General features: G+C 41.2%; 3 protein-coding genes across 4 annotated transcripts in view; 1 reads left to right on the plus strand and 2 right to left on the minus strand.

Annotated features, from left to right (window-relative positions):
* Positions 1-12,262: 12,262 nt before the first annotated feature.
* Slc17a4 (solute carrier family 17 member 4) lies at positions 12,263-22,451 on the plus strand. The gene is made up of 11 exons (XM_052156613.1): positions 12,263-12,344; positions 14,389-14,588; positions 15,766-15,999; positions 16,086-16,173; positions 16,618-16,704; positions 18,150-18,268; positions 18,384-18,545; positions 19,458-19,590; positions 19,667-19,814; positions 20,922-21,012; positions 22,317-22,451. Exons 1-11 carry the CDS (start codon positions 12,263-12,265, stop codon positions 22,449-22,451), a joined length of 1,479 nt encoding a protein of 492 aa, XP_052012573.1.
* Positions 22,452-26,995: 4,544 nt separating this feature from the next.
* Positions 26,996-47,373, minus strand: Slc17a1 (solute carrier family 17 member 1). Its single transcript, XM_052156402.1, has 11 exons — positions 47,346-47,373; positions 45,174-45,346; positions 44,218-44,451; positions 44,051-44,138; positions 43,281-43,367; positions 41,249-41,367; positions 40,986-41,147; positions 39,743-39,875; positions 39,510-39,657; positions 31,661-31,751; positions 26,996-27,130 (listed from the first exon to the last, which is right to left on the minus strand). Exons 1-11 carry the CDS (start codon positions 47,371-47,373, stop codon positions 26,996-26,998), a joined length of 1,398 nt encoding a protein of 465 aa, XP_052012362.1.
* Positions 47,374-60,844: 13,471 nt separating this feature from the next.
* Positions 60,845-72,089, minus strand: part of Slc17a3 (solute carrier family 17 member 3) — a 16,628-nt gene continuing 5,383 nt past the window's right edge. For both annotated transcript variants that reach the window (XM_052156393.1, XM_052156395.1), the window contains 8 exons: positions 71,819-71,906; positions 66,160-66,246; positions 63,003-63,121; positions 62,721-62,882; positions 62,348-62,477; positions 62,107-62,254; positions 61,744-61,834; positions 60,845-60,979 (listed from right to left, as the gene is read on the minus strand). In XM_052156393.1, coding sequence (XP_052012353.1) covers positions 60,845-60,979; positions 61,744-61,834; positions 62,107-62,254; positions 62,348-62,477; positions 62,721-62,882; positions 63,003-63,121; positions 66,160-66,246; positions 71,819-71,906 — 960 coding nt within the window. The remainder of the gene's footprint in view (positions 60,980-61,743; positions 61,835-62,106; positions 62,255-62,347; positions 62,478-62,720; positions 62,883-63,002; positions 63,122-66,159; positions 66,247-71,818; positions 71,907-72,089) is intronic.

Genomic DNA, 72,089 nt, shown 5'->3' on the forward strand with positions numbered 1-72,089 from the left:
CCAGAAACCACACACACACACACACACACACACAGAAAGAGAGAGAGAGAGAGAGAGAGAGAGAGAGAAAACACACACACATATATGTTTCTATATATTTATATATACTTAACTTTAAGATACCCATATCTACGTGTATGTGTATGTATGTGCGGTTGTGCCCATGTGGAGTCAGAGGACAAAGTACCTACAGGATTTGGCTCTCTACTTTTGGTCCATGGGACCTAGGGATGGAACTCAGGTCCTCAGGCTTGGCAGTGGGCTTCTTTAACCATTAAGCCATCCTATCATTCCTACTACTTGAGTCTTTATAGTTTCACATTTAAAAAATTAATAATAATGATAATAATAATAATCTTACTGTTGCATGAGCTCTCTCTCTCTCTCTCTCTCTCTCTCTCTCTCTCTCTCTCTCTCTCTCTCTCTCTGGTATGGGTGTGTACTCATGCATGTGATTGTCAGGAGCCACCTTTGGGAGTGAGTTCTATGCTGCCACCATAGGCCCTGCAGATGGAGCTTGGCTTCCCACGCTTGCACAGCAAGCGCTTTTATCCACTTTCCTCCTTTATTAAAAAATAAAAACCCTTCTTTCCCAGATCCAGTCTATAATGTCCAGTTAGCGTGTCCTTAGAAACACACAAGAAAATGTACCGCCGCACAAGACTGCTTCTAAAACTTTACAGATTCGCCTGGAAGCAGAGCCGTACTTGCCTCAAGCAGAGAAGAGAAGATCACTCATGAGCGAGCTCTGCAGCTCTAACGTAAAACCCAACTGGAATCACCCTGGTGAATCTGAACATTTACTATGTCTGTATGTCAATTCAGTAACGATGTTCTGTGTCTTACAGAACTAACTGCATTATTCACAACCACAGCATGTGCTCTAGGGGACAGGACTTAATGGCAGCTCCTAGTTTAGCAGCTCAGTGCTCTACAGGGTCATCCCTGATGATCTAATCAGCTTATTTGATGACGTAATCAGCTTCTTTGAAGCCTGAGCACCAGACAACTGCCTCACAGCACTGTTCTATGGGATGTGAAATATTCTTGATCCCCACGAAAGGACACCCATAAAAGTGATTCAATAAACACGATGAGATCAATAAAACATTGTTTGTAAGAAGAGATACTAAATATGGACTGAGATGTTAGCTATGGTCAGGTGTGGTTGCACATGCGTTTAACACAGGCACTTAAGAGGCTATGCCAGGGCAACTCTCAGGGTGAGGCTAGTCTGGACTATTTAGCAAGATTCTGTGGGAGAAAGGAAGGGAGGAAGGAAAGAAGGAAAACAAACAAACAAACAAACAAAAGTCAAAATAGAAGGAGGGAAGAAGGACGAATGGGAGGGAGGAGGAAAGGGTGGAAGAAAGAATTAAAAATATGAAAGAAAGAAGGAAGGAGCTAGTTATATTTTGTTCAAAGTTAAAAATCTTGGTAGGTTGGAGACCCTGATACAAATTCTAAAACCATTGAAAAGATACATCCCCAAATAATTCTAAGACTGAGTTCAGTGATGAATAGTTTAATTTTCACTAGAATCATCACCTTGCCTATACAAACATTCCTACCATCAACACATGTCTTGGGGAGAACTTCTAATCACAGAATCTAACACAGTAAAACCTTGATCGCCATGACACTTTTGGATGACTGAGTTGCATACCCACCTAGTGAGGTAGCCAGTTTCCAAGGCAGCACCACTTGTCTTGCCTCTTGTGTTGCTCCATCCCTGTGCTAGTGCTTGGCTGTGTGTCCCTGGGAATAGAGCATGCAGAAGTAAAGAAGTGATGATACATCACTTTGGAGATTGCTTAAGAGTGACTGCAGCTTCTTTGAGTTACAACATGAAAAACAGAGTTGACAGAGCAGTTGATTGATTTGGCAGCAATAGACTACTAATAAAGCGATACCTTATCACCAGCTTGAAGTTGACAGTACTTGGAAAGAAACTTTGATACCGAAAACAAAGACTGTTCAAAACAAATTTGCAAAAGTATCACAAACAGAGAAACTCTGAGTACTGTGGCTATAAAGAGGATGTTGGTATGCTTGTAACCCTACATCTGTGAAGGCAGTGATGGGGGAACCCTTGAAAATCTTTGGCCAGCTAATCTAGCTTAATCTATGTTTCAGGAGTTAGAAACACACACACACACACACACACACACACACACACACACACACACAAACTCTGTCTTAAGAAGCACACTTCTCTTAGTGTCTCTTACTTTCTTCCTGAGCATGCTTTCTTTTAATTACTCTTAGTTCCAATTTAAAAATTATTTTCAAAAAAAGAGAAAGCTTACTATTGAAACTAGTAAGTCTAATAGCTAATAGGGTTTGGCTAGTGAGAACAGAACTCTGTGCTGGAGAGATGGCTCATTGGCCAAGAGTAATTGTTGCTTTTTCAGAGGACTAGAGTAGTTCAATTCTCAGCATATACAGTATGTGGGTCACAGTCATGTATAAACCCGACTCCAAGGGCCTCTGAGAGAACACACAGAATGTGTATACACACTTAAACACACACACACACACACACACACATACACAAACACACACCTACACACATACACACATTTTTAAATGTTAGAAAAGAATAGAGAATCTAAAAAGAATGAGTGACAAGGTGAGGTTAGAAGGAGCCACCATACTTTGGCCTAAATGGAACCTCAGGACCAAGACCCTGGCCTTGCAGGACAGTAGGCACAAGGAAAGTTGAATGAGGCTGGCCAGGCATCGGAGGAGTCCCTGATATCTTGTGGAACTTGCTGGGCATCTGGCTGTTCTGGTGTGTGCTTATGCATGTATGTACGTGTGTGTGTGTGTGTGTGTGTGTTGTGTTGGGGGCTGGTAGAGGGGCATCAGTCTATCAAGGCAAGCAGTAAGCCTAACTCAGTAGAACCTTTGTCAGCTGCATGAGAATTACAAATAGTTTCCTTCCAGGTATGTTTGTTAATCTACTCAGGAATTCCTCTAAATTTCAGTATTTTTAATTGACAAAATGTTTAAAAATTCTCAAGGAATACACTTCCTTATGGTTATCAGAAAAGTTAATGAGCTACTGTGTGTAAAATCTTTGAACAGAGTCTGCTCCATATTGAACACCACAGAAAGGATGCTATTGTGTTCTCTTTACAACAAGCCACTACATTCTCAAGTGTAGTTTCAGGGAAAACCTAAGCTTACCTAGAGTTCAATTCTCAGTCTAAAGTCTATACATTAAGTGGCTCACAGTCGTGTATAAACCTAACTCCAGGGGTCTTTGAGGGAACACACACACACACACATACACAAACAAACACACACACACACACACACATTTTAAAGGTTAAAAAAATAGAGAATGTAAGTTTTGGCCACGTGTTGAATGACTGTGTCAAATTATTTTGGACTTTTAAGTAGTAGTAGACTTCTCAGGTTTCTGTTTTTATAGAGACCATACAAATTCATTAGATTAGTCACCTCAGGCTGTTAGGACAAATCACCATGGACTGGGTGGCTTAAACAGTGGGAAATTAAACTGTCATAGATATACAGGCTGTGAATACCAGGGTCAAAGTCTGGCGGGTTCAGTGTTTGCTGAGTGTCTCCTTCCTGCGTTCTGTGTCTCGTGTGACACAGAGACGTGATGGAGAGAAATGGAGCTGGAGAATGGAAATGGATGGAGTGAATCCTGGCTCTTCTTCTTCTCAGACACTGACACTACTGAGGGTGGAGCCACTCTTGTTCCCTTATCTAAACCTCATTTTACTTGACACGCTCTGACTCAATACTATTATGTGGAAAGTTAAGGCTTCAACATAAATTTTGGAGAGAGAAATCTAGTATATTCATATCACCTATCAACCATGCATCTGAGCCAGTATTTCCCTAATTTCTAATTCTATTTTATCAAAATTTTGAATATTTTCAAATTCAGTGCTACAAATAGCCTCACAGTTTTAATTTTTCTCTTATTATAATCTTCTATGTATAAAATCCATTTTTATTCTTTATAATTTTTTATTTCCTTTACCCAAATATCTTTTGGGCTATTACTATATATACTTCACCCCCTTGGATCCTTTCATTTGAGAAATCAGTCCATGTTGTAGGTTACAATACTCACTTATGTTTTTGTTCCTGTATTCCCTCCTCCTCTCTATCTCTTCCTCCTCCCTTCCATCCTTCCCTTCCTCTGTCTGTTAGTTAAGTCCAGGGCTTTGTGCATACTAAGCAAATGTTCTACTCCTAAACTACATCCCAGCTCTTGTTTGGTTTAGTTTCTCACTATGTAGTCTAAGCTGGATTTGAACTCATTATGTAACCCAGACTGGCTTCTAACCCATAATCTTCCTGCCTCTGAATCCTGGGTGCTGGGATTATTCACCACAATACTGCCTGTTTCTCAGTTCACCCTCACTCTGTCCTCTCTCCAGCATAATACTGTTGCTCTTTGCTTCTTGTGAGACTGATTTGAAGGACCCGCCCTTTCTGGGGTTACTGGGGCAGGAGTCAAGCCTGTGATAGCACGGTTAAATTCCTGTTAATGTTAACAGTATTATACGCACTTCTTACACTATTCATTTTTTCCTTTAAATAAGCTAAGGTATTGAGGTCCACTTGATTTCCTAATGAATAATTTTTAGTTTCTTCTGGTTGCCTTGGTAGAAGAACTGTCCACCCCACAGCCAGCAATCCTCCTTCATGCCAGCTACTTTGAATACCTCTCAAAATACTTGAGATGGTAATATACCAGCCACAGCTGCCAGCTGCCAGCTGCCCAGACATAGCCCTTACATTTCCCAGACTGTTTCAGAAGCCTTTCAGTAGCCAGAGGGGGAGTGCTTCCCCTGCTGACCATGAAATGATCTATAGTTGGCTTCTACAATCCTCCGCTTGCAGAGGCCTCTCTGGAGAATGCAAGCGTGGTTCATTTGGAAGAAGCATTGTTTGGAGGGCAGGGCAGACTCCTTGCTGCACCTAGTTCTGTCTATACCAACAGGCTGTGAGACCGCATCCTGATGTAGCAACATGAGGCCCCAGCCTAAGGTAGAACTTCTCTCAGGTGATCTATTCCCACCTGTGCATGATCTTTATCATTTTAGAGCAGGATGAATTGGTAACAGGAAGAAAGGGTGAGAGGCAGAGGATTTGAGGGTGAAAGTTGCAATTGTGGATCAATCAGCAGCTCTGGTTACAGAGGAGGCAGCCAAGGCGGCAGCGATGGTAGGACAGAGAATATGAAAGCCACGAAGAGCTGAAGACAGGAAAATGAGGTCATTAGAAGAGTTCCAGAGACCTGCCAAAGGGTCTCAGGTATGACGGGTCCATTAGGTGTAAAAGAGTCTGTCAATGGCTCAGAATCCTGAACAGCGTAACATCCATTATTATAGGTCCTGAGGATCTGATGCCTGTACAAGAGCTGCAACTCTAGAAGATGTTGTTGGCTCTGTTGAAAGCTGGGGAGTGTTGTAGCTGCCAAATGCCGAGACCACTAGATTAATACCAGAGCAGTAAGCCTCTAGCCTGAGGATATGTTAAGCTATAAGTATCTGGTTTCTATGAAATCAATAGGCCTATAGCTGCCATCTGTGTAAAATTAGCTCTATTAACCATGGATATGGTGGAAAAGGGCCACATAAGAGACAAGATGTCACCCTATCCTATAAAGACTATAATACCTCTGAGACCATAGACAGTGGTGATGCCATCAGTGAGCCACTCAGAGCATTGGCCTGATAGCTTGGCAGGGAAAGACATGTGCTGTTGTGCTCAACAACTTGAATTGTATCCTTGAGATCCACGTAGTGGAAGGAAAGAACCCAGTCTTGAAAGTTTGACCTCAACAGGTAAACACACTCCAACACATAAATAATTCCAGAAAATGTAAAATTTAGAAATGAAGCAGGCAAGCATATCAGGACCCACAGAAAATCAGGGAAGATGTATGTGACTTCAGATGAACTTAAAGTATGAGGAAGATTGAATGAACTTGGTCAGGGCATCAATTAAATAATAAAACAAAGTTAACAATTAAATGGGTGAGCCAATAAAAGCTTGCATTTGGTAAGATAAAGGCCAAAGGCTCCGAGTAATAATTTACTCCTGAGGGTTAAACAGCTGCAGAAAGCTGAGAAACCGATAGGATCTCAGCCAGGACCCGGCTCTCCGCCGTCCTCAGGTTTGCTTTCAAGTTCTTGCTCTGGTTTTGATGGTGTGGGAACAGACCTTTTCCTGTTGAGATCGTAGGTGGTGTGCAAGACTGGGTTTCTTTTGGGGGGTGGTTCTGAAAGGTGAGTCAGGACGCTGCCTTTTCCTAAAACAAATGAGGGCCTCAGGAACTCCAGAAGAAGAGGGAGGGAGCGAGACAGACAGGGAGGGAAGAGGGAGACAAAGCCAGCGGAGGGTGGGTGGGGACAGGAAAGGAGGAAACGGGGAAGGGAGGGAGAACACTGTCTGAAGCAACTAGAAAGGACAACAATCGTAAACTCAGGGCTTGCATGTCTAAGGTGCTGGAAAATTGCACAAAGCACATATGCATTCACCTTGCTTTTGTGAGATACACTAGTTTGAAGAAACAGCACTAACCAAACAGACTGAGGCAAACAACAACAACAACAACAACAACAACCTTGCTATTTTAAAGAATATTTTTTAACAAGCTTCAAAGATCAAATTAGCGAAAACAGAGTAAACATGGAATTTTCATGGGAGAATGGGGGACCAAAGCAAATAAATGGCTTTATGCAGGGGTTCCCAGTGCTCTTTTCTTTTGCTGGCCTGTTGCTGTGAGAGGACTTTTCTCTCAGCTCGGAGACAGCCATGGATAGGGGATAGGAGCAGACTGGGTGGGTAGACTAGGCCAAGCATATGCCGTCTCTGTCAGCGTGCGCCCTTAGTCATTACCATCTGTACGCTTCTGCTTCCTTCCCAGCTAGGCCGGTCTTGCTTTTTTCTTATCATATTGTATCCTGTGTCTCACTGGAGCCTGTGTCCTGTATGCTGTCTGTAGTCATGTCTCTTGACCTTCAACAGCCTCGCCCGACCCTCTTCCTCTAACTGACAAACTCCAGTTAGCTCACACACTCAAGAGAATCCATGATCAGGAGAAAGGTCTTCTGTTAAGTAGATACAGAGCAGCCAGTGGGAGCAGACCTTCAGTCATGCTGGAGAAAGCCACGGACACAAGCGTTCTATTTATTGCATGTATGTTTACTGGGTCAGTGAATGAGCCAGAGGTTGGTGAACTCTGAGGCATTGCATCACTGGAAGGGCCTATAAAGTTGTAAGAAAAAGCTGCCCTGAATCCAGTCTTCAGTTCCACGAGTGGTAGACTCTTCTGTTCAACCAGTCTTCCTAAGGTCTGAACAAGAGTCAGCAAATGGTTTTAGGTTTCCCAGCAGAATGCACAGGCTTGACCTGACCCACTTGATTCTGCCAGCCAGTGTTGGTTTGGATTTAAGTTGTTTGTCAGTTTATTTCTGAATTCTGATGCGGGTTGGCATGCAGGTTTGCAGATGGTGTAAGCCAGAATGTGGTCTGTGTCTGTTCACTTTCAGCTTTTGTAGCGACGTGCCTGGATGGTTAGGTAACATTTGCACAGAGAGTGAAACACAGTCCAACCCATGCCACCTCTTGAATATGAACACGTTTCATATTGTCTAGAGAGAAGAATGGCTTTGTTCACCAGAAGCTCTGTCCCCTGTGCTTCCCTGTACATCTGCTTGGCCTCTCAACTTCTGTGTTCATGCTCAGGTGGTAAAATGGCTTTTTTCAGACTCCAAATACTCCCAGTCTCACAGGTAATAGGCCTAATACAATATAGAGCACAAAGGGCCAAACTTTATCTAAAAATAAAGCTTTTCCCAATTCGAGGCTGGACCCTTGAAGGGAAGGACTGCCTGGGGAGCCCCTTGTTCTCCTCTTTGTCAGCCACTCCCCTCTCCTTCCATCCTAACTGAAGCTTCTAATTCTCCCAGGGCTGGCCTAGGGCCATAGAGGTTGATATGAGGCAGGCAGTATCTGACTGGGTGGATCGTCTGTGCTGCATCATGCGAATATCCCACTCTCACTGAGGACTTCAGTGGTCCCCCCCCCCCACCCCCCGCAATGGCTAACTCATGTCTTTCCATTCTTTCCTCTGTTGCTGAATATCTTTTAGTCTACTTGTGCTCTGTGGTCACATGATACCTTCTAGACACTGCTCTTGGGCATGTTTCAGAAAGTTGTGACTGATTTCTCTCAAGTCATCCACATCTGGTTGACATGGAACGTGTAGGTGTTTGCCCCAGCATTTTTTGTACTTGCTACCGTGAAGACACCCCAAGCTTTCAGCAGGTCCTTTCCCTGTCTGTAAGGCATATCCACAATTGCAGGGTACATGAGCTTACTAGTTCCCTTCTTCCTGTCTTTCTGCCTTCTGTCTCCACTGCTCACACCTAACAAACTCTGTGGGGCATATGTGTAGTCCGATAAATGTCCCCTTGCAGGTAGCCAGTATGAGCTGGCCCTGCCTCTCTTCCTCTTTCATAACATCCGGGTGGATAAAACATCCCTCCTGCTTGTCCATCTCAGCCGCTTCGTGTCCCTGAGTTGTGTTCAGTGGTCTCTCTCTTCTGAGCCCTCTGAGATGGTTGTTTCCAAGTACAGGCAAGGATCAAAATGTACTATTTTCTTCTTAGGATGTGTTCACTGGAAACAAGAGTTCCATTACATACACAGAGAGACACGCGAACACATGCACACCCTTATACACACGAGGGCACCATCAGAATGAACAATTTCCACACCTACACATTGTATTCAGAGGTTTTTGAGGTGAATTTTTGTTACTATTGCTTTACATTTTATTCATTTGTGTGTGTGTGTGTGTGTGTGTGTGTGTGTGTGTGTGTGTGTGTGTGTAAGAAACCTGAGTGCAGATACCCAAGGAAGGAAGAAGAGGGTGTCAGATATCTTGGTGCTGGATTAACAGGTGGTTGTGAGCCTCCTTGATCTCAGGTCCTCTTCTGAAAGAGCAGCGAGTGCTTTTAACCACTGAGACCCTAAAATTTTATTTTTAATCACAGCAACATTTCACAAACATCGATTAGACACTAGCGATGAAGCTAGTGTCTAATTCCTGTGTGGCCATTTTTACATATCTTTCTCCCCTTTGAGAGGTGACAAGACCTGTTAGATTAATGGATCTTAATTTTTCCTTTATAACTTTTAACTCACTTAGGTAGACATAAAATATGTAAAGTGTGTCTTTGTGTGAATTTGTCTTATTTAATGTTTAGTTTTCTACAACTTGCTTTTCACCCAACAACTTTATTCCTTCATTTCTACAAAATGAGTTCTTTGAGAATTTTGTGCAGTGTGCAGCTTCTCTCAGATCCACTCCCCAGTTCTCTCCACTTACGTTGTGTCCTCTTTCTCCCTTTCCCAGCTGCTATTGATTGACAGTTGTTCCTCAGCTCGGGGGTGGGGGGGTGGGGGGGGTGGGGAGGGGACTTTGTCCACAGCTCCTCTGTCCTTGTTGGAATTTTGAGTGGCTGAGCTTGCTCAGGTCCTGTGCCCACTGTCATGACCCCTGTGAGTCACTTCCTGCTGTGTCTGGAAAGCACTGCATTGTTTTCTTGTTGTCATCCACCACTTCCGGCTCTTAAACATCTTTCTACTTCTTTTTCCACATAGATCCCAGAGCCTTATGAGGAGATGGGCGTGATAGACATATATATCATACACACACATACACACAAGTATGTGTGTGTGTAAATATATAAATATATATATATATATTTACACACACACACACATACACATATGTATGTATCCCCTTTGGGGCCTAAAATTTTGCATTCTCTTATTTTTCACACCTTGATCAAGGTGTGCAGGTGTGCCAATCACTTTTTCAGTAGGTGTGCCAATCACTTTTTCAGTAGGTGTGCCAATAACTTTTTTATTCCCTCAGTGTCCTTATTCAGAGTTGCAGAACCAAGCCACATGGGGTATATTACCCCCCAACAGTGCCACAATTGATTGTGTATCTACGTGTTACTACAAATAGGAGCTTCTTTGATTAAAGTCATAAGATTTATTAATTTATGGGTATATTAGGCCATTAGAAGTTGGTTTAGTATTGTGTCCATTCAAAGACATATGACCTGTCTAGTTACAAGTTCTTAACTGGATAATGGTGCTAGGTATGAATTTTGCCTTATGGGGTGGGCCTTAAATACATGCATAAAGTGATTGGTCATACCTATGATGTTTGTCACTGTTGTTCTAGTGAACATGTATGACTTGAATGGGAAGACCCTATGCTCTCAGGCATTTGAATACTTGATCCCCAGCTGTTGTACTGTTGTGGGGTGATATGCCCCATGTGGCTTGGTTCTGCAACTCTGACTAAGGGCACCGAGGGAATGAAAAAGTGATTGGCACACCTACTGAAAAGCTAGGATCAGGTAATGATGGGTGTCAGCGGGGTGTCTGCACCTATTTCTTTCACAGCCCAGAACTTTGACAAGTTTATTGTGTAGATCACCTGGGAAGAAGCTAGCAAGTCTTGGTAGGAGCTCTTTGTAGGAGAGCAGTCTCAGGCTATAAACATTCAGGAGGAAGGTGCAGTTGCTAGTTTTCTAGAAACATTTGATCAATCATTTATAAACATGTACTTGAATAGATGAAAGCTTTGCCAATTTCAAGTCTCATCTAGTGGGGAAAGGCTTTGCCAATTTCCCATAGGTCTGAGGCCTTGGTCTTTGTCATGTCTGTGCCATGTCAACACACAACACTCATTCAGGACTTCATTCATTGTGGGCTTCCTCTGCTCCCTACAGGGTAGGTTTAGAGGTATAGCCTTGCTGGAGAAAGTATGTTACTGAGGGCAAGCTTTGAGGTTTCAAGACCATGTTCCACTTCCAGTTTGCATTCTCTGCCTGGGGCTTGAGGGTCAAGATGTGAGCCCTCAGCTTCCCATCCCTGTTGACGTGCCTTTGCTCCGCCACTGTGGATTCTAATCATCTAGAATTGCAAGTTTAAATAAACATTCTTTTTCACTTTACGTTGCCTCAGTCATGTTGTGTTAGCACAACAATAGAAAATTAATTAATACAGAATATTTTGCTTGGCCAGTAGTTATTGCAGCTTGAAGTGTTTACAGCTGGGTAAGGTCAATGATCACTTTCCTTGTCTGGTAGAGTACATAGACCCTTCCAGCACTCTGAAACCCAAACTAGGCCTGTTGTAAGGGTTTAACCAATAAACTCTCTCTAGGCCATCTTTAATCACCTTAAGCATATTTGTATAATGTCTTTATGAGTCTAGTGTATTGGAGGTACTTTGCATCTGTGAATTAAGTCTGAGCATGTGGCTTAGAAGGCCTTCTCTGGATGTTTATCATTTTGAATCTCAAGCTCATAGCAAATGCAGTTTCACCTGTAGTAATTCGCTGTGATCTGTGTTTAACCAAAGAACCCAGCTTACAGTCCTTGATTTTTCACTAGAGGAACTAGAGTTCTCAATCCTCAATTGAAAGAGTGCCAATTCAAATACCCAGTTCTTCAGGAATTTTCAGAGTCCCTGTTTTTAAACTAGATGTTGGAAATAGCGTAGACAGGGTCACATATTACATTGAGCAGAGATTCTTCAAGTTGGGGCCTCTGGGGCTTCTGGCTGTGTGTTAGGATCTTCCTCATAATCTCATTCCTGGCATGGACCAACTTTCTTCCTTCATAGTCACTGGGCCCAACCCCTGCACCACTGAAACAGACCCTGCCTCTGTGGCCCACCCTACATTACAGAAGAGTTAGTGCATGACTCTAACTTTTCATTGCATCCACAGAGACAGCTCTCTCCAGCTTTGGAGCAATTGCCAACATGGCCAGCTGCCTGCCATATTTTACTTAGTCTAAGTGTTTTTAAGAGACACTTTCTGCGCCCCCTAGAAAATATAACTTGTTGGAATCTTTCAAATAAAATTTCAAATAAGTGGTTAAATATTTATGTGCAGCTGTCACAAATACCAGTCTAAAACAGTGACCATGGAGACATAGAAGGAAATGCATGATTGATTTATGCATTTCAGACTAGATTCCCTCATTTCAAAGATACAGCTATTAAAACTTGGGATAACTATATCTTTCCCAAGGCCTCACATTTTGTTACTAATAGAGTCAAGGATGGGAACTACGTTGTATAAAATACAGAATGCTTTCCTGTCTATGTTTGCTCTTATATGCTTTTATTTCAGTAAGTAGATGCTGTACCTTAGGAGAAGAAAGTCAACATGTCTACTGGAGCAGACCTGAAGGGGAGAGAGGGAGACGTTCCCAATGACAACATGACCCAAGAACAATCCTTCAAGAAAGGTAAAGTCACACATGGAACTCTGGTTATGAGGGAAATAGGAGACACGTCACCCCAGCTTCCTTTTTATTGATAGACAGCATTTTTCTCACTGCGGCCAATAGCAACAGGGCCAAGTACTGCTGAAGCAGTTTTACGTTTAATTATTTCAGTCCTCACAGGTAATCTTGAAGGCACATAGAACAGGTAAGAATCATGTGGCCATTACTGGGAAGTGAGAAGAAAAAACCCCAAAACAACTCCAAAGAATAAATAAGCAAAAAAGAAAATAATTTATCCATTAAAAAAATCCAAAAAACAAAAACCACAAAAAGCAAAAAAACAAAAAATGACTAACAAACCCAAACCAGCCTCACAGCAGATTCTAGATAGGAAAACAGCTTGGCCTTTGGCTTTCTGTCTATTATTATCTAAATCGTTTCAAGTCACTGTCAAGATGGAAAACTTACAACTTTTCCCCCACAACGCTAGCAAGGACAGAATAATAGACATGTACAGGACTACAAATTCATCTTAATTTCATATACCAGATAAAATTCTAGCTAAAGAAACAGCCTGTGACTAAGGATTGACTGTTTCAAGGATGCCAGGAGAGTCAAGTGTTAGCTCGCACCATCATAAGGCATTCACAGGAACCCTTCAGCTCTCCTCGCAGCCTCTGCAGGCAGGCTCTTTACAACCCTGCGGAGTGCAGAAGCCATGGACGCTGTTGAAACTGGCTGTTAGTAGAGCATCTGGGATGGAGATCCAGGTGACCAATTCTGAGATTAGAAGACATCTGCGAAAACCCATGAGCACTAACATAGGAGCAGGATAGTGTAGTGTGGTTGACAGGCATGTCACGTGCACAGGAAGCAACATAAAGTGTTGTCTCCAGTGCCTTCTGATCTGGCAGAGGCACCCCCTTCACTATGCTGCTGCACAAAATGAAAGGATGATATCAATGCTGCAAACAGGAAAGCAAATGGTCTTTCCCCATGCGCTGGGCATAAGTGTGTATATATTATGTGCATGTGTGTCCATCCTCTTCAAATCAAAGTCCCAGGGGAAGAAGCATGAAAATGACAGACACTGAGTGTGGTCACACCTGTAGCCCCAACACTCGGAAGGAGGACGTTGTAGGATCTTGAGTTTGAGGACAGCCTGGGCTATGTAATGAAACCCTGTCTCAACAAGCAAACAGTGATAGTAAAATTAGTTTAGTTACATAAGCAACCCAAACTACTTGATGAAACTTACATGGGACTTAACTAATGAGTTCAGTTTCATGTTGGGACAGAGAAAAAAAATGGAATATGACATAAAAAGAACAATGACCAAAATGCCACTGTAAATGTTTTTAGATGGAGCAAGGAGACTTTTTCAACGTTAAGTGGTCCTAGACTCAGGCCACAGGTGGTATCTGCTAATTTTTGAATTTAAACAAGTGCATCTCCACACAGTCTCACCTGCTCTCTGGCTGAAGCTGGGAAGCTGTAACTCAGACTTTGAACATGGTGACCACATGTTAGCTCTGGATTTCTCTGCCTACTAGTTGCAGGCACACTAACATGATTGGAACACAGGCAAGCTTTGCACAAGCTTAGACAACAGTGTTAAGATGAAGATGATACACATCTTCAACCTAACACTAGCCTGTCACTCAAACTACAAACAAGTTAAATATCCTATTGCTAGTTATAAATGGCCCTGAGTCGTTTCAAACCCTCCTGAGCACTCAATCACGCACGCAGGCACACATGCATGTGTGCGCAAGCAATCTCAGCTTCCTGACAGTTCTTGTTCTAAATCTGTTCCTGCCCTTGATGGCTCATCCCAGAGCCCCCAAAAACCCATCTCTGAGTCTGGCTCTCCAGACATTCTTCAAGGCTCTGCTTCCAGGGAAGTAGCACTCCCTCTTGGGAGAATGGAGCCTCCCATAGAACAGTGTCCAGTCTCCCTATAATTCTGAGATTCAAGAGACACCAGTCTTCTGCCTCCTCCAGTCTTAGAAAGTATAGGAAGAAAGAAGGCTGACCATATAAGTTTTATTCCTTCCCCTTTTAGGTTTCTGCTCACTACGGCATGGTCTAGCCTTCATCTTGCATCTCTGCAATTTTTCTATTTATACCCAACAAATGAACTTGAGCATTGCCATAACAGCTATGGTGAACACCACAGAAGCATCCAGCCACCTCAATGCCTCCACAGAAAGACCACCCACGGACTCCCAAGATGTCTGGAATGAAACACTGCAGGAATCTAAGGTAGTGGTCTGTTTTGTGAACTATTTCTTTGATTCAACGAGCATCTTATGAGCAAATGAAATTCCTTTAGCATGAGAACATAAATGCATATCTGAGGAAATTTATATCTCTCTCTGCTTAGTGAGTGAAACCATGGCTAAGTCAGAATGAAGCATGGTTAATGATTCAGTAAAACTGAATTCTTCTTCTATAAGAATGCAAAACCTTATAGAACCACAAAACCAGCTTCACAGATTATGTTCTCTTTCTCTTCCACATAGTGTTGAATATTTCAGCTATGTTTCTTTCTTTATGAGCTTTTCATTCTGTCTGTATCTATCTATAATATGCACAATAATACATATCTATATTATAGATATGTATCTATCTATAATATAGAAGTCATATATATACATATATGTACATATAGGCCATATATGTACATGTATATGATGTATACATGTATGCATATGCATGCATGTATGTACACTTACATACTCACACATACACTCACACAAACACTCACATACACACACTCATACACACACATTCACACACACATATTCACACACATTCACATACACATTCACACACACTCACACACTTACACACTCACACACACTAATACACATTCACACACACTCATATATACACATTCACACACTCACACATATTCACACATATTCACATACACACTCACACAGGTGTGTTTACTTGAGTGTGTGTGTGCTTTGTCCTTCTGAGACAGCAATTTTCTATGACTGTCTTCAAATTCAGTATCCTCCTGCTTCAGCCTCCTGAGTCCTGGGATTCCATGCATATATCACCACACCCATCGTGGGCTCCCTTATTTTAACTGGTCAGTTACTTGGGTCAGGGTAATAAGAAAGAATATGATGTTAATATACTTAGGTTTGTTTTTTTCCATTATGAAACTGGGGGATTGGAAGAATTGAAGAGAGGTTGAAATGAACTTCAAATCGCTTTTTGTTTGCCAAGTGAATTTTGTGTCTCACTGTGAATAGTCAGCAGCTGAGCCAGGTGTGAGCACAGCTACAATCTCAGGACGCTGGAGGTGCGAGCAGAAGGAGTAGGAGATCGAGGTCAGCCTGGGCTGATGAGAACATGTCCCCAAAACAAAATGAAATGAAATGTGTCACCTGTGTAGCCAAATAATGAGGACCCCTTTGTCCCCTAGGCCCCTGTTTACGACTGGACACCTGAGATCCAGGGAATCCTCCTCAGCTCCCTCAACTACGGATCATTCTTAGCTCCACTCCCCACTGGCTATGTGGCGGGAGTATTTGGCGCCAAGTACGTGGTTGGTTTGGGCTTGTTAATTTCCTCAGTCCTGACTCTCTTCATTCCGCTGGCAGCTGACGCTGGAGTGGCCTTGCTCATTGTGCTCCGGGTCATCCAAGGCATGGCTCAGGTATCACGATCTTTACCAAGTATCACTGGCATAAACCTATGTTCTCGAATGAGCTGATATCTCTAAGAATGGAAATTTTCTCCCAGGTTATGGTATTAACAGGTCAGTACTCAATATGGGCCAAATGGGCTCCCCCACTGGAGAGGAGTCAACTCATCACCATCGCTGCGTCAGGTAACTGGGACAGTAATCTCATTTCTATACATGTCCCGTCCAGGAGGACACCCAGCCATGGCCTGCTGTGAGAATGAAAGCCTGTATCCTAGTTACTCCTCACTTTATAATACTTGCTTTTAAGACCTAGATGACCTTTTGTGATCAGAACATGTTAATAATGTACCAACAATACTTGTAGTTTTGCTTACATTCATTTCTTTTACCCTCACAGGAAAATTATAAATCATTTAAGGAGTAAGCACATAGTGTAGAGAATCCGAGACACAAATAGACTGATAAGTGTCTGAGATCATACAGTCCCTGAATAAGGGAGCAGGGTCTGGATTGTGTAGTCTGTATTCAAGTCCGTACTCTCAATCACTGTCACTCAACTCTGTAGGAAGCATGCTGATTCCCAAGACCAGCTCTCTTACTCACAGTGTCCTTGTATCTTTTGCTCAGGGTCAATGCTTGGGACCTTCCTTGTCCTTATTGCTGGTGGCCTTCTTTGTCAGGTCCTAGGGTGGCCTTATATATTTTACATCTTTGGTGAGTTTATTCTTTTCTAAAACCTCAAAATGTTTCTCTATGACAGATGGCTGTGTCTCTGGTTATCGATATTCTAATAGGTAGCATTTGTGTGAAGTTGGCAATGTCCAAAATTAGTCAAGGTGTAAATCTTGCTGACAATAAAAGAGGATTTAAATTTTAATATTCTTGGAGCTATAAAGATGGCTTAGCAGTTTGGAGCACTTGCTGCTCTTGCAGAAGACCCAGGTTTAATTCCTAGCCCCATAAGATGGCTCAAAACCATCTGTAACTCTAATTTTAGGAGTTTCCAATGCCCTGGTCTTCAAAAGTGCACATACACATATGCAGACAAAACACCCATATATAAAAAACAAACCTGAAAAAGAAACTAATATGAATTTTAGTGGTCCAGATATATATATATATAACTGAGGAAACGTATAACTTTAAGGACATCAACATATGCCTTTCTGAGCTAGAGATATGGCTCAGTTGGTAAAGTGATTGACTTGTCGGCACAAGGAACTGAGTCTGATTCCCAGAACCCATGTAAAACATTTTGGTATCAAGGTGCACATCTATAATCTTAGCACTGGAGAGGCAGAGATAGGCAGGACCCCATACTTGTTGCCAGCCAGTCCATCCTCCTCGGTATGTCCTTTGGAAATGCTGTGTCCAAAGACCAGGTAGATGACACCCAAGAGATGACAGTCAAGTTTAATGGGCCACATTTCCACTCAGTACTTATGATGTTGAGTTCTCCAACACTGTACTAAGGGATGTATTAGATAAATTTTGTTTGATGATGATTAATTTTATTCTATGTGTAAACATGGCCTAGGGAATCAATTGCACATAAAACAAGAAAGATAAAAGAAAAGCAGGGAAGGGTTCAATGAAGAAGAGAATTTTGCAGTACAAGCAGCCAGAGGAGTGCAGGCTGGTGCTTAGCTATCAAGAGGAAACATACCAAAATGTAAAGCCATGTGTGGATCCTCAGTGTAATTCTCTCTGTGTGTGTGCGTGTGTGTGTGTGTGTGTGTGCGCGCGCGCGCGCGCGCGCGGCGCGCATTTCAAAGCTTCTCTGAATCAGTGGTCTGAAGCAGCTGTTATACTTCTTCAAGTCCCACTGAACACATAGGGGGCATCCTATTCTCTGTTTCTCTCGTTTGCCATGAGCCATGGGTTCACCGGAGCATGTTCCTCCCTAGAGGACAATGAACAAAAACAGTGTCTCTTAAGGCCTCAACTGGCAGCTACCCTAGGGCATGACAAAAGCAAGGTGTATGAGCAAGACCATTTTCAAAAGCTGAGGAAGTACCTTCCACTATGACAGGGCCATTCAAGGATGCAGTTGAGGGTGAGAGCAAGCTATCAGCACTGGTCATTGTGTCAGCCATAGGAATCATCAAACTGAAAGAAAATGCTGATCGCTCTAGTGCTGACTGGTCCTTCTATTCTAGGTGGAATTGGCTGTGCCTGTTGCCTGCTCTGGTTTCCTCTCGTTTATGATGACCCACAGAATCACCCCTTTATCAGCACTGGTGAGAAGAGATACATCGTGAGTTCGCTGGCTCAAGAGGTACATTGAGGAATTTCCATATCAGTTCCCTATCCGTGGGCATTTCTGAGGCAGAGTGTAACAGGGGTGCTCCTATCTTGTGATGGAGAGGATAATCTCTTGGTTTTTCCTTTAGGATTGCTCACTGGGCTGGTCTCTTCCCATTAAAGCCATGGTGAAATCTCTCCCACTTTGGGCCATTGTAGTTTCTTATTTCTGTGAATACTGGCTGTTATCCACGGTAATGGTTTATACACCCACATATATCAGCTCTGTACTTCAAGCAAACCTCCGAGATGTGAGTACAAAGAAAGCTGACCTAGCTATTGCATTTCTCTACATGATCCCATTCACGCTTGCAGGATAAGAAATTAGGCCAGGAGCCTTCATAAGAAATGCAGTTAGGTTGGATTCACATTGACCTCAGTGTGGTCCACTTGGCACTTGAGCAGAGTTATGGTTCCAAATCAGGTCATGGTGTCAAACTTTTAAAAGTCTTATGCAAACGTTTATACTTAGTGAAGTCAACACTGATAACAAGATGCTCTATTGGAAGCATAAAAAATTAAAAAGATTAGTAAGTTCTGTTGCAAAGAAGTTACTAGATTTTGCTTTTCTTTTCTTGATTTTTTTTCTGAGATAGGGCTTCACTAAGTAGCCTAGGCTTGTGGGGAATTCACTATGTAGCTGAGGCTAGCCTCAAAATACAAGTTTTCTTACCTCCACCTCCCCCACTGTGGGGATTATCCATATGTATCACCAAGCATAGCTCATAATGTTTAAAATGATTATTTCTAAATGATCTTTATACATAAAGAGAACATTTGTCATTTTCTTTTATTAAAAATCAATGAAGCCAGGTATGGTAGCATATGCCTTTAATCCCAGCACTTGATAGACAGAGGCTGTAGGATATGATGTGTGAGTTTGAACCAACCTCCTCTATATAGTGAATCTTGGGTCAGCTTGGGCTACATGGTAGAAGCTTCTGTTAAAAATAATAATAATAATAATAATAAAAGGACCATGATTGAGTTATGTGCATAGTTTCTGTAAAGAATTAAATTTAAGTAAGAGACTTAATTTAGATTGAAAGTGATATTTGTATAATGTAAAACCACAGACATGGTTCATCATCCATTCAGGATCAGTCTGGTCCAAGATGGGGAAGTGCTGAGGATACTTGTATTTACCTGTCTCCAATCTCCAGAGTGGAATCCTGTCAGCCCTGCCATTCATGTTTGGCTGTGTCTGCATTATCCTTGGGGGTCTACTGGCAGATTTTCTCCTCTCCAGGAAAATCCTCCGACTTGTAACTATCAGGAAGCTCTTCACTGCCTTAGGTAGGTAAGGGCTCGGCTGGCTACTGTGGTTGTGGGACTCAGGAGCCACTTCTTTATGCGTTTTGCTCTGCTGCAGGGGTCCTTGTCTCCTCTGGGATCCTCGTGCCCCTGCCTTGGGTCAGATCCAGCCGCAGCACCACAATGGCCTTCTTGGTACTATCTTCTGTCTTTGCCAGCCTCTGTGACTCAGGAGCCCTCATTAACTTCTTGGATATAGCTCCACGGTAAGGACCCTTTCCTTCATCTTCACAGCTCAGTTCAGGACCAGGAAGCCTACCTACCCTTGCTACAAAGGTAAAGGGTAGTGTAGCCCAGGTCACAGGGGATCATCACATCAGTGCTACATCTCCATAATTCCTAGAAGGGACCCTGGGCTAGTCAGCCATGGAGCTGATCCTAGCTGAAACAAGAACAGTCTGTGGCCACACAAACACTTCAAATGTCACTTGTCAGTCTCTGCCAAGGATTGCAGCCAAAGGTCTCAAGAGATCCTATCATGGAGGCCTATGTGAAGCTTAAATAAAAGGAAACAGGGTTGGGAGTGATGTCTCAGTCAATATATGCTTGTCGGGTAAGCATGTGCAGTTGAGTTACTTCCCTAGAACATGCATTACAAGATGATAGCAAAAGATAAGATAAGCCAGGTGTAGTAGTGTGTGCTTGTAATATCAGTGCTGTGAAGGTGGTAATAGGCAGAGTCCTGTAGTTTGTTTGTAGTTTGTCTAACCTACTGGCCATTTTCTAGGCTAGTGAAAGACACTAATTCTAAATGACATGTGGATGACACCAGAAGAATGACACCCACAATTATCTTCTAGCTTCTATGTGCTAGAAGCACACATATACGCATGCACACTGGCACAAAAGCCACAAAAATAAAGTAAAAAGAAACATTACCAGAGTGAAAAAATCATTATGTCTGGTGCAAGTTATGCCAGAAAGAACCAAGACCAGACATAAAACTCCCAGAGTCTAACTCAGGCAACAGGACATATTTCATTATCATACAATGGGCCACCAAGACATGTAGGAAATGGGCTGGTCTCAGAGGATAAGCATCTTGTAACATGAAGGTCTTTAATGAATAAGGAGAAGACTTTTGCTTCCCTAAACAGAGCTACGAGATTGAGCTCAATAGTAAGAACCAAGAAGGTGACATGTGAGCATAGGCTACCCCCTGAAAGACTGAGCCTGTAGCACAGGATTATAAGGATATAACGATAGCATATTTTGTTCAGGTTTAATGTACATCATCCTAAGAATCCCAAGAGACAAGCATAGAGATAGGACAGGGCAAGCAACATGTTCACATGTGACCACCCCCTTCCCAGGTATGCTGGCTTTCTCAAAGGACTATTGCAAGTCTTTTCTTACCTATCTGGAGGCATAGCTCCTACTGTTGCTGGATTTTTCATCAGTCAGGTAAGCCTAAACATTGTAAGGAATATTAATAAAAGTAACTGACAATGGTGGTTAGTAGAAGTCAGTCTAAGGTACTATTAATTCCTTAGTGAGAAAAAACTCAAAGCTCCTGAGTCTGGAGCCCCCAACATACCTTCATTCCCATCTGTACTTATGTAAGGAAATTCCATATTCCATGGGGGTGGTATGTGAGAGAACACTCTGTCTAGCAACATGTCTTTGGAAATTGATATACAAACTGTTTAGTGAATGACAGAATGAAAATCTTCCAGCACCTTACACCTATGTTCCTAAGTACTCCCTCTGCTATGCATGAAACATTTGCTCAGAGCAGAAGCTCCTGGGAGCCTGGTGCTGGGATGCTGCTTTGTCAGTCTGAAGCCTTCCATCCAGGAAGGAGCACTTTGACCTAGTTACAATACACAAGGCAAGGTGGTGCATGCTTATAATCCCAGCACTTGTGAGGCCAGCTCGGTCACATTGTTAGAGTCTGCCTCACAAACAAATCCCTGAAAGAAGAGAAGGTAAAAATAAACAAATAATTAAACAAGATAACTTGAGTATTGCCTAAGAATTATATAGATATAAATTCCACATGGGAAAGGATGTCTATGACATTTATGAAAAATTTCATTTTTACCTTACCCATGACTGTGTATCAGTAACTTGGGGAAAAGGCAGGAGATTAACAAAGAAAGGATTTTTGTTTTAATGAAATCAAGTCTCCTCTTGCTTTTGAAGCTTCCATTCCTTTCTAGTCTCTGAAAGCACACTATTAGAGATTGGGTAAAAAGTAATTCTCATATAGACCTTGTTTCTCTTGATTGACTGATCAGTTCACTCATTCATTCAATAAACTATTAAATATTAGCATGTACGAAGACAATTGTTTTAGTGTACAATCACACAAAAGTCTCCCAGCTATATCCCATGAAATCTATATTTAAAAAAGAAATTGACAGAAAACTAAAATGAATTATAGACATATTATTCTGAGAGAAGAGAGTAGGAAACACGGCTGATCTCTTAGCGTGTGATCAAAGAGGAATCTTTGACAAGGTGACATTAAGCAAGTACTAGAAAAAAAAAGTGAGAAAATGACCCAAGTGATGGGAAGTGCCTTCTAGCAGAGGGAAGAGGGGCCTGGTATGGGACATGCAGCAGTCTGTTCCAGGAACAAGATGGGAGATGTGTAGGCTGAGCTGAGGTAGAGGAAGGAGCATCAAGGCATAGAACCACAACTGTTCTAAACCAGGGGACAAGAAGTAAGCCACCATTACTAATAGGTAGCTTCCTGCCTCCAGGATTCAGACTTTGGCTGGAGAAACGTCTTCTTACTTGCAGCTGCTATTGATGTAGTAGGCCTGCTCTTCTACCTCATCTTCGGCCGAGCGGAGGTACAAGACTGGGCTAAGGAACCGACATTCACCCATTTCTGAGCAAAGTTATCAATGAATAAAAAAATGCTTTTGTGCCCACTGGACAGCTAAAGCCGTCCAAGTGGAAGCGGCTTCATTTCCAGGATCATTTAAGAGAGCCTGGCTGTGTGAGACTAAAGGTATTTTTTTCCATGCCTGGAGGTTTCACAAAGGAAAGAAAAGACTGGTTATTTATAAATGTGTGCTCATGAAATCATGGTGTGTCTGAAGTTCTACAAATCCTCGATACTTTCCCCTGTTGCCATGGTAAAAGCACCAGGGACTGGAGGACAATTTGCCACCAAAGCTAAAGAGGAAGCCGGAAGTACAGGCGTGATGAGTTGGAACCACAGGAGAATGATATCAACAAACTGTAAGCTGTCAGCAAAGAGAACCTTCACCCCAGAAAACAGGATGTTTGGGAGCCAAGGTTCTGCGGCAGGAGGCCACTCATGCCAAGGAAGGAGGTGAAAAGAGTCAGTGTGGCTCTTGGTGTGTGGAGGGTGCCTAACTGAAAACAGCCAGGATAAAGGGCAAGGAAGAATTAGTCCATCATGCAAAAAGGAATGACCTTTCTCCAACTAATAAAAGCAGGGTAGTAGAATCTGGCAGCTTTCTGTATGTGGACCTTGTCTTTGGATCAAAAGCACTTCTGCAATATGAACATCACCCAGGCACTCTCCGGCATCTAGTCTTCCACCCACAGCTTCCATCTTTCTGACCACTTTAACCTGGGTCCCACATCTGTAGATCCGTGAAGATCCCTTATGAATTAGTCTTAGTGAGTAGAATTGCCTTGTGATCTTTCCATGTGCTACTTTGCAGCATCAGTCTCATCCTGTATGTCCTTTGCCTGCTTCTCTGACGCTTATAACCTCAACCATTGTTCAGTGGGTTGCATTTGATGTAAAGTGTCTCCTAAAAATGTATGTGAGACCTCTGCTTGCTTCACTTCATTTTCAATGTTTCTTTTCATTAAGAATCCACATGGGTGATACAGGAACAACAAATGAGAACAGAAATGCTCAAACACTAAGTGAATATTAATGAATGCATTAGTGTGTGTGGAGACATGGCATACATCACAATCATGCACAGCTTGTAATAGTTCACTATCACAGGAGGATATATGACTTTAATAACAGTTCCACAAGGGAATGCTTAGTGATAGCTGTTGAATATGGAATAAGTAGGGGCACAGCTTACTAAAATAAGTGTCATGCTCTAATTTAAGGGTAGCCACAATCACACAGCATCAATTGAGCTGGCATCTGAAGATCATCTCATGCAAGAGACTGATGCTAGGAGTTTTCCAAAAGATCTGCAGCATATGAAAAAGTTTGGTGGCAGGAGAGAAAAGTCCGGTAAAAAAGAGTAGGGTATAAGAGATTATGGTAGTATTGAGGTCAAGAACACACAGGGTATTGTGGACCCGGTGAAGAAAGAATATTGGTCTTTACATTGAAATCAGTGAAATCGAAAGGGACATGATCAGGTTCTGATTTTCAGTGGTCACACTGCAGAAGAAAGTTGGTTAGGGGGCTCCAGTGCAATCTGGGGAGTGGTGGTCCATTGCATGGTGTTAGAGGAGGTAGTAAGGGTAGGTAGTAAGGTAGCAATAGCCTGGCTACATTACTACTCTATGAGAGCATAGGTGATTTCTACAGCAACAGTTGCATTTTGGATTGGTTTGTTAGAATAGTTGGGATGCTTGTCACAATGATAGTAACATACTCAATGAAGACCAAAAAATGGGAACATGGACACAAGGTTTGGATGGCACTTGTGATATTTGGGGTTCGGTTATGAATTTGGAAATAATTTAAATATAGGTCATAATTGAAATTTTCAAAATGAGTGAAAGTACCTGGGTAGACAGTATGACATAAAAACAGAAGCTTATGACTAATCCTTCAGGATTCCCAGTGTTTAGTGGTCAGCCAGAGGGTGATTAGAGAGAGGGAGATAGATGTGGGAAAGGATAGAGGGGAAAGGGAGGGAGGAAAAAAGCATAGAAGTAAAACCAAGAGATTAGCATTACGATGGAGACCTAGAAAGAGTGCCCTGTAAACAGGAGTGAGCAGTCAGTATGGCACCAGTCTGCAGGGGTCTGGCTGGCTGATAGGGAGAAAGCAGAGTGAGGAGAGGGGAGTCTGGCTCCTGAGACTTTGGAGGCAAAAGAGTGGAGGGAGAAAGGTGAGAACTTTTCTCCCAGATTGGACACAGTATGGGGCAAGCTTGTTGAAGACCCCAAGGCAGAGCTAGCTGAGAAATGAGAGTGACATTAGCAACAGCATCAGGCTTGAATGCAAAGTTCCTGGAGAAGGCTGAGGGAGCCAATGGTGTGACCCAGAGCCTAGCTAGGAAGATAGGGAGGATGGAATGAAGGAGTCCTTGCGTTTTCACAGACAAGGGCACATCCATATTTGCTAGAGAGAAATCCAAGGCGTGTTTCACTCTTAGTATCTTTTTTTTTCTACTTGAAAGTACAAAGGATTCATATGTGGTTTGTGGGTAAGACAAAAGCTACACTGTTCTTATTAGACAAGCAAAAAGTGACAGGAAGAGATTCCCTGCAGGTGGCCAGCCAACGTCTTTGCCTCTCATACAATCCCTGAAATACCCACATTGTCCTCTTCTGGCCCAATATGACAGTTCCCATCACCCAACCTGAATGTAAACCCAGAAAGTTCAGAAGCCAGGGTATGTGTTATTTGAGATATCTTTAGCAAAGTGTGAGATTCTGTTGACAGTAAATGCCAATAAACACTTGATAAGTCCCTTATGGGAGAAGTCCTAGTTTCTTTCCTGTTCCTTTGATAAATACCATGAACAAAGCAAACTTTGGGAAGAAAGGATTTATTTGATTTACACTCAAGCAGGTGCACTCAAGCAGAATCCACAGAGAAATGCCACTTGCCAGTTCAGTTGAAGGCTCATACTTGCTGATTAGTTCACAGCCTCATATTTTGATAGCTTTCTTATACAGACCAGGACCATCTGCTCTGTGTGGTGCTGACCACAATGTGCTGGACTCTCTTGCACAGGCCAAAAAATCAATCAATCTCCAATATACATGTCATAGGCCAATCTAATTTGATCAATATTTTAAGACTCCCTTCGCAGGTGGCTCTAGGCTATATCAAGTTGACAGTTAAAGCTAATATGGACAATAGAAAAAGGAACCAATTTTGTGTTAACAGTGGTAATTAATTTTGCAGTCTACCATGTCCCGTAGCTCCTCTGAGCTTTGCGGAAATATAGAGGACTCTCTTTACCAGGAGGGCTTCCTCTTCTCTGACCTTGTCTGGTGAGCCCAATCCCCCCATACCTTCTCCATGGGGATGGTTGAGTAGTCCTTGGCAGACCTACAAGTTCAACTTCTCTTTCCCAGATAAGAATCCAACCCAGCAAATACCTGGGGTTCCTGGAATGCCTCTCCATGCAAATGAAACATTCCTAGTACTTCAAACTTTAACCTAAGATTTTACAATCACCCTGAAAACTCCTTCCCATTCTCCAAGTTTCATATCTAGCCCTTGTCCACCCTGAATAAAGTATATGCATACAAGCCCAACCTGAATAAAGATACGTTCACAAGTTAAGATAGTTTAAGAGAGCTGCTCCCTTAAAATCCTTGGAGAAGGCCTCTTCCTCACCAGCACTCTTTCCTAGACAGACCAGGATCCTGCAGACCCCACCTATTCCAGACTCCACTTTATCCTTCCAGCCTGGGGTGTAGAGGCACCAGGACACCATAAGGGAGAAAGCAGCACATCAGAATCACAACTGGCTTCCAACATATATACCATTAATTTTGCCCCAGATTTATATGCCTTGACTTCAGAGCCTACAGGCTCTTTTTCTTTTAGAATCATGATCTTAGGTGTAACACTACCACTCTCTTTGGCAAACCTGCAGCTTACCCAACTCTCCTAAAAGGCACAGAGTCAGCTATCCAAGGTCTTCATTATTCCATTGTTTCCCCTCCCACGACTCTTAGGTTTCTTTTTCCTTTTTTGAATTTGCTTACTTTTATTTAATGCATACAAGGCCTGCATGCCTGTCTAGGCACCATGTGTTTGCAGAGTCCATTAAGGCCAGAAGACGGATGATGGTTGTTAACATGATAGTTGCCATGTTCATGATGGGAATCAAATCTAGGTCCTCTGGAAGAACAGTCAGTCTTCTCAGCTGATGAGCCACCTTGACAATCCCAATATAAAAGTTCATTAAGATCACCAGCAGAAAGGACCGATGAGCAGTGGCTTATACACACCACTGGCTTATCAGCAATTGCATCTACCTTCCAAGCAAGCAGCCAAGAGCAGCAACAAAACTTCTTTGAGTCCATATTTCTTTCAATTTCCCAAATTTATGTAGCAACTCTGATGTCTCCCCAGGATTCCAGAGCCACTACTGGGAGGTGGTATCAGCATTACTGTTTCAGATTTAGCATGCTCCCCCTCCCCCAGCCCACAGCTCTGATTGCTCTCTATCTCAACAAGTCATCTTCAGATGTTCTATGCCCTGAATTTTCAGTTTAATCTGATAATGTCTCACCTTCACAGCCGCGTGGTTTTAGTTTCTTTAGCCCAGTCCTGAATTTCTCCTTTAGCAAATACAAGGTAGAAAGCCAGGCATGTCACGTTAATGCCTGCCATCAAAAAGAAGACTTTATGCCAAGCATATTCTGGATCCTGAGGGATTAAGATACAAAGTAAGTATGAGTGACTGATCTTGATCGTCTGTCTTATAACACCTAAAATATAGCATTAAAATAATATGTAGAGTCAACACAGGTCACTCAAGCATTCAAAAACTTGTAAATAACCAGGAGATTCATCATTTCACTCTACACAAGTAATTGCTTTTGTCTTTCTATATATACAATTCTATTTTTTACTAGCTTTTGATATACCCCCTCTCTGTTTTTGTTTGTTTGTTTGTGTGTTTGTTTTTGAGACAGAGTTTCTCTGTGTATCCCTGGCTTTCCTGGAACTTGCTCTGTAGACAAGGCTGGCCTCAAACTTAAATATCTGCTTGCCTGCCACTGTCTCCCAAGCACTGAGATTAAAGGTGTGTGCCACCACTATCTGGCAGTATACCAGTTTCTTATAATTCATGTATCTTTTTTCTCATGATTTATTATTTTAAACGTCCTTTCTCGTTCAAGATATCTTACATAGACAACAGTATGTTATATCACATAAGCATGTATAGATAGGTTACATAGAAAGTGTAGTTGGCAGATTTAAATAATTTCTATGCTCTATAACCAATATATGTGCAGTAATTATTGCTTTACTACAGTGCTTCTCATGTAATTTCATATTTACCATGGCAGTGTTCTGATACAATTAAGCGAAAACATTCCAGGTTTTCTTCTTCGAGGCGTTCATGGTGTTGGATATGGTGGCACACACCTGAGATCTCGGCATTGATGAGGCAGATGAAGGCAGAGAGTTACAATTAGGAGGCCAGCATAGGGTACACAGTGAGTTCCAGGTCAGCCAAGCTGACATGGTGAGGTCTTGTCTCAAACAAAACCCCAAAACCAAACCAAATGAAACCCCCAAACTTCCCAGTTATTCTTAGCCCTTTGTGAACACACACACACACACACACACACACACACCCCAATTGTATAAAAACACTATAATTTCCCACAAAAAATAATTTAAAGTTTTGATTGGGATTATATTGAATCAATAGATCTTATAACAGAATTAGAAAACATTTTACAATTTCAAGTCTTTTAACATAAGAAAATGGTATATCTTGCCATTTATTAATTTTTAAAATTTTTCTGTAAAAACTATCCCCTAGTTTTCTCCATAGATATGTAAATAATTCATTAAATATATTCTTAAATACATGATTTTTATTTTAGGGTTAAAAATAATATAATAAAATTATTTTGTGCTATTTATACGGATATTTAGAAAATAATCCATACAGATTTATGCTAACTACATATTTATAGTATCATCAGAAACCAGGTCACCTCCACCTAGATGTATTTTGGGTCGCTTCATTGAGGCTTACTGGGAGGTCTCTGAAGCACCCCAAATTTGGGTTGGTATTTTCTGCCACCCAAATGACTGAAGGCTGATTTCCAGGATGGGTTATTTTTTCTGGTCACCTTTTCCTTCAGATGCAGCCCTTGAAAAATCTCCAGCTAAAATGTTTGGTTTATTGGAGTCTCCACTCTTCACACTCTGGAGAGCACTCCCAAATTCAGAAGTCCTTTTTCCAATAGAAAAAGAAAAAGACGTCCATTTTGGCACAATTCCTTGAGTTTCTGCTTCCTGCAGACATTGTCTGCTATTGCTTCTGCATCTTCAACTTGCTCAAGTTTCAATGAAATCTCCTCTTCCAGTTTCCAGACTTAACACCTGTCTACCATAAAAAAATTGACCCAAACTGCTCACTCGTCCATTAATAGAAGCAGAATCCTTATAGGTTCCTTTTGTTTACATTACGTCTGATATTTCTATTTTTAATTTGTTATATTGTTGACCACAAGGAGTAAATGAAATCCTCTGTCGCCCGTCTTGCTTCTGACATCCTTGGTCTCTCCTTTCATTTCTTTAAATGTCTGCATCACTTCCAGTATCTTTGAGGCTCTACTTTTGTGTGTGTTCGTTTGTTGTTTGTTTCACATTTCTTCAAATGTTTTGTAATTTCTTTTTCAATTTTGTACCATATATCCTGAAACCTCATGGAACATGAATTCAGGATGTTTCTCTAGAAAAAAATTAATTTGCTCCAACCGGAAAGCTCAGGTCTTGTAAAAGAATTCTCCCCATGTGACATTTAGAAGAAACAGGGTTTGATGGGGCTGAAAGATGGGTTGGGGTGAAGAGCACCAGATGCTTTTCCAAAGGACTGAGTTTTGTTGTTTCTAGCACTTACATGATGTTTCACAATGGGTTGTAACTCCAGTTCCAGGAGACATTACCTTCTCTTTCAGACTCTGTGGCCACCAGGCATACATATCTTACACTGGCATATATAAAGAAAAATCACCCATACACATAAAACAAAAAAAAATTAAAAACAGGATTTGAATATGGACCTCGAACTCTTGTTGGCTTATTGTTTCATGTGCTCAGGGGACATTTTATTGAATTTTTCTCTTCCCTCACACTTAGGCAAAGGCAGGATTCCTTCCTGGGTAGAGACAACTTTGCAAACTTCTGAAATTTCATTTCCTCACACCTTTGAGAAGTTAGCAGAAAAGTTTGCTCAGCTGACAATAGTTAGGAATTGAACAGACTTGGTAGAAGAACAGGGTGTGGCTGGCTTTATGCTCAGCAAGAGATCTGACTCGGGTTGCCTTGAATTTCCCTTCAGTGAAATATTGGATATCGGAGAATGGGCCTCCCTTAGTGAGGCCATCGCTCCTACAGGAGTTTCTATATTTCTGTAGGTGTCTTCTGCCTTTATGACATCTGAAGTATGAGAAGCAGGATTTTGGAAGCTCCTCTATGAGCAATGTGGCCAGGATGTGTGTGCTGACCACCTCACCCTGGCCCATGCTGTGTGTGGGAGAACAACTGAAGGAATTCCCAACACAACTCCACTTGGGAGCTTACCCCCAAACAAACCAGTTCATGAGCTAGTTCAGTTGATGGGGCTGGGAGCTGGGGTAGATGAGGAGCCTTTTGTATTCTACACTGTAAAGGGTTCTTTTGTCCTCCATGTTGCAGAAAGGAATCTGCACATGCACACAATCAATAACTTAGGATGCACACAGTGCTAGCAGCTAGCTGTTCTGAGTTACACTCCAGTCCAGGTAGAGGAAGAGCACACGGTTGATATAGGCAGACACTATTTAGACTCAGCATTTAAAGAAGTGCCTGGTCTCAGGCTCCTAGAGAATAAGGGGAAAGTGCAAGGCACAATACCCAGAGAGGCCCAGACATCACAAGTCTCAGAAATGTTTCTGATCACCTGACTAGCAGGGCAAGACTGACCTCTTGAATGATTGACTGCCTCCTTGCAAAAGCAGCTGGTTGCAGTTTTTCTGAGGACATTGACCCACTGACTTCTCAGATGACTGAATCCCACCCTGTGAGTAAAGTACCACTTAAAGATGCAATTCCTGCCTCTGCTCACAGCTTCTGTGGTGGCAAGGAGCTCGTCCTCCGGTACTGTGGATGCAGAATGAGGTGCAATCCTTTCTCACTACACAGTTAAGTCAGCCTGCCCATCCTGGCTCTGTGGTTTTGGGATAATTATTTCTCCATTATCCACGGCATCCAGTAGCCCTATGGCCATTCACCTCTCTGGAATCAATTTTTCAAGACACGGCATGTACTTAAAGACTGTGTGTGTGTGTGTGTGTGTGTGTGTGTGTGTGTGTGTGTGTGGACATGCATGTGCCAGGACATGGATGTGCAAGTCAGAGGGAATGTTTGTGGAGTTGGTTCTCTCTTTCCACCTTTAAGTGGATTCCGGGGTTTGAAATAAGGTTGTTTAATAAGCACTGCCCACACTGAGCCATCTTACCAGTGTATTTTTATATTCTACACTGTAAGGGGTTCTTTTGTCCTCCATGTTGCAGAAAGGAATCTGCACATGCACACAATCAATAACTTAGAATTGTTAGTGTTAGTGTTAGTGTTAGCAGCTGGCTGTTCTGAGTTAACACTTATATTTTAAGTAACTGTAAATTGGCAGAATATTTCAATTGTGTCCATCGTGAAGAGTTTAAGTAATTCTGTGACAATTGCAGATGCGAGCCTGCCTTGGCAGATATGACAGTGTCTCTCAACCTTCAGCTCTGTGCTGTCCTGATTTTAATCTCTTTTCTGATATAGCTTGGTTACTTCCATCACCTTCACTCAGCCAAGTGAGTTTCAGTAGCTACATGTTCTCTGATGAAACCACAGAGACCCATTTCCTTTCAAACAACTAAAGAGTCCCCAACATTAACAACTATCCAACAAAGAGAAAGAATAGATTGTAGAGTCAGAGGACCATCTGATTTCACTGAAGTTGTCTTCAAATGACATGGAAACTTATCTTCTGTTGGCATGCCCTCCCTTTTGTGTGGTGTGGTGTGTGTGTGTGTGTGTGTGTGAGAGAGAGAGAGAGAGAGAGAGAGAGAGAGAGAGAGAGAGAGGGAAAGAGAGAGAGAGAGAGCGAGAGAGAGCGAGAGAGACTCTTTTTACACGTTTAATAGTGAAAAAAATAAGTATGCATATCTGCATGCTACTTACCTGATTAAGGATCAACCCAGTGATAGTTGAAGAAATTAGGCCCCCGAACATTCCAATTAAGGCTGTGACTGCCTTAAGAAATCCATAATATCTGTACAGAAAGGAAAGAGGACACAGATGGAATGTGGTCCAAGTGCTTCAGGCAAAGCCACCCAATCCAGAGAGGCCAGGGGAGGGGTGGGGGAATACCCATCCCTGTTGCTTATGTTCATTAACATGGTAATACCATTCTCATTGTACTACAGCATCAGACAGGTTGACCTTAGCAGTAAAGAATCTATGATATTATGGAAATGTGAGCACACTTAGAGTAAAACTCATCAGCGTTTGCGACTTCTAAGTACAGCCGAAGACAATCAGAAGGTGAGATGGGCTACTCGTAGGAACTGGGTGGAGACTGATTGACTGAAGCACTGTGTTCACTTGATCTCATCACACAGACCCTGAGTTAGGACAGCTGCCAGTCCCTGAATGGGAAATGAGAAGGCTTATTGAATGCTTATAAGTAGTTGTGATGGGCTAATCCTGGATGTTCATAGCAACCTAAGAGGGAAATGAACAAATAAACAAGGAAGCCACAGTTCATCATAGACCAAGGAGAGGGCAAGTCCACCAGCCACGGAGGGTGAGTTGGTGCTAAGTCAAGAGGAGTTTGTTTTGGAGCTTTGGAGCCTGGGAGCTTTGGCCCTTCAGCCCAGCGTTAGAAGTTCTGTGTTAGAAGGTCTTTCCTCTCATGAGCAGGAGAGTCTTCGGACTCTTTTATTTCCTTTGGTTTACACTGTATCTGCTTTGCTTTTACAAGTTCAGTGTAGGAGGAGTATACAACTTTTAATTTATCAGCCTCTGCTTGGGATAAACTCTGTGAGATCACAGATTGGAATTTTTGAGCTGAGTCATGGGAGAGGTGCACAGTGTATCCTATTAGGATAGTAGCCTAGTCATTGTCCTATTGAGAAGAATACTTAAGCTCCTAAACAGCCACAAAGAATGGTGGTGGCAGGAACCATTAGCTGCCCTCAGTTTATACAGTTCAGCTGTTTGCCATAGCAAGAAAACCCTTGGATGGAACTGGAGGCAGTTATGACATGTCTGAGCGCTTATCACTTCTGTCCTTATGAGCTCATAAAAGTACTAGTTTACACATGCGCGCGCGCATGCGCTCACATTCATCTTAAGATGAATGGAAACACGTGTATGGGTCCCTAAAAGTATTTAAGGTCTTCTTGAGTCATGTCTTCTGGGAAACTGATGTGAACCTGTCAGGTACATCTATATTCCAGCATCCTGTGCAGCTGGTACAGCTGCAGAATTAAATATGGGCTGGGTTTTGGAGATGAATACAGATGGTGAGAGCATCTTCTTAAAGCTGTTGCTTGCTTTGGACTTTCTTCTTTTCCTTTCCAGGGCAGATGTGTGCCACTGCAGCCAGAGAATGCATTCTGGGTGAGCACAGTCGTGCTGAGTTAACTGCGGCTTGCTTTATGACCCTGAATGTTTGTCGACCTCAGTCAAGTCTTACAGACCATTCATAATTACATAGACTTATTAAGCGTTGCCTTACTACGTCAGTTGGGATAGATATGTTCATGTGTTCTTCTAATCATCAATGTAATTTCCAACTTTTTGTCTACCTCTTATAATGGGTAATTTGTTGAGACCCCAAAAGTCCCTTACTTGTAACTGCATCTAATTATTTAAGTGTAGTTCAGTCAAACCTCTTAAATTATTTGAACCCCCACAGTTCATGATGAATATAAATAAAAATGCATGGGCTGGCAAGATGGTTCAGTGGGTAAGGGCAGTTGCTGTGCAAGTCTGGCAGCCTGAGTTCAACCCCTAAGGTGGGAGGAGAAAACTGACTTTACAGAGTTGTCCTCTGACCATAGTTGTCCTATGACACAAACACACATACATATACTCACGTCAATAATTAATAAATGCAATTTATGAGTTTGAACAAAAGTAGAAGTCTGATATACTTATCTTTAGAATTCTGAAGTACATTTTAAAATATCTAGCACCGCTTCTTGGACTAAACTTTATTTTATCTGGTAGTACTACATTGGCAGATTTATTATTTTATTGACTTTTGAATTCGTTCATTTCATCTGTGTCTCCTCTTAACAGCAAAGCTATATTTCCTAGATTTAATTGAACCAGTGCAAGAAATAAGGAAGTTGGGTCAGCAGCTTCCTCTGAAATTCCTTAAGCACCCACAAGATGGAGCCCTCCAAGCCAAAGGCTGGGCAGGTGTGAGCTTTGTCCTGCATCTCAGTCTCCTACTAACCGTGCGGGTTTGAAACCGGAAAGCATGAGAATCTTTAAATTGTTTGAGTGTAAGACAGATTTTTGTACGATGCTCAGCTGTAATTTGCTTATTCCTCAGATGGAACAGTCCATGGTTTAAAGTATTTTGTAAGCAAATAAAAAAAAAAAAAACCCAAAACAAAACATTGCCATGTTTGGGTTTTTGTTTTGTTTTAATTTTTTTTGTTTGTTTTTGGATTTTTTTTAACGATTTAATACTTGAGTGTAAAATGATTAAATACAATCTGAACAAAATTAAGATGTCTGAACTATGGTGTAGTCCGCTGTGGGAGGGAAGGAGAATTCAAAGGCACGTAATCCACTCACTGATTAAAATAGCTAAAACAATTGAAACCGCTGCTGCAGCTGTTTCCCGGCAGGGAGGATGGCACTGCTGCCTGCTGGCACTGGGATCATGCTGAGTCTGCTGTGGCATCTGCTCTTATCGCCCGCAAAGGCTTCGTAGCCACTAGGTTCCCAGGCCGTCCCTGTCTCACTTACTCTTGTTCTCTCGCGGTTTTCATGAAGCCACATTTGCATGACTCTTTTTCCTCCCAGAATTTTCTTTGCTGTAACAAGGAATTTAAGCTCATTGGAATGATGCAGCTTAGGGCAAATTAGATGTCACCCAAGTGGTCACCTGCTTAGATACCTGCCGTGCTGCTGTGTGCTGTTGGGACAGCATCACTGAGGCCAGGGCTGACTATAGCTAGGCATCTCTGCGGGAAAAACACGCCTAGATGTGGAACCTCACTGTCTTCATCCTTTGTTCTCTACCCATAGCATGTGGATAAGATTATTATATTCATACTGGGACATGGTAGGCACAACTAACATGATAATTACTTATGATTTTACATGTATACTGTTTGTGAACATAGCCTTAATTTTTAAGTGAACATATTTCAATTGACATTGACATTGTATACTTGATCTTAGCCAACAGGCTGAGAAGCAATTCATGTTGCACATATTTTTTTTATCAAATAATTTTTGTGCCCTTATATAGTTCTATGTGATTAGAATACTTGGTGGCATTTTTAAAGGTAATTATTGGAACTAAATAAATGAATGGACTGCATACATTTTTTTGCACTTTATGTGAACCTGGTGGACCAGTTTCGTTTCAAACTTGCGATCAACGGGGTTTTGTTTTGTTTTTCTTCGCTAGAGGCTATTGCTTTGGATAATCCTGATAATATTTTGTCTGTGTTCTCTGTGGAATGTTAGCTCCACGGTTCCATGTGTTATATGTAAGGTGTTGTCAGTCACAGAAGCCTTTCAGAGGGCATTGCAAATAAACAGGAGTTTTCACACTAAGCAAGTATAAACTAAAATCTCAGGTAGGAACCTGCTGTGGTTTGCATGCATGTGTGAGAGGCTTGGTTGCCAAGGACTTGGCTGTGAAGGGTTTGGCTGCTACATTGATACTACCACAGGTAGTGGAAGTATGTAACCTAAGGAACAGTCTTTAGGTCATTGGGGAATAGTTCCTCAAAGGAGATGCACCTCTTCTGTGTCCCAGATGGAAGATCAGCAGTCTTGCTCCACGTACACTTCTGCCACAAAGTGCTGTCTCCCCACAGAGCCAAAGCAATAAAGCTCACATGTAAAGGGCTAAAGTCCCCAAACTGTGACTGAAAATTAACCTTTTCTCGTTATTATTTACTTCAAATATTTGGTATAGTGGCACAGAGCTGACTAACACAAATTCTTCACCAGCAGCTACAATTAAAAATTAAGTAGTTGAACATAAATCCCCTTGGTAGTAAAATAAGTAAATATAGGTCATTATGACATTAGCATCTGAACATGCATTTAACAGCAGAAGTGATGACATAGACAATTACAATGACATTTGTTATATGCCAAAGCACTACTATATACATTATCTACATTAAATTATTCTATGTATTTTCCATGTGGTCTTAATCTTGAAATCCTTCTGCTGCTGCTCCCTGAGTGCTGGGATTATAAATATGTGACAAACACATGGCTCCTCAGTACTCTCAACAACTCAGGAGGTAAAGATTCTCTTTTCGCCCCTGTTATAGACGAGGATATCAACACAGAGGTTTGCTTGAGGTAAATACCCGTGTATAATCCAATAATCTGACTCTGAAAGAGGTACCCACCGTCTCTGGGTTACTTGTTATAGATCTGTAACAGGTGCACAGTCTATGTGTATAATTATCGTTATTTATATTTGATTTGCACAGATATTTCCTCAGAACTGTTACTCTTTGGCCTGTGAACTTCATAATATTTGAAATTCTGAAGGGCTCCTGAGATCAGGATTCGAGAATAAAGGAGTTTTTTTTTCCTTTTCTGTTTTGGGCATTTTGAGATAGGGCCTTAAATAGGCCAGGCTGGCCTGAAATTTGCTCAATAGTTGAGATTGACTTTAGCTAATGTTCTCCCTGTTGGGTCCTGGGAACCTCTTGGGAACCCCCAGCTCCCCCTCCGCCACTGCTACACATCTACTTTCAAATTCCTGAGCCTCTATACTTCTCCCCCATCTCCGTCCATATCTGAACCGACCCTCCTTTTTCTTCCTCCTCTTTTCTCCCTCCCAGATCCCTCTCTCCCTCTACTTCTCAGAGATTATTTTCTTCCACCTTCTGAGTAAGACTATAGCTTTGGATTCTGTAACTCCTGTCCTCACCTCCAGAACTAGAATTAGAGCATGTAGCACCCTACCAGAAAGAATACTGCCGCAATGGCGCAATGGCTCCAGTAGATTCTGTGAGACAAAGTTTTGCAGACTGAGGTGAGAAATGTCTCCTGGAGCTCTCCAGAACACCTCTATTCAGAAGCCGAAAATCTCACTTGGCAATCTACTTTGCTCCTAAACTCTCCCCCCTTCTTAGTAGCCGGGACTAAGAAAAAACAAGCAAATTAATATGTAAAAGAATCCATCTTGATGTAAGTCACTAGCCAGAAAATTCTGAGCCCATAGTTCTCAAAAATCAGTTTACTCTAAATTTCTTCTTTTTCTCTCTTCACAAGGATTCCTAATGGCCCGGCTGATAATCCATTCTTTGAAGTTGACTCACTGACCACACACTCCTTTTTTAAGAATTGCAACTCTTTGCCTCATAGTCATTTACATAATTACAACCTTCCAACAACATGCAGGCTTATATGGCTGTGCGTATGTGGATGAGGGTGGCTCTGACTCTGTGGTACCGAAAGCATTGATTAAGTCAGGAAGCTAAATGTTAGGTAAGAATTTCTCACAAAAACTTGTTAAGACCCAGGGGGTATAAGAAATTTCAAACTCTTTAAAGGTTTACTGTAAACTATAAGTGACTCTGTATTCTAATCAGGAAGTTTGATGGCATCTATAAATTTATCCTCTGAATCTGTTACATGAGAAACATTGTACCTGATTGATTTTGCATTTCCTTATACCAAATGGTTATGATAATTGTCCCTGCCTCACTGGCTACATCTTTTGAAATGGTAATACCAACTGTCCGTGTATAAAAAATTCTTGCTTTAGAGCACCTAAATACATTCAGATTCAAACTGCCTCTGTGTGTGGTTGTTTCTGTTTGTCACTCGTCAGAACCTGTTCCTCTCCTGAAATCTAAAAGTTCCCCCACGGATCTAAATCTTCCCAACTGGGACATCCATGGCAGAATACTATTTTAAAATCATTACTTAATAACATTTTTTTTAAATTACAATAATCCCCTTTAAAAGAACCAGGAAAGAAACAGTTAGGAATAAATTTAACCAAGGAGTTGAATGAACTGAACTCTAAATCCTTGGGGCATTTATGGATCAAACACATGCAGAGGAGAAACACCCATGTTCATGGGTCAGAAGAATTAAAATTAGTAAAATGTCTGTTTCTCAAAGTGATCTAAACTCTATTCATGCCCTGTGAAAATGCAAATGACACTTTTCACAGAGTTAAAAAGCAATTTTTAAAATAGATATGGCCTCACAAAGGTGGGCAAAGCCATCCCAAGTACAAAGTACAAAGCAGGTGTCTACATTACCTATCTTCAAAATATACCTTGAAGGCATGGTAGTCAACGGAACTTGGTACTGACATCAACACAGACACATGGATACAAAATAGAGTCAAGAAATAAAAGTAGGTATTTATGGCAGGATTGGTTTTTAATAAAATTGCTAAGAACAGAAAATAGAAAAAGAATTATAAATAGTATTAGAACCTATTAGAACCAATGTATCTCTACTTACAGAAGAAAACAGAATTTTGCCCCTCTTTTTAATATACTATAGAGTGTATTGACTCAAAAGTAATTGAAGACTTGAAACTATAAAACTATGAGAAAGAAGCACTACAGGAGCTGGATGTGGTAGAGCACACCTTTAATGGGAACACTTGGGAGGCAGAGGCAGGCAGTTCCAGGATAGCCAGAACTGCACAGAGAAACTACGTCTCTAAAAATAAAACATAAATTTTTTTTAAAAATGAAGAAAGAAAAAAGAAGAAGAAGAAAGAAAAAGCACTGTAGGAAAACTCTAAGACTTTTTTGTCTCAACAATGATTTTTTTTTCTTGATACGACTTAAAAAATTCTCAAACGAAAAAAGCGAGGCAAGAAGAATGGAGTATTTTGAACTAATGAATTCTACAAAGTTCTACAAATTCTACAAAGGAAATAGTCAGCATAATGAAGAAACTACCAATGTAATGGGGAAAATGTAGATCACACATTTGAAAGGGGATCATTATTTGAAATACATCAGAAAAAACTCAGTATCAACCTAATTAAACTTGATCAAAGAACAAAAACAGATACTTCTCAATACCTAAAAATGTCCAACACATGCATGCAGAGACATGTTTAAAATCACTAACCATCAAAGAAATTCAGGTTCAAAACACAGTGAGATTCTACCTTGTACCTACTCTTAGATGGCTCTTACAGAAAAGATGAGAGAGAAGTGTTGACGACAGGTAGAAACTTGAATTAGTGTGGCTACTAGAGACAACGGCATGTTTACCAGCTATAAATGGATAAAAACTATGTGGTCTGCATGCACATAGAATGCTGTTTTTTCAAATGAAGGAAATCCTGTCATTTTTTTTAAACAATCTGGATAAGCCTGGAGGATATAATGTTGGCTAAAATAAGCAGCACACAGACAAGTGTTACACAATGCCATGTACATGTAGAATATAAAACTTGAATTCATCGAGTAGAGAATAGAATGGGTATTATCAGAGTCTGGGGGTGAAAGGAGATGTTTAGGAAGATACTGGCTGAAAGATACAAAGTTCCAACTAGAAGGAATAAGTTCAACAGATCCATCATACAATACAGTGACTGCAGTTAATTAACAGTAATGCACTGTGTGCTTGAAAACTGCTACTATGGTAGATTTTAAGCATTCTCACCTCAAAAAAAAAAAAAGGAACCATATGAGTAATATATATGTTACTTAGTTCCATTTAACCATTCTATAATGCATCATTTCAAAACATCATGCTGTACACAATAAATCCATGTAGTTTTAGTTATGGATGCAAAAATAAATAATTTTTAAGAGAGCCCTACCTGGGAGCAATATCCAAGGCATTGATAAGTTGTCCACAGAAGGAAAAGCTAAGTGTTGAGTTGGCAAGTGTCAGGAAAATGATGGTGCTGTAGAAGTTGTAACTCAGGTAGAGCAGGCACATGATGAAGATCACAGGACAGAAACTCCCTGTAGAGAGATCCAGAGCATACAGCTAGGTGCCTCTGCACAGGGAGAGGGGGGGCTGAAGGATTCCCCAAGCATTTGTCCTTACCTAGTGTGGTGAAGAGTTTCCGGACAGTAACTACGCTGAAAATCTTCCTGGACAGGAAGAAGTCTGACACCTGACCTGCTACGATACCACAGATGTAGGCAAGCAAATAAGGGAGGCTGGACAGAAGTCCATTCTGGGGAGGAAACATCATTCTCAGTGCATATGATGGAGAAGCAAGCTAATTAATAAATAAATTAAGCATGTGCTTTGATACAGGAAACTTTCCAGGTATATACAGCAGGACTGTCTGAGACCACAAATTCCAGTGTGAGGAGAAACATACTTTTGAGGTTAGTAAGACTTTTCATCAACTTCTACAGATTGCTTTTGTTTTTAGTATCATGAGACCTGGAGAACTCTAAGAGAAGACTACTGAGAATGGAAAGTGTCAGCCCTGAGGAAAACGATACAGATGATATAAATAACTGATGACAGACAATTGCAAGATTGCTCTAACTAGCCACAGTAAGCTCCGGAAATGACTTCATGGTTTCATCAGGATGAATATGAATCAGTGGGGGCGTATGTGAGCACAGCACTATGCTGGCCATTAGCCTGAGGAATCAAGTACATGACAGAAAGTTTGACAGCTGGGAGCCCAGACTCCATTTTAGTCTTTTTTGGATACTTCGATATTAAATGATGGAAAGTTCCTAGCATAATTGATTCTCAATGTTAGATGAGCAATGGGAGTACTTTCAGAGTAAGACCCAAAGCCCAGGAGCTGTGGCTTTAGTCTGAAACAGTGAGTTGGCAAGAGCTGGGCACAGTGGCAGGCACTGGCTCAGTAACTGCTATTATCCCCCTTAAGGGAATGGTACTGCCAATATTTCCTCCTCCTCCTCCTATTTTTCTTCTTTGAGATAAAAATATCATACTGTGGTCCAGATAGCTTCAAATTAGTGCTATCTGCCTACTTCAGGGTCCTAGGTGCTGAGATGGCCAGCAGGCATTTATTACAATACTAACTTATGTCTTAAGTAACATGCAAAGACATATATTGAAGGAGCTGGGGGACAATGTGAATGTGGACACATGTGTGTTGATTATGGAGTTCCAGATATGATTTATACCAACACCCTTTGTGTGTGCAGAGCACACATGAAGGAAATTGTGCATATCCAGGTAAAGAGCACTAGCCAGTGTTAAGAAGTAGGCAAAGACTGGATGATGGTTACAGGACACAGAGAGATAAAGAGGAATAGTTCCCAAAGTTAAAAATGAAAGTGAATGGTAGACTTACCTCTCTAACATTAACATGAAGGACGGTGCTGATAAATGTCGGTGTGTATGTAACCAGGAGACTGTTGGACCATATGAATGCAAAGCTATTGAGGATAATGGCCCAGAGTGGAAGAGACTTCAGCATAGCTTTGATGGGCAGAGATTGTCTGCGTGAGCTGACCTGGAATATAAATCAAAAATCATTCTGAGTGAGGATCAGCTGGAATGTGTTTTGATTAGAGCAGAATCTAAAAGCTGCCCCAAAGGAGCTCAGCGTCTTACCTGTTGCACGAGAGAGGATATGATGTAGTCCTTCTCACTGCTGCTCATATATGGGTGATCTTTGGGGTCATCAAAGAATAGAATGAACCAGGTAAGACTCAGAACACAGCCAACAATACCTATTAAAGAGACACATGTTAAAAGAAAGTTCAATCTAGAGTTCTGGATCGCGCACATTTCAGAGCGTAAGTCTGAGATCCCAGGTGGTCTCTTTTGTCTCTAAAACCTTGTGAGTCTCACACTTTGACAGTTTTCTTTGTAATCACAGTTGACCCCTGCTGTGGGATGAATTTTACTGAAATGCTGAAGTATTGGTGAGCCCAGTGGTCTGTCCTAATCCAACTAGTATCCCTCCCCCATCCCATTTACATCTAGGGTTCTCTAATGTTGGACCTTTATATTTCCAGATTTGGAACTGCTCTTTATTTCAGGAGCACTCCAAACTGAGCATTCTTGGAGCTAGACAGCCCCAGATTCTAATCACCATTACTATTGAGGGTGGGTGTGGTGATAAAGGGCAGTGGGCTTGTAAGGGTGGACACATTACTCTATTATGACTCTACCTTTAGCACAGTGTGGGGATTAGGTATTTTCGATGGCCCTATTACTCTCTTCCCCTTCCCACTGATTTAGCCATACATGGCTTGAAGAAACATCAACAGCCCTTTCACCTCTGTGCTATCCTGTAACTTGGTAGATAGAAAGCCTGGAAAGAGATGAGACAGAGAGGGTTATTGAGAGTAGGGTATATTTTCAAACCTGAAACATCTCTCCACTAGGGTTAGCTCCTTATGTGTGTTCTTTGTGAATAAGCAGGCATTCTTCAGGCATCCAGTCTATGGGACTTTTTGATGGGTTTTGATAACTCTGGATCACTTGTTCTCTTAGGATTAAGAATAGTGGTAATTCTTGTAACCTAGGTTTACATTGTGGCATTGTCTTTATAATTCCATAGCCTGTCTTTCAAAGTAATTGCTTGGTAAATGCAGTGGTTTGAATGAGAATGGCCCCCATAGGTTTACAAGTCTGAATACTTGCTCCTCAGTTGGTGGGAAGGATAAGACTGTATGGCCTGTAGGAGGAAGTATGACCTTATTGGATGAAGCTTATCACTAGAGTTGGCTTTGTGGCTTCAAAAGTCCACGCCATACCAGTTCTCTTCTCTCTCCCTCTCTACCCGGCCCTCTCTCTCTACCTCATGTTTGTACTCTCAGAATGTAAGCTCTCAGATACTCTTCAGTGCCGTGCTTGCCTGCCTGCCGCCCTGCTCCCCGCCATTACGGTCACGAACTTACTCTCTTAGACCTGTAAGCAAGCCCTCAAATTAAATAGTTATTTTCATGGGTTTCTTTGAACATAGTGCTCTGGTCATGCTTTGGTCAATAGAAAAGTTCTAAGCCAGGAAATAAATCCAAAATTTGCCAAAAACTGTGCTCTTGGGCAATATGGCTTGAGTGTGAAATGTCCCAAGCATCTCTTGTGTTTGAATGCTTGGTTCCGAGCTAGTAGCACAGGTATGAAAGGTTGTGGAGTCTGGGAAGTGGAGTCTTGTTAGAGGAGGTTACTCAATAGGGGTAAGCACTGCAGCTTGAAATCCAAAGGTGACGTTATAATTCACTTGGCAGCATATGTTCTTATTCTGTTTACTTACTCTCTCGTGCAGTGTGTTTTTCCCTGGAGTCGTATTATGTTTGGTTATGGCCTAGCATTGCAGGTGTGGATTATACATGACATACTCATCTTATGACCTTTCAGAAATCAGCATAAGTGATGTTATGGTAGTCTGTTCTCCCAGAGAGCTTTTTACATAAGATGTACCATACTGTCACATGTAGTTATGTAAACTGGGCATGAGATTATAAACTGCATTTCTGATAGTCAGCCCTCTTCAATGTTGACTTCCTTTTCCCTTGGTGAAGACTATGGAGTTTTAAGATAGGGGTTTCATATAGAGTATTACAATATAGGAAATTTGGATTTTTGTGTATTCTTACATTTTGATGAGTTGCTGAGGTTATAAAAAGAGACTCACCAAAAATGTAGAAAACCATGGGCCAGCCCAGAAGATCACAGATGAAGCCACTCACAAGCAGGACAATAAATGGTCCCATTACAAACCCTAATGGAAAGACAGAGAAGACACCCTTGTTAAATTAACAAAGACATTGGAAAGTTGAGCTAGGAGCATCTGTATTGTAATGTACAATCTCCAATGAAAGAAGTTCACATTTCACAATGCTCAGGAGGACTGGAGAAAGTGTTGGCTTTTCTCTCAATTTTATTGTTGTTTGAATTGAGGAAATTTTTTTCATTCTAAACAAATTCTTTATGCATGCATATATGCATGTGTGTGTGTGTGTGTGTGTGTGTGTGTGTGTGTGTGTGTGTGTGTATGGGGGGGGGGCCAAGTACATTTATTTGGAGGCTAGAGCTTGATGTCTATTTTTCTTTTCTCTTAGCCTCTACTTTGTTTGAGATAAGGTCTTCCACCAAACTTGGAACTCACTGTTTCAGTGGGGCTGGCTGGCCAGCGAGCCTCTGGCCTATGTCTGTCTCTACTCCAGCTGTGTTGAGTCATATATGTGTGCTGTTGTTTCTGGTATTTGACATGAGTCTAGGGTCCTCATGGTTGTGTGGTAAACCCTTTATCCACTGAGCCATCAATCCACCCCTACTTAAATCAAGAATGTTGCAGGGGATCTTTATGAAGTACCCAGCAATTCAAAGCACATGTTTTTAAAGGCTCTCAGAAAGAACATGCCACAAGATGAAAACAGGGCCTGGCCGTTCTTAAGTACGTACCTGATAGAGTCATAGAGGTAAGTCTGCCTCGTTCCAAGGGAGGTGCCCATTTGACCCATATTTCATGCTGTCCTGTTGAAACTGTTCCCTGTAATGAAATGATGAGGACGTTTGAACTCTAATACTCTGAATTCAAACTCTGTGTCTATTTAACCATGTTTTAATACCTGGGCTATTCCCTGGAGTACTCGACAGACAATGACCAAAGCTGCTCCGACTTGCGCAGCTGGTGGGATGAGCAGGGATATCACAGAGCTGAGGAACAATGAAGACCCAATTATTCTCTTCATTGGGTATATTCCAGATAGGTACCCAACAGGAGCTTGAACCACAACCATACCAAAGAAGACAGAACTGAGAATAAGCCCTTGGATATCAAGACTCCAGGAATACACAGGGTTCTAAAAGAAAGAAAGGGAGACACGTCTAAGAACTCTGCATTGGATATGTAATCTGGTGTTTATGGGACCCAGGAGTGAGATATTCCTACACAGTCTCTGTAAAGGAGTTCCCACTTCTTTTTTAAAGATTTTTCCCCCACAAAACAACCTTATCATCTTATGTTATTTTATATATATTTTACATATTATTGATGTTTTCAATTATAGGTTAAGCATCTCTTATTTGAAATGCTTGGGACCAGAAAGGTTTCAGATCATTTTGGATTTTGGAGATATTACCAAACACCTCATAATGTATCTTAGGGTTGTGACCAGGCTAGACATAGAGCTTATTTTTGTTTATATGTGCTGTATTGTTTGTTTTTCTCTTCAATATCACAACATAGCTAACACAAGCAATGTAAGAAAGGAAGGTTTTATTCTGGGTCATAATTTCACAATGTGGGTCATCCCAGCAAGTCGGTATTGGCAGCTCAGGGGGTGGGGAGAGGTGAGACTCCTGGTAGCGTTGCATCCATAGTTAGGAAGGACAAAGAAATGAGTGGGGATGCTCAGCCTGTTTTCTCTTTTTATTCATTCTGCTACTAAATGCTGTCATCCACATTTGAACATCAGCTTCCTTTTTCTAATTATTACTAGTATCTTCCCAATAATAATTGACCTCTATAGAACCTAGCTAACAAGTTTAAGTTTTAAAATTGCACTTTACACTTTCACTATACCTTTACATTATCCATTGTCTCCACTACAGATCCGTTAGATAAATGGGGTGGCTCTGTGTTGTTCACCATGGCTACCATTGTGAGATTCAGGCACACTCGCTGCGCCATGATGGCAATGTTACAGAAGTGCAGAAGGATCGCCAGTCCATACCGAAAGGAACAGAAACCTGGAACTGAGAAGTTGAAGAAAAAGTCTCAGTTAGCAGCACAGTTGAAGGAAAATTTCATGTATTTGCAACCCTAGATATACTAGATAGTCAATAAAAATTTCATTGCAAAACATCCTTCAAGAAATTACCATTTAATGGGAAAATGTGGGACTAATTTAATAATTTCCTATTACTTTAAGACATTGTTCTAATTAGAACTTCCAGAATGTTAATCCAGTTCCAAATGTTTTGGTGCATGTCTGTTTTAAAGGGATCTTTGACAAATACCTTAGGTTTCCTTTGGAAGTAAGTCCCTTTCTCTCAAAGAAAATACTTTCATCTTCAAACTGATATGACTTCTCTGGTTGACATTTGCACACTGAGAAATTTGAATTTTTTTCCCTCAAGATAGTAAACTTACTGAGAAATCATCAAGCTATAATAAAGAATGTAGTATTGGTATAAAACTAAACACATTCACCAGTGGGAAAAAGCAGGGAATACAGAAATACATGTGCATCTATAACTAGATAGTGCATGCACCTGTAGTGTGTGTGTGTGTGTGTGTGTGTGTGTATGTATGTGTTGCATGTTTGCATACATGCTTATATTGGTGGAAGATGGTTACATATGTGTGGAGTCCAGAGGTCAATGTTGAGTGTCTTTATTGCTCTGCATTTTATCCACCTTAGCTGTTTGAGAAAGTGCTCTCTCAGAACCAGAAAGTCTCTGGTTAGACTAGACTGGCCCACAAGCCCCAGGATCCTCCTCTATCTGTCTCTCCAGTACCAGGATCCAAGGACCTATCATCACACCTAGCCTTTTATATGGATGGGTGTTGGGGGTGGGCTCTAGTGCTACAACTGATTTCCTGACTGATCCATCTCCCCAGCTCCTAAACATTTTGGGGTAAATGAACTAATGTAATTCAATTATGGGAAAGAATGTCGGCTTTGAAGAATTCACCCGAGAAAAATTAACATATGCTCAAAAAAAAAGAAGACTCGTAGAAAAATGTTTGCATCAGTTTTATTCAAAATAACAGAATGTTTAGAAAGAATAAACATACTGTGTTGTACTAACATAAAGCATATTGCTCAGAATTAAAAAGGAAGGAGGCACTGAAAGACCCAGACGCTTGGATTCATATCAGCCAAACATGTTAGGCTAAAAACCTAGTCATAAAAGGCTGTTTTCTATAGAAATCAATCGTTATGAAATCCCCAAATAGTCAAAAATAATCTGCATGGCATCTCCTATCTTCAAAACCAGCAGGGGTAATCTTTACCATGTCACACCCCCCTCACATCTGTCTGAGGGATCCATCTGTGACCTCTAAACACAGGCTTAAAGACTCATGTGATTCAATCATGTTCACCTTGATAATTTTGCTATTTAACTGGGAAACCATTTGCATGTCCCAGTGTTGGGATCTCTTACGGGCACTATTAGAATTCTGCCCACTGTGGCCTACCCATTTGAGCTCTTCACACATGCAGCACACAGTCAACTCATCCCAAGCATCCCAAAGCACATTTTATTGTAATATTTTGAGCCTCATCAAAAGCTTATCACTTCAAATTTCAAAATCCCACCATCTAAATCACCATCTAAGCCTTATAAGAGCAATCCAGGTGGGGCACAGTATCTATCTGTGGACTTGCCAAAGGAAGAAAATGTATAACCCTACAACTGCCACCATCAAATAAAGGAACAGGCATGGGACAAAACTACAAAGATTAAAATTCTAAAAGAGAAAAGTCACAGGAATCCACAATGGTTTGAAGTTCATCTGAACAAATATTGAGTTTTAAATTATGAATTTTAAATACAAATATTTAAATGTTGTTAATTGCATCATAATTATGGGATGTCAAAAAAAAAAAAACCTTAAGCATAATGTGAAAACTTTAGTGTCTTCTCTGAAACTTTCTGTTTTTGTTTCCGTAGAACATATCTCCCTCATGCCATCAATGGTATTCTGTTTAAGATGGTGGACTCCTGGACAATGGAACAGCACTACCTTTCTTGGGGAGGTGCTGGTTCTCCATGTGAGACTTATCTTCTTGTTGCTGGCCTTGGTCTCCATCCACTGTGGGTATAAAACACACTGGTCAACACAATTCAGGAAGCAACCGACTGAGCACCCAGGACTCCTCTCTGACTGAAAACCAGGACCAAAGGGTGACTCATCAGAGAGAGGCAGTGACCTTTCCCCTCCACTGAGGGCCTTAGTTAACATTCCACCTTCACGGTTTTTGTTGTTGTTGCTGCTCATTTAAAATACACAGAAAACGTGATAACTACAGAAAACAAGCAACCCTGACAACCCAGGGATTTTTTGTTCAATCCAATGAAAAATAAAGACATTATAAAGAAATAAAAATCGAGGACATTTGCTGCCCCAGCTGTCCCAGCAAGGCAGATCGACAGTATGTGATTGGGCAGAAAGAGGCTGCAGTGGTTAGAAATTTACATGTACACAGCAGCCAAATATCAGGAAAGGAGTAAATACAAGGAAAACTCATTTTCTGTACCTTAAGAGAGGTGAACTATGACTGTCTTCTTATTAGTGCCACCCTCTCTGGAGAGAGACTATTCTCCCCAGCCCCATGTGAACCTGTCTGTAGTCTCAGTTTCTGGGAAGAGACTTACTGCCGCCAAGCCTGAATCTGCTGGGGGAGGATGGTGGTGAGGATAACTTAGAATTCAATTCCCACATACACCGTGAGCCTAGACTTTGGGATCTCACTTTACCAGTTCACATGAGCCTCACATGTCCCCCAGACACCTACAATTTGTGTATTTGAAACATTCTAGAATGAGTAGAGCAGCAACCATGATTATCACACACTGGAGCCTCTTTTGAGCTTCTGTTTATACAACAAACTCACAACACAGTACAGATATACTACACAGGCACACACACACACAGAAATAGTACACACATACTATATATTGAACACAGTATAGATACTACACACAGACACACACATGTACACATATACACTATACACAGAAACATTATACACAGACTATGCATACAACACAGTACACAAATACTGTGTTGTACACATATTATACACAGAGAGAAACATTAGCATTACATACACATAAACAATACTCCTATGCTAGACATATACACAAACACTACACACATTCTACATACACAGAGAAACACTATACAATCCTATAAATACTACACAGAACACAAATACTACACACAGAGAACATTATGTACACATAAACAATATACACATACTATAAATATAAAGAAATTATATACATACAAACACTACACACAGAAAGAAAAATAACATGATATTCATACAATACATGAATACTACAGATATACAGAAACACTAAATACATACTATACACAGACAGAAATCTACATACATACTATACATGCAATACAGCATATATATATATATATATGCTATCCACACAAATACAATATGTACTTATCACACATAACTTTACTACACACAAACTATATGCACAAGAACACAGTACATATCACACCTAAACCCAGTATATGCATACTATACACACAAATATATCAAACACATACCATATATGCACAAGTCACATGTAAGTGCATACTCATACATATAGACAACACACAAAAATAGTACAACACTCCCTCTCACATGCAGCAGAAACATCTCCGACACAAACCAAACATGTCTACCTTTGTAACCTATAATGACACATGTACACAAAGTGCACACACCACATGGGGCACCCACTTGCAGCCCAGCGTACCACACAGGCTGTACACAGTTACCCTTTCCCTCCACCAGTGTCACACCATGGCAGTCACAGAAGGCCCATCACATAGCCAACCCCATTTCTTTCCTTTTATCCTTGCAAGTAACCCACACTTCACACTCATTCCTAAAAAGACATGATTTTTCCCTTGCCCCCAAGAGAAGCCTCAAAAGATAAACAAATTCTTCTAAAAAACTTTTCACCCACATTGTTAATTACCTTAGGAGATTCTCTACCAGGGAAGGACTCCAAAAGCCCTCCAGAGAATTAGACGTTCATTTCACTCAGCACACAACAAGAGGCACACTGACCTGATTAAGACAGAACAGTCCTTCCTCCTTCCAGGAAGACTTCGCTCGCCTTTAGTGTGGAATTTTTCCTACTTGCCGGTAAATTCTATACCAAATCCTTTGACCTCATCATGCCAAGGGTAATGTTTAATTTTTAACTTTACATTTGCCCTACTTAGCATCTTCTGCAGAGAAGCTTAAGTCTTGGGATCTCCCAGACTAGAACCTTCTGGGAACCAACTGGCAATTTCAAGATTTAGTAAAGAGATCTCATACTCTCCAGCTGAGGCAGATGGAGAATGCTTTTAGAAGTGTTCCTAGGATGTCTCAATTGAGGAGGCCTTTGGAATTCCATGGATTGTCACCACAATGCTAGGTTTTAGACATGTCCTATCGCTTTATTATGTTCCCCTGCTCCACTCCATCCCTTTCTTCCTTTTCCTCCTCCTGCCTTCTCTTTCCTTTCTACCCTTTCCTCAATTCTCTTCTCTCCCTCATTGCCTCTCTCTCTCCCCCCTTCAGTCCTTCTCTCTCCCTCTTCCTCCTCTGCTCCCTCTCCCTCCGCACCGCCCCGTGCCCTCCTTCCCTACTCTTCAGAGATCATGCCTTTTCACACTTGATGTGCTCAGAAGGCTGCACCTTTTCTTATGGCCTGCCCCTCAAAGCTGTGACATGTTCTGTGACTTCTGGTTCCGCTCCTGGCTCTTCCAAATCTTTCGGCTCTGTCTAAACTCTTTTGAATTGAATTGTAATCTGCTAATCAGTTAGGAACATCTAAGCCTTGAATCAGATAATTTTTACTGTTGATGATTCGCTGATATACTTAAGCATTTTAATTTTATTATGTCTTTTCAATGCACATCAATAGCTGACAGCAGATGACTTGAAACCCATTTTCCCCATAAATAAATGTTGAGGCAGAGGTGGTGAGGGCCTGTGAGCTCTGTATTTGAGGCTGAGACAAGAGGATCATGAGTTTGAGACCAGTCTGGCCTGACATAACAAGTGCAAGGTAAGTCCAAGATGTTTAATAAAACACTGTATCAGGAAAGGAAGGAGAAGGGAGAGAAAGAAGGGAAGGGAATGGAGGGGAAAGGAAACCCAAAGGTTGTCAAGGAACTTTGTCCTGTTACTGGGCTGGAGCTGTGATTATTAGACGTGTTGATCCTCTGTGTGTCTTAGGAAGTCTGTGCTATCTGCTCACATAGCCAGCAATTTCTGGTGCTTTCTGGAAAGGGAGGGGGTTTAATGATTGAAAGCTCCAAGTTAGTAGTTGTTCAATGTCCACCTCATGAATAAACAGCGCTCCGACATGGCATCAATGTCCTAAGTTCCAGGTACACATTACATAAGGGCCCATCTTTCCATCTGCTGGCTCTATTGTCTATTGCATCATGACGTTCTGAAGTTGCTTCATCTGGATTCCATGGTTTACTAATTAAAATTTCACTTTAATGGTTTATTATGGAAAGTTTTCAGATATACAAAAGAAATAGAACAGTCTAGTGCAACTACTGGCCTATTATCTACCTTCAACCACTGCTAGCATTTGAATTTCTCTGTTCAATAGTTGTTTCTGCAGTATTCTAAACCAATTATTGGACATTATATAATTTCTTCTACAGAATCCTCAGCACAGAAACTTAATTCATCAGAAAAAGTTTAAAACATAATTAATGACAGGTTATTTCTCCACTGCTACCAATTTAAGCCAGAATAGATTATAGTAAAGGCGGGTTTATTGGGGAGCTGCTATCATTGAGTTAACTGGCCCCAAGAACCAAAGCCAGGAAAATTACCCGTGGGGAAGGGTGGGGTCGGGGGAGGAAAGAAAGAGCATACAGACAAAGAGAGAAAGGAGAGACCAAAATGTCTGGATTACACAGGGAAGAGGCTCTGGAGGAAGGGCAGCCCAACCCTGGGCAGGAAGGTTCCAGTTGGACATAGGGTAGGATGTGAGGGATGCTGGGAGAACCTGGAGGCCAGGTCTGCTCCGGTATATAAAATATGCATCTCCGTCCCTTGTCCCTGGGTTCAAAACCAGTTAACTGGAAATACAAACACTAGGACAAACAATAACCCTTTACATCTCCTCAAAGTTGTCTTCTTTCTTCTTGTTTGTCTTTTGAGACAGAGACTAAAGTAGCCCAAACTGTCTTGGAAGTCACGAGGTAGCCAAGGATAGGTTTGAATTCCCAATCCTCCTGCCTCTACTTACCAAGTGCAGGGATTGCAGGTATGTGCCACTGCACCAGGTTAGATGCAGTGTTGGGGTTTGCACATGGTGTTCAAACACTCTATCAGCAGAGCCACATCCTTAGCCAGCCCATGCCATTGTTTCTTTTTAAAAATTGCAAATGATGCGTGTGTGTGTGTGTGTGTGTGTGTGTGTGTGTGTGTGATGCCCATGTATATGAGTGGGGGGCCCTCAGAGTTCAGAAGAAGGTACTAGATTCCCTGGTGTGGTGGTTGGGAGCTGCTTGACATGGGTGCTGGAAACTGAACTTAGGTTCTCTGAAAGACTGGGAAGCATTCATAATCCCCAAACCATCTCTCCAGCTCCCGAACGCATTATCTCTTGACTGTCCCTTGGGAAACTTACTACAATAATGAGATCATTGGTTTTACCCTTAAACAAGCCCCTCCCACTACTGTAATCTGTAATTCAGGCTCTCCCGCCAACCTGCCTTCAGCAATTCAGCAGCAGCAGCAGCAGCAGCAGCAGCAGCAGCAGCTTACATCATCACCTACTGCTGCCAGGTATGGCCTGTAAATGGACCAGGCCACTCCCTGTCCCTCTCCCTCTCCCTGTCCCTCTCCCTGTCCTTCTCCCTTTCCTTTTCCCCTTTCCTACACCCCCTCCCTTCCTCCCTCTCTCCCTCCCTCCCTCCCTTCCTCTCTTCTCACTTCTCTCTTCACTCTTCTCTCTGTCTGTTCTCTTCTGGTCTCTCTGGCTGCCTGTCTCTGGCCCTCATGTTTCCATTCCGAGCTGGCTTTTCACCCTCCCTCCTTCTCCCCATAAACCTCTTGCACTAAATCTATTGCCCAGTGTAATCTCTTTAGCAGCACACCTTGGCAAGGGCCCACCAAAGGTTCTCCTACACACCAACCCCACAAACTTTATCCTAGCATTACTGCAATGCTATGACTTGTATGTGTGTGTGTGTGTGTGTGTCGGGGAGGGGGTCTCTCCTGGTGTCTAGTCACACTGAACCCACACTATTCCTCTCCACACTCAACAACAGGAAATGGATACTTTCCAGTCCACCAATCTTAGCGTCCAATGCATCACTGGCAGTGTATAAGTTCTCCCCTTAAATGTTTCTCTCCCCATAAATGTTTCTCTGAGTCTGTAGTGGAGGTACCTGCCTCTGACCAATTTCCTTGGGTGAAGTTTTGTTTTGTTTTGTTTTGTAATTGTTGTTGTTGTTGTTGTTGTTTTGGTTTTGAGTATGGTTTTCACTCTTTGGCTCTTAGGTCCTGGCCCCTGCACAATGAAGGTGAGGACTCACTGGGCAGTTTGTGCCTTCTTTGATCAGTCTTTCCTGAGTCCTTGGGATGCCTCTGAACTTCGTGTTTGGGACCTCCCTCTAGTTCACCTATGGGTACTGTGTCTCCTCACTCCCTTTGGGATGTCTTTCTGTGGAGAATCTCCACCTCCCCAGAGTCCAAGCTGACCTTAATATGCCACCCAAGGATCAGGAAATGTGAAAAAATAATTCCCTGTTCCTTATTTCCTTTTTCCTCTCTCCAAGCCCTTTTCGGGTCTGGTCTCCCTCCCTACACTGCACAAACTGTTAGGTCTGTAAGTTTGTTGCAAAGTGCAACTTGGAGCTGGCCAGGAGTGGAAAAACCAAAGGAGCAGGCCAACCACAGTCCTCTCAGCATACTCTCTGTTGGTTTTTCTACGCAGGTAGTCTGCCTACACCGCAGCACAGATCACCTGTCTGCCCACCGCGTGGGCCGCGGGGATGCAGTGGAGATGTGGGCTGCAGTGAGATACACCAGGCCAAACAGTTCCACGTGGGACTTTATTTAAGATGGGGAAAGGGGTAGCGGCCGGGAAGAAGGAAAGAAATGAAAGAAAGATGGGGGGGGGGAATGCTACCCAGTTATGTACGGGTGATGACATAAATTACAGGTAAAGGTGGGCCAATAAATTTTGGGTATATGGCGGCTGTTGCCTTGGTAACAGGCCTATAGTTACACTGTTCTAATTGTCGCCTATATGATATCACAGGCCTCGCAGGTCTCTGTACCAACACTCTCGGCTGCCCCCTGCCACCCCACCCCTGCCACCCCCCTCTCTATCACAGTTTTCTGTGCTAGTCAGCTTCCGACAGCACCCCAATCTCCTCCAAAGAAGATGATGGGCACAGAGGACCTCCACCTGGAGCGTGATTTAAATGTGGCAAAGTGGCCATTGAATAGAGATCTGCCCTTTACTTTGTTTGCTGATAGCATGCTGTCCAAACTGTTCCATGGGAAGTTTCTATCTTCTCCAAATTCACCAGAAGAGCCTTCATGATTTTAACCCAATGTTTTCCCAAGCTTCTACTATGACACAAAAGTCTGAATCTATTGCCTTTTCTACAATGTGGGTTCAATACAGGTTACAAACAGGAATGCCGACATTACCATTAAACTTACCTCTTTGTGTAAACTTAAAAAAAAATTCTTGTAAACTTCAAGGAATGGACTTGAACCTACCTCTCATGAGTCAGATGGACTTTAGATAAATATTCTTGTCAATCAACAGCCTAAGGTTCTATTTCCTATTCTCCCCTTTCCCTGGTTTTGGACCTCTCTCCCCAAGTTGCAAGGACTATGAGCCTAAAAGTTTCAACTGCACAGCTAAGAAAAAACTTTCCCCCTAAACTCCTTAACTTTATCTTCTCATATATATATATCATATATCATATATCATATATATATATATACCATATATATCATATATCATATATATATACCATATATATCATATATCATATATATATCATATATACATAGATGTAAATATAGATATATACGTGTGTGTATGTGTGTGTGTGTGTGTGTGTTCCAGCATCCTGGACAGTGAGTGAAACAGCCAGGTCTCCCAAGACCTGGCCAGTGTCCCAGTTTTCTTGGGTCTCAAAAGATACCTTGTCTCCAAATAGCAGGAAGCCTTCTAAAGAGCACAACACCCTCCCTCATTCCTGCGTCCATATCACCCCTTCCTGTGCACTCACCTTTTGTAATATACAAAGGGAGGAACGCTGCTGTGATTTCTGCACCCCACCACCCTGCCTTTAGGGATTCAGCTGCTGCAGCTTACATTGTCACCGCTGCCAGGTACATATTAAATACAAAACACTCTCCATAAGCCATAAACAATAAAAACATAAGTGCTTTTCTGCCACTACAGAGAAGCAAAGTCCTTACACAGTATCCCTAATTGTATAGCGTTCCATTTGGAGAATCTTTCAGGGTTGACCAGAAGGTTCCAAGTTTGTGATCAATAATAAAGTGAGCCCGTCTAAATAATAAAACTCTCTTGGTTCAAAAATTCATTATAAAAGTAAAAGGCATACAAAACTCCTGGGCCATTTGATGTTGTATTTGGGAAACTACTGACACACTGTCTGCTTCAATGGAAACAGCTGCTGTTCTGGAGAGTTCTCACATCAGATATTTTCCTCTTAATTCTACTCGGACTGTACTTCGCTTTTGAAAACAGTTTTGCACAATTGTAGGCACTGGCAAGCACTTATGACACAAATAAATGGTGTAACTGTGAAGTGAAGGGTATTCATCTCTGGGAAGATAGGACCTTTCAAAGTCTAACAAAAAAAAAAAGGATGTGGTGGGTTGAATGAGAATGGTCCCCACAAGCTCCTATATCTGAATACTTAATCAACTGGGGAGTAGAACCTTTTAGGACTGGAAGGATTAGGAGATGTGACTTTGTTAGAGGAAATATGTCACTGGGGGTAGGTAGACAGTGAATATTCAAAAGCCCACACTAGGCCCAGGCTGTCTGTCTGTCTGTCTCCATGTCTCCATTTGTCTCCTCTGCCTCCCCTTCCTCTCTCTTCCCCCTCTCTTTTTCCCTCTCTCATTTCTTTCTTCTCTCTCTGCCTTGCTGCAGATCAGGATGGAAGTTATCAGATGATGCTCCAGCTCCAGGGATGCCTGCTTCCTACCATGACAATGAACCTCTTAAAAGAGTTTCCTTGGTCATAGCGTCTCCTCACAGCAGTAGAATAGTAACTAACCTAGGCACAAAGAATTTCTTTAAATGGAATGTCAGATTGAAGTTCAGTTTGGGATAGATCATGTTCCATTTAAAAACTTTCAGGCAACATATTTATGTCAACTAAAAATGAAGTTTCAAATATACCAAAAATATTAGTTATTTTCCCAAGAATTATGAAATGCGTTTGCATTTAAATGAGCCAATAAGGCTTCTTTAAAATGCTACATCTTTTTATCAGCAAATTCTAGTACAAGTTTCTGTTTTGATACCATAAATTACTAGATAACATGTAAACAATCATAATCTTTCAACGTGTGTCTTTGAGTTAGCTATCTTACATCCAAATAGAAAGTGATGGCATTACCAGAATCAATACACCAACATTTTAAAGTAATTCTGTATTTAATGATGATGTGTCCCTTAGGAAAGTCAGATTTGGTTATAGTTTGCCTGCTGTTATCCAATTTTAATACCTTTGTGTATAAATTATCTTGGTAACACCTCATTAAGCATGCACTTGGGGTACCAATATCTTTATTTTCTATTAATTTGAAAAGCCCCCTTTGTTTACCTATGATTGTTAAGGTTTGGTCCATGTCTTTAATCCCAGCACTCAGCGTGCAGAAGTAAATGGATTTCTGTGAATTCAGGCCATGCTGGTCTATAAAATGACTTCTAGGCCAACCAGGGTTACACAGTGAGCTACTCAAAGTAAGCAATAACAAAAAAGAAAACAAACAAACAAAAAACCTGGCTCCAGATATATTGATGGTGCACAAAGAAAATTAATTTTAACATATCTGTTTGTTGCTTCCTATAAATCCCTTGATTTAATGTGTTTCTTTAGATGTATTATAATTCTCATTGATATCTTTAATAAAAGTGGCAAATTAAGCTGTTTTTGTATCATTATCATCTATTACCAAAGCACAAGGTTTAAAATAAGAAGCTACACTCTATAAATGTCTTTGAGTGAATTTCACCAGACAAGACCTAGGAAATCCTCCCTCTTTCTCAGTGTGGGTTATGTCTGCCGGACTGTTGGTTACCTTGTTTCATAACATGACTGGTTCTGGTATTGTTGCTGTTCAATATACTACCACATAACTAGCTTTGATAATAGAACTCGCTTGCATTATGTCTTTAAAATACCTTTTTGTTGAGAAGACAGACTCTTGTTCAGCTCTGTTCATTTGCTCCTACAATGCTGTCCTTGATAAGAACCAGATTTGGCAGCAGGTTTTTATGTGCACTGCATTTTCAGATTGCCATCTTTGAAAACTTACAGAAAGCCCCTGCAATTTAAGCAGAGTAGCTCTTTGTCTCAACAGTTTAACCGGAGAGATTATTTACCTCAACAGAAATGTAGCCATCTGTTCACTTTCATTGAATAATCTTTCACTGATAATGTTTCTTTGGGGGTGGGGTGGGATTTCTGTTTCCTTTTGAGACTTTGTAGAAGCCATGCTGGGATTGAAGAATAGTAATAGGTATGTGGCTAAATATGCTTTTATTATGAAAATGAATTGGCAGGGAAAGAGAAACCAAGGATCGATCAGTCCTTCCAAACTTCTCAACTTCTGATTGCAGGTTGTAGTAGAGGGTAGCTTCTGAGGCCTGGCAGCCAGCACATAAGGTGCTGGGTGAGGTGTGGACGTGGCCTCAGGAAGAGACTGGGAATCCTTACCTGTCTTCTACATAATACTGAGCTCCACCATGTTCAAATAGTGAGTTAAGATGGCTGGGTCCTTTGGGGAAAGGATACATGGACTCAAATGGAAGAACTTGAAATATGTCAAAGGTGAATTCATGTGAAGGCTAGAAAGAGAGAGACTGCCACCCTTGGTTATACCCATCCTCAAGAGAGAAAGGAGTTTGAGAGAACTCTTCTGTGAGATTATGGTGATATTTTGATGGCTCACCTACACATATAATGTCTTCTCCCTGTGGTCTTCAACAACCATGATGAAAAAGAAGCTAGAGTGTGTGCCAGAGAAACAGCTAGCAGTGGTGGTAGTGGTGGTGGTGGGGATGTCTTTGGTCTGCAATGGCTCCTGAGCTAATGAGTCAAATTTTCATTTACCAAGACCCAGCATAAGACAATGTATTGCTTAGTGAAATATCTGCAACTTCTTTAGAGATTAATAGAAATATTAACCAAGATTAATAGTATGTGTATTCTGCAATGAAATTTTATCCATGATTAACTTTCTGCCTCTAATATAATACTTTTAGGAAGCTATTCAACCTCAGAGTTATAAGGAAAATTGAAATAATAAATACCTGTCTATGGGGTTGTCATAAAGATTTAATAAAAGAGCATGTATAATTTGTTGATGTTTGGCAAGTATTCCTGATTCCAGTAAAACACACCTTCATGGGCAGTGTGAGGCAGGTTCAAGCACAGTTTCTTAGGTTAGAATGCTCAAGACTGAACTCCAGCCTTGTTGCTCATTGTTGGGCCTTCATCACGCTATTAAGCCATTCTCTGAGTGTTCACTGATATTAGCCATTGTTATTACTCAAGAACAATCAAGTCTCTCCTTGGTCATTGTTCTGGTTGGTTTATTTTATCAAGGTGACCCAAGCTAGAGGTATCTAGGAAGAAGAATAACAGATGAGAAAAAGCTTCCATCAGATTGCCTATAGACAAGTCTTGATTAATATTTTCTTGATTAATGATGGATGTTGGAAGACCTGGACCACGGGGGTGGTGCCATCCTTGGGCAGGTAGGAGTTGAATAAGAAAGCAACACGTGCAACCCACGGAGAACAAGCCTGTAGGGCAGCATCAGCCCTTGGCTTCTGCTTCTGTTTCTGTATCAAGGTTTCTGCCTTGAGTTCCTGCACTGGCTTCTCTTGGTGATGGAGTGTGGCCTGAGAGTTGTAAGGTGAAATAAATTATTTTCTCCCCACATTGCTTTGGCCGTGGTGTTTTATCATAGCTGTACAAACCGAACTATGACAGTCATTCTCTCCCGCAGTTGTCTTGAACTCCAGGGTTAAAGTACTGGTAATAAACATCTTTATGACAAAAGAGCCAAACTACAGTTTGCAGGATAAATGCCCTGCTCCCAAGTGAGGATGATTACCAGTTACTCAGGTGGTGAGGCTGAACCCTGGAACAGGTGTCATCACTCCATGGAACTCAGATTACTCCCCTCAAGTGGTGACAACAATGTCATCTTCTCCAGAACTAGAGATAGGGACCAGAGCTGACACAATGACCAACAACAGACCACTGCCACTTTGAAGACAGACTTAGGGACACTGCTTCCAATATGGCCATGTCAAGTTAATCTCCTTTCATTGTCCTTTACCATCACTCAATGATCTCTTTGGTAGGCATGTGGGACAAATGGTGGAGTCTAGTCTTTTGAGCCTATGGCTACTTGACCTTCTCAACATCACTGCTAACTCAGGCCATCCCAGTCAGCTCATTATTTTTTCTCTGAGCAGAAGTCATCTTTCTGCAGTCTCTGTTTTGTAGTCTCTCTTATCTCCCAGGTCCAAGCCCTAGGACCCTCACCTTCTATTTGTCTTCTCTACCATCTATTCAATTAAATGGTAGGATCTTCAAATTCTTCCACACAAACATTTCCCACCCCTGTTCTCTTCATTTCAACATGTCCTGCCTTATTTCAGTCCTTAAAACTGCTGATTTAAAGACCAGCATACAGATGATCATTTGACGTGTCATCCTAATTCTGAAATTATAGGAAAATGCTCCATTTAGAAAGATCTGTCCATGTAGCTATTGCTATGAGCTCTACTTCACTGATTATATAATGTTCTCAAACTCTCTCCTATGACACATGAACACTGCATGTGTTAGCCATACACCTTCCTCTAATTTTGTGCTTTGTACTTTCCTATGAATATGCAGACAGGGGACTCCCTTTAGAATGCAACCTGTTTCCTGATTTTATGAAATAAGGCTGCCCATTTAATATGTACCCCTGGAATTGCTTCCCTGTGTTTTTCAGCACGGGATGGCAAATCTTCATCTGTGCCCCATGTGTGCCCCTCTGCACAATAGAAAGAAAACTGTATTTAACTTACTCTAGTGTCCCAACAGACAGATCGGAACTCATATCAAGACCACAGTCAATACTGTGTTTGTTCATGGTTGGCCTCTCTAATCTTGCCCTGATCTGTACTCAGAATGTCTTATACAACCTTTGTAGGATATGATTTGAGGACAGTATTCTCCGTTTTAGATCATAAAGGTCATCATGGAGAACAGTTCTCAGTGCTGTCCTGGGTCTCTAAACTTGGTCTGACCCACAGACACCTATAAACCATTACTTTACAAAAACACTAAGTCAGTTTTACTTTTGATCCTTATGAATGATTTAACCATAAATTACGTGTATCTCACAGAAGAGGGATGACAGCCACTCTGGGCAGTTTCATGACAGTGAAAGGAGATAATTTGCACAGGATCAGGCAGAGGTCAAGAAAACCACAACAGGTTCTAGAGAATAACAGAGATGGCATAAACACAGACAAAAATAACAAATAGAGGGAAGAAGTAACCCGTACACACAAAGGGGCTGCCTGCCGGGGCCGGGGACTGCAGTGACCCTCTGTGCCAAGTTCCTTGGACTACATTTTCATTTCTCCATCAAAAATCTGGTTGAAGCCAGTAGGCAAGGGAGTGTGAATGCAGGCCACACAACTCACCCTCCAGGAGCCTGTGCACAGTGAAGAAGAGTGGACCATGTGTGAAACACGTGTCTGTGCCAACCCAGGAAATGGAAACTGCAGGCTAGGAGCGAAAACCAGTCAGAGTGCTTGCTCTGCTTACAGTACCATGGGCATAAAGAGAAACGAATATTCAACCTGACAAATAGAAAATAAATAATTGCTCTAGTAAAGATTACCACTCTGGACCAAGAGTTCATAAACTTTGTTCCTTTAAAAATGGAAACTACTGTGTCAGCACCAAATTTCTTGATTCAAAGATGACAACCTGGTCCCTTCCTTTCATTTTACTTGATGCTTTATTCATCTCGTATTTTCTTCAAAAGAAGTCTGGATGAAAGGGGGAAATATATGATGTAATTTTTCATGAAAGTCTTCCCACATAGGATCCAGCAAATGTAATGACTTCTTTACTGCAAGAGGGACAGCTGAGGAAGGAAAGTGACAAGAAATTAACATTTGGAAGTCTTGCTTCTGAGACTGTAGCTGTACCGCAATCATCAACTGTTACCTTTACAAACGAGTGAGCTTCCTCTCTCTAGCCCATTCTTGAATATCTGCTTTCCCAAACACGAGGTAGATGATTAAGCCAAATAGGTTAATTGCAAACAATACAAAAAATAAATTCCTCCACCCGAATTCAGAGTCCTGGGAACACAAGACCCAAAATACATATTACTTTTCTCGTCTCTTTTCCTATGAAATGGAATCACTAGTTCACACGACAGTTTCCTTGATGAAATTCAGGTCCTAGAAAGTGTCTTGATAATTAGACAAAAGAACTCCAAAATATGCTCAAAATGTTCTAAATATGAGAGATTTGAAGACCCTCACAACTGACCTATAGAACTTGCTTACAACCTTGCTTTGCTAAAACTGGTTCTAAGATGCTCCCATCCATGTTGCAATGTGGTGAAAAGACACCAGCTTCAGAGGCTACATCCTCTGAGAAGAAAAGCTTATTCTACAGTATTTTCAGTTTAAGCGTTAGGAGTTGAGGGAGATAGTATTAATTTTCAAACTGATGTGAGAAGGAAAAGCCAAACAGGATTGCAGTGTATAAAATGCCTGTTGTAATGCCAGCATGCACCAGGCACTTAACCATGCTTGCTGTCCAGTTCTTCTCTCTGTGTGGTTACTTACACAAATGAAAATTCAGCCTCAGATGGCTTGGCAGGAAACATTCTCCTGAGATTCTGGTGGCACTGTGTGCCATTTCAAATGGAGATGCTGAGTAGCTACTGATTAGTTCCAGAATGACCTCAGCTCTGGTTCATTCTGCTCTATGCTTCATGGTCACCCCAAAGTGAAGTGAAAACTCTTTCCCAATCTTTGAATATAGTCTTTAGTTATCACTTTTGAAAATACATGTGGGAGAGTCTTTTAAAAGTCTATCTTGAAATGAAAACTACCTGACTGAGGAAAAACCCAGCAACAATGGGTACCAGCACAGCAGAAGAATGTGCGAATCCTCTTGATGTTCCCATGAGAAGGCTGGCATACCTATGGGTGACGTCAATATCCCAAGTTAAATCCAGACACACCTGACAGCGTCTTTCATTACTGCTTTATGTGTGATTCTTTCAAAAAGGACGTAGGCCGTGCATATCCAATAGGAAGCAATTTAATAAGTCCATATTTCCCCAATACACCCTAGGCCCAGCCATGGTCCATGCTTATGATTTATTGTTTTCCAAACTCTGAGGCTCCCAGAACACTACCAACCATTTTCCCCCCAGAAAATATGAAATTAAGAGTATATATAAGAGTCTTACCTTGGCGCAATATCTAACGCATTAATATAGACTCCTGCCTGACACAGAGAGCCTAGTCCACAGGAGAGTGTCAGGAATGTAATTGTTGTAATATAACTGGACTGGACATAGGGCAGAACCACAATGAGGACTGCAGAAGGAGTATTTCCTAGGAAATGTGAAACAGACAAATGCAAGGGTGAGACGCATTCTTTGCCTGTTGAATGCCTATGCCATGCAAATCCCACATCTCCGTTCTTACCTAAAATTGTGACGATTTTTCTCACAGTTATGAGCCTAAAATTTTTGCTCAGTAGAAAATCTGCCAGCTGGCCTCCAAGGATGCCATTGGCCCAGGCAACAAAAAAGGGAAGAGAAGACAGGAAACCATTCTGAAGTGAGAAGACTGGGTAAATGGCCACAATTAAGGCCGGGAGAAAACATGTTGGTAATCCCCTTGTCATCCTGACCCGCTGAAACCATCCTCTCCACCCCTGGAAACTTGGCAACCTCTTAAGTAATACTCCCAGCAAAGTGACTGTCTATCATTAGTGTTAAATGTCAGGTTATTTGGGGTAATGAGTGACCGAGGGGTCATGCCAACATGGAGCAGGAATGGAGTGGAATTTACTCACGTCTCTGATGTTGACGCTGAACACAGAACTGATGTAGGTTGGAGTGTATATTACAAAGGTGTTAATAAGCCACTGATGGGTCATAATGCAAAGACCCATGGACCAGAGAGGCAGAGATTTGAGCATAGCTTTGATCGGAAGTGGCTGCTCTTCTGAGCTGAACTGGAAACAAATGCATTGGTTTGAGTAATAATATCAACATGAGGCTCAGAGTCTCAGCCACCGTTAGGAAACCAGATGTGGATGCAAGGTTTCTGCCCATGCTGGAGATCTTATATATACCTGTTGGTTCAGAGAGGATAAAATATACTCCTTTTCTGGGACGCTTATCCATGGATGAGAGACAGGGTCATCATAAACCAGAATGACCCAGAGAAGGCAGCAGACCACACCAATACCTCCTGCAAGCAGACAGAAGAGTTCATCAAGAGGCTCATTTGTATAATATTTAAAGTGGACCTTAAGTTATACAATAATGCTAAGTTTGTTTAAATGTTGCAAAGATGGCCCAGAGTTCCCATATACCTTCTGTTCTGCTTCCCATGTGTTGACGTTACAGTACATTTGTCAACACCTCCTTAACTCATTACTACTAAACCCTGTACTTTTTTGTTTTTAATTGGTGTAATAGTCAGTGAAGATAATCTTGTTTTTAAATAATTTCTCTTAAATGTATCACATGTATTGATCATGTCAGCTTCTTCCTATACCCTCCCTAGTCATTCCTGTCCCTTTCCCTCCTATCAGCTACTAAATCTCCCTTAGCTGCCTATCTGCTTTTATGTACATATATGTATGTTGTGACACATACACATACACACACATACACATATATGTATGTATATGTTCATGACCAAAAATGTATATGTATGTTAATGGATGTTATGACCCATGAATGCATATGTATGTTATGACCCATACAAATTTGTATGGATATGCTTGTTATAACCCAAGTATGTATGTATGCATGTAGCTAGGTAGACAGATGTGCATTTGTAAAGAACTTTCATTTCTACAAATGAGAGAAAAATGTGTGGCTTGTTTTTCTGCATCTAATTTATTTCTTTTAATATGATGATTTCCAGTTGCATCAATTTTCCAGAAAATGACATAATTCCATTCTTCTTTCTGGTTGAATAAGATTCCACTGTGTATCTGCACCATAGCATTGTCTTTATCTGCTTTTTTGTTTCTAGAAATCTATGCTGGTTCCATCCCCAGGATACTGTAAATAGTGCAGCAATAAATGTGGATGTATCTCTGTGCTGAGCTGTCTTAGAGTTCTTTGGGTATATTGAATGACTTCTTCTCAAGTTAGGACATTTCTAGGATAAGGCATTGCCAAAGTTCATTATGAACTCTTCTCAGTTTTCAAACAAGCGGTTTCAATATTTCCCTTTTATTTGTTGTGGGAATGGGGTCACAGACCTTAGAGACAGCCTAACGCTCTCAATGGTTTCAGTATTAGCCATTTTAATAGGCATATGGAGATACTTATTGTGATTTTTAATTTTCAAACCCCCATGACTAAAGGTTCTTAAATAGGTGTGTAGTCATAGGTCTGTGTTCTCTGTGTATATATTTGGTAAAACATTTCTGCACATTTTTCAATTGAGGGTCTTATATTCTCATAGTTTTGAAAATTATTTATATATATATATAATTTAGAAAAACATATAATTAATTGTTTTGTAGATATTTTCTCTTTGAACTAGTCTGTCCTTTTATTGTCTTAACAATGCCATTTGAAGATGATACATACTTTTTAACTCTGCTGATTTTCAAATTATTGATTTCTTCTACGGTTCATATTTTTGGTGTCATATTTAGAATTTGCTTGGTTAATTAAAGAACAAATAAAATTTCCCTGCTTTCTTTTAGAAGAATAATTTTTCTATATTTTCTATATAGGCCTGGTGTGTGTGTGTGTGAGGGAGGTAGACACAGAGAGAGAGACAGAGAGAGAGCTGGACATCTTCCTTGATTATTCTCTTTATTTCCATGACACACGATCTCTGACTCTGGAGCTCACAGATTTGGCTAAGGGGGCTAATCTTTCCTTAAGTTTTTTTTTTCTTGTCATATTCCCATACCATAAAACACACATATCCCAGGTTGGCCTCAAACTTTCCATATAGTACAGAATGACCTTGAATTTCTGATCTTTCTGTCTCTACCTTCTGAGTACTAAGGTTAAAGGTATGTATCACCATGCACAGTTTTCTGTAGTACTGGGGACTGAACCCATGGCTTCATCCTAAGCAAGGACATTACCAACTGGGCTACTTCCCAGCCTCATCCAGTCAGTTTTTGCATGGTGCATTTGGGAGTTCTGCTGTTGGGTGCACATGTATTTCAGATTCTTGTATCTTCTTGGTGAGTTGATAAGACTGCTTGTTCTGAAGTTATCTTTACTTGGTATTAATATGTCCACCCAGTGATCTATGGACTAGTATTTTCATGTTCTGTGAACTCTATAGAGTCTTGAGACCTGACAATAACCCATCTCTGTCTCTAAGATACTCATTGTCTGAAAGAGGAGCACACTTGTAAGTAAAACAAGCTAATGGGAAGTATGAAAATAAAATGCAAAGCCACTCCAGTGGAAACTGTGGGTGAAGCAGTACTTTCTTGGTTTCTAGCTAAATGAATGTCTTGGGACAAATAGTGAAATTACCCCCAAATTACTCTCAGTGTTTTATATAATTTTTTCTTTAGAAACCTCAAGGCTCGCTAAGGACTCCAGCCCTTTGCTATGCTTAACCAAGACAAACCCCATAGATACATTTACGTCTTTGGATTGTTTTCTTCTGTCTCTTAGAAAGCACTGCTCTCCAAATCTTCACCTCCTGCCTACAAGGCACAGTGGCATCCTGGTGGCTGTGCCTTATGACAGGAGAGCAGTACTTTATATGAAGTCAGAGGATATGTACATCTTGGCTAGTGTGGTAGTTTGAATAAGCTTGGCCCAGGGAGTGGCACTATTAGGAAGTGTGGCCTTTTTGGAGTGGGTGTGGCCTTGTTAGAGGGAGTATGCCACTTTGGGGGTGGGCTTTGAGACCCTTCTCCTAGCTGTCTGAGGATGCTCAGTCTTTTCTTGACTGCCTTGAGTTCAAGATGAGGAACTCTCAGCTCCCTCTCTAGCACCATACCTGCCTGAACACTGCCATGCTTCCTGCCTTGTTATTAATGGACTGAACCTCTGAACCTTTAAGCTAGCCCTGATTAAATGTTGTCCTTATAAGAGTTGCCTTGGTCATGGTGTCTCTTTACAGCAACAGAAACCCTAAGACAGCTAGCAAAGGTTATTCCTTATATTGTGATATTTTGTTTCCCTAACATTTTTATATTTTGACTCTCTTCTTTTAGAAAACTACACACAGGTGCACAAACTCAGAAGCACATTCCTGAATATCCCAGAAACCAGCAAGCAGCTTACCAAAAATATAGAAGACAAAGGGCCACCCAAGGGCTTCAGTAATGATGCCGCCCACAAGGAGGACAGTAAAGATTCCCAATATCATTCCTGCAGAGAGACAGAAAGAAAGTGGTAGGACCCCAGCCTTCCACTAGACACATTGTAGGCTGGCAGATGAACACAGAGAAGCCACCAAAACACAGAATAAGCATATGTAAATGCAAAACCTTCAGACCAGACCTTTAATTTATATACCTCCAGGGAGTCTCTTTTTTCCCTTTAAGATTCCAAAGTGACATTCAGGTGACTGCCATACTACTTTCTTGCTGTCTTAATTTACAGTTACAGGCATTTATTATGGAAATAAAGTACCATGAAGTACCAAGGTTCTAGTATACTGTCCAGTTCTGCCCTGTCTACCCCTCTGAAGATAAGCATTACATCAGTTTATTGTACAAGAAACAGTTACTCACGTTCTTTTCTCTGCACTTACATGCAATTTGTGAATGCATTGAGGGAAGATGCTTCTCATAAATATGCTAATGACACTGTTTTAATTTCTATAACTTCACAGAGCGTTCTAATATAGAGTACGCACATTCCCGTTTCACAGCTTTGCAAATAATTCTAACCAAGATCACTGTTTATGTTTACCCAACTTGTCAAATTCCATATGTATTTGGAGTTGCTATTTTAAAATAAGCAAGATTATAATGGCCTGAGGGTTTTATGTTAACAGCTATCTTTTACTTCGATTTTATTTTTGAATTATGTTATGTCTGTCTGCAGTGTGTGGCAGGAGTAGGCTGTGCATGTGAAGGACATGCCCATGGAGGCAGGAGACAATGGCAGGTGGCCTAGAGATGCAGCAGCAGGTAGGAGCGCTGGGAACGGAACGTGGGTCCTCTGTAAGAGCAGTGCATGCTCTTCACCCTGGAGCCAACTCTCCAGCCCCAGCATTGAACAATTGCTCTTGCAAAGATCTCCATTGCACTACAGATCTTAATTCTACATAGGCATCATTACTCATTTCTGAATAGAAACACAATTTGTTTTTGTGACTAGAGTATTGGAGGTGAAACTGCTAGATCAATGGCTATATATATTTTAAAATTTGATAACTACTGTAAAAGTTCTGTGTTGAAAGCTGTTTAACTTAAATCACTAACACAGTTCTTTCTTTCCCATCGCCTTGATAATATTTAATATCATCAAATTTTTAAGTATTTTTCTTCTAATATAGATAATAAGAACTCTCATTTTTAATTCTGTTCTTTGTAATGAAGTTGAGTTTTTCACTGTTTACAAATTTTATCATTTGTTGTCGGTTTTTTTTCTGTTTCCTCTCCATTGTTTCCGTTTGTCTTAAGTTACAGATGCTGTGCTTTGTGAATCGTCCCTGTGGCTTGCAGGCCACAGTTCTTCCCTCCTTAACTCTGTTTACAATGTATTTCACAGTCAGCACTTAAAGGCAATCAGATTTTTGGCCTCTACATTCATTCTTTTCCTTGGACTTCTTTTTAACCTACTCTGTGAAGTAGAAATGATTGTTTAGCTGGGCAGTGTTGGTGCACACCTTTAATCCCAACACTTGGGAGGAAGAGGCAGGCAGATTTCTGAGTTCCAGGCCAGCCTGGTCTACAGAGTGAGTTCCGGGATAGCCAGGGTTACACGGAGAAACCCTGTCTCGAAAAAACCAAAAAAAAGAAAAGAAATGCTTGTTTATATCTTCTTTTCTTTTATTCATGTTCCTTGAAGCATACTGTCTTTGCTATCTCATTTAAACGCCAGCAGTCAAACTTGCATTTGATCAAGTACAGCTAGTCACAGTTAAGTAAACTGTACCAGGTTGGTCTTTTAACAACAGGGAAGGCAGTGTTTGAAAGAGAATTCTAAGTTCCAGGGCACATGGAAAGAAAGATGGAAGTGAGTACCTTTCCTACCACCAGGTCCACCCAATCTGTATCTTTCACCTAAATGTCTGTGGTTGCCTTGGTTATAAGAGAAGACAGACTCCTCTATCCAAGCAAAGCCATGTTCTTTCATGTCTGCTTGCCTTTGCCCAATCTGCCTCAACTCTGGGCTCCTAAGTGAACGTCTTCTCACTTCTTCACCCTCACCTCCTTCTCTACTCTTGACTCTTACCCATCTGCATGCAATACCAATAGCATAGAATCCATGTTGTAAATAAAGCACAAGTTCTGGTGTTCCTCTTGCATAGTAGCAGGCAGAGGGTAAATAACGACAGCACATTACATTTCAAAAAAACTATAATGGAGAATTTTGAATAATTTTACTAAAGAGAAATGGTCAATATTAGAAGAGATGGATATGCCTGGATTTGAACATTAGTAAGTGTTCACATGTACTGAAATATCTCATGGTACCATGTGATATATTACATATATATATATATATATATATATATATATATATATATATATATATTATACATAAAATATATTATATATTATAACAATTTTATATCAATTAAAAAGATTTAAAAGTTAAAATATTTTTCAATAATCCAGAAAAATAAAAAGGGAGTAAAACCAAAACAAATACTTATCTCCTTAGAGCCCCCTTTGTGCTTTTTGGTATTTCTCTGTGAGGGAAAACAATCAAAGCCTGTGATCTTGAACACTGAAGAGGCATGTGAAATGCCAAATCCCTGGTGTGCTGGTCTGTGACATTGAGTGTACCCGTCTCCTCCTCACTGTGCATTTTAAGCCCGATATCTCAGGGATCTTTTTAGCATAGGCTATTATAAGTACTGTACACTGGCTTTTCACCCCTCTTAAAGGGACCGCTTTTCAGCACAGCACTACTGATTCAAAATGTGCAAAGGGGTGCTATGCTGCTGCTCATTCTGCCCCACATACTCAAGAACGAAAAAACAGCAGTTATGAGGCTCCTTGCTGACTGGCTCTACTCTTCCATGTGTCCCTTCCAAAGAGCAGGTGTCTTGGGTTCAGGATGCCTTCCCTCTGGGGACAGTCTTTCTTGAACTATAACTACGTTTTTTTATAACTACACCTTTGGTGAGAAAGCTGAGGCAATAAAAAGACAGAGGATATTTAGGCATCTAAGAACAGATGGCCCTTCCATATGTTTGCCTCCTATCTCCCATGAGATAACTATGTCATTCCTTGGCCCCCCATGTGTGTGTGTGTGTGTGTGTGTGTGTGTGTGTGTGTGTGTGTTCGTCCACCTATCTCCCTCTCCCCTCTCTTTGTCTCTCTCTCCTTCTTTTTCCCTCCTCTCTCATTTCACTCCATGTTTGAAATTAATTCAAAAAGCTGTGCAATGAAAGCATTCAATTTTCTTTGAGAGCCCTCCTGTCTGTTTTCTGAGCTCTGGACTAAGCTACCAAGACATTTTTTTTAATTAATTTGTAAGCATGAGCTACAAGCCCTGCTTGACCTGCTTAGTTCCAAAGCTCTATGAGTAGCTATAAAATGCCCTACCAATATGTATCTTTTGTAGTCCCTGAAAGCATATCCAAGCTGTGACTGACAGACCTCCTACACCCTAGAATAGCTATGAATCCAGTCTAACACAAAATCTTAAACTTACTTAAACATTATGAGATAGTTTATATTTTTTTCTCATTTTTATTAGCTTTTTGGGAATATCATGCAATTTATTTTGATCATATTTACCCCCTCCATAATTCTTCTTAGATCCATCTGTCCTTCCCAACCTACCCAACTGTGCCTTATTATTTTAAAACCATAAATCTAATTTGTGTGGCCTGTGTGTGTAGGATGTGGGGCCTTCACTAGAGGGAGGTCACCACACCAGGACCAAATCCTCAAAGAAAACTTGACTCAGCTCTTTAATTTGCAATGAGACTTCATGTGTTAGTCATTCAGGCTTGTTCTCGGGTGTGAACTTCGTAGATGACAGTGTAGGGTGACAACATCAAAGGTTAGGTACATCTACAAGGAACATGGGGTGTGTTTGGCACTGGAGGCTGGCAGTAGCCAGGCCTCTTGGGCCCTAGGCAGGTGCTTTTCTGGGGAGTCTTTCTCTAACTTCTGGGTAGAGATCTCCTGTCTTTCAACCCAGATATCACCGTCACGGAAAGTGATATCAGTTCTACTGAGGCAAGGAGGTGGGCTCAGGAGGCTCTATTGTGATGGACTCTTCCATCTGCTCTCTCTGTGATGCCTTCAGGCAGCCATGTTCCCAATGCTTTCTGAAATCAGAAAAGAATTTCTTCCTGGTTCCTCAAGAATGCCTGTGGGCTTGTGGGCTCCTGAGATATGTGAGCTTCCCTACGTGTGTCAGCTGATTTATTTTGGTCTAAGCCCTATAGATTAGTAAGAGAAGGGCACGGGACTTTCCTTCAAGCTCACTGCCTTTATTCTGTTTTTTTTTTTTTTTGTTTTTTGTTTTTTGTTTTTTGTTTTTGTTTTTTAATGGTTTGTGCCTTTTGTTTGATGTTTGTTTTCTTGAGTTGAGGGCTTGCAAGTCACTGCATAGCCCAGGCTGGCCTGTGTGGCAGTCCTCCCATCTCAGCTTTCCGAGTATTGGCATTGCATGCATTTGTCATCACTTAAGCTTACATTCATGCATTTTATCTGCTGTTGCTTGGGTTGACCCCACAGCTGCTATGTCCGCACTCTCATGCTTTTATTCCCTGATTCGTCTTGTGTTCTGAGATCCTCTCACAGTTGGGTAAGGGAGGCAAATTTCTTTTGTCTAAATTGCATACTCTCTTTCTGTCAGCTAATGTGAACTCTCATGACACACACTGGATACTACTGTTCTGGGTTTCTGAGGGGGCTTTCGAGGCCTGCTCTCAGCAAGCTCCTCTAATGTATGTGGCTAACTCATGGTTTTGGACTTGGAGAGTTCTTGATTATCTTTGAACACACACATTGCCCACAGCATTAGCCTTTTTCTATCCAGTCCTAGCCTTGACAGTGGCCATTGTCAATTTATATAATCTGTTCTCCACTTTCCCTAATATATGCTAGGGTTCTGCTCCCAGAATGTTTGTTATGGGCACATTATACTAACAGGTCAGTTTCAGATAAAAGTCTCAGGAACTGGCAGGATGGTTCATTGGGTAAAGACACTTGCTTGACATGAGTTTGATTTCTACATGGCAGAACCCTCATGGTAAAAAGGGAAAATTAACTCTTGGACGTTGTTCTTTGACTTTCAGCTATATGCTGTGACATGCATATACAGTAAGTAAATGAGTGTAATAAAACTTTTTTAAAGTAAACATATTCTCACAAAAATTTAGAGCAATTCCAAAAGTTATTAAGTTGAATCCATATGTCAGATGAAATGAAAATATAAGTTTTATATGACTATCTAGAATAAATGTATAAAAATGAAACCCTACAAATTCATTTAAAACACAGATAACAGCTTTTACAACATTTCCATGACTGAATGGAAATTTCAAATTCCACAAAAGAAAAGCGATCAATTTAGCAACATAAAAACATTTTTAAAGGTGAGAAGTCATATCACAAGGAATATTATGCCACAAATCATAACACAGGGAAAAATAAGTCACATCACAAACAAAAGATTGGTTTCCTTAATTTATATAGACACTTCATAGCATCAGCAAAAGAACTGTTCAATAGAAAATGTTTTAGGAACCCAATAGGAAGCATTAGGTTGCCAACTGCACATGGAGACTGCACAACTTTACCTGACATAGCAATGCTGCAGAGTCGGCTGCGTTCATTCGGAGGAGCCCATCTCTGCCAGAGTGCAAACTGTCCGCCATATCCAGTGCCCTGAAATAAAAATGATTAGATATGTTGATGTAGTACTATATAAAAATATTCAGCTTAGAGTTTGAAAATACTCAGTATCAAGGGCTGAGTGTGGTGACACACATCTTTTAAGTCCAACACTCAGGAGACAGAGGCAGGTGGTGGATCTCTCTGTGAGTTAGAGGCCAGCTTGGTTTACATTTA

Source organism: Apodemus sylvaticus, chromosome 14 (genome assembly GCF_947179515.1).
Source record: "Apodemus sylvaticus chromosome 14, mApoSyl1.1, whole genome shotgun sequence".
NCBI classification, from domain to species: Eukaryota; Metazoa; Chordata; class Mammalia; order Rodentia; family Muridae; genus Apodemus; species Apodemus sylvaticus.

Excerpts from the sequence above, each read along its gene's own strand:
- Slc17a4 (XM_052156613.1), top strand. The coding sequence starts at position 12,263 with ATGTCTACTGGAGCAGACCTGAAGGGGAGAGAGGGAGACGTTCCCAAT. Across the intron at positions 12,345-14,388 it reads AGAACAATCCTTCAAGAAAG|GTTTCTGCTCACTACGGCAT; the intron begins GTAAAGTCACAC and ends TTCCCCTTTTAG. Across the intron at positions 16,000-16,085 it reads TCATCCAAGGCATGGCTCAG|GTTATGGTATTAACAGGTCA; the intron begins GTATCACGATCT and ends ATTTTCTCCCAG.
- Slc17a1 (XM_052156402.1), bottom strand. The coding sequence starts at position 47,373 with ATGGAGAACCAGCACCTCCCCAAGAAAG. Across the intron at positions 41,148-41,248 it reads TATCCTCTCTCGTGCAACAG|GTCAGCTCACGCAGACAATC; the intron begins GTAAGACGCTGA and ends TTTATATTCCAG. Across the intron at positions 39,876-40,985 it reads TTCATGTTAATGTTAGAGAG|AATGGACTTCTGTCCAGCCT; the intron begins GTAAGTCTACCA and ends TTTCCTCCCCAG.